Below are 72089 nucleotides of genomic sequence, written 5' to 3'. Positions count from 1 at the left end.
AAACTTGAGAGTCTGGCTTCAGAGCTGGGAACATTTAATCACTTTAATATGGTATGTAAAGTGCTCAGCGTGGAGCCAAGCACACAGTGAGGACAAGTCAAACGCAGCAGCAGCTGCTGCTGCCGTTCCCACTATTGGTCTGATGATTATTGTCATCATTATTTCCTCCTTTCTGTGACGTCCTAGAGTGTTCACTCTCTGCTCTTCTCCAGGCATGTGGGCTTATGATTGTCTTGTGCCATTTTTCAGTAGCTTCCCCTGTGAAAGACTTTTCACTCTAACACGATTGCATTCTCTTCAAAGGCAGCATCCATTCTCCCCACCCACCAGAAGCCTAGTAAAGAGCTAGTTCCCCAGGAGGTACACAGTTATCCAGACTTTGTTTCACTCTGGATCTTCTCCCTTGACCGAGTGACAGGCTCTAATTCCATCCTATGGGCATCCCTGCTTCTCTTAGACTTTCTAGGGGTCAGTGACCATTGTGAATGCGGACACAATCTTTACTAAGAGGTCCTGGCCCAGAGGACCTGGCCCAAGGGACCTTGAACCAGGAGGTGATGCTGCAGATCTGGGAACACAGTCTTGCTGGGTAGGTCCTTACCTGCCCTTACTCAGGGAACTTGCAGACTCTTTTTTCATTCTGCCCTCTTGCTCCAGGCTTGCTTAGGCCGGAATGCATATGGGGCCCACCTTCATACCCCATGGTAGCTCCTGCCTTGCTTGGGTCTCATATTCTGCCTGGTCGCCCCATGATCCTATCAGGGATTGGTGTGGCTAGAATTAGTGTCCCATTCAAAATGATTCATAACAGAGAATGTACTGGAAGGGAATGAGGATATATTGTGGAAGCTAAGTGCGGAATGTCCACTGGGCCCTATGGGAGACTGAAATCGAGAACTGAAAGGAACCACGATATGTCCTGGCCTTGGATGGGGAGGGGAGTCTCTTGTCATTGCTTATTTCTTTGTGCCTGCTTATGCCACTGTCTGCTGATTGCCTTTTTCTGCTGCAGTGAGTTTAAGGGAAGAATTATCTGCCCCAGTTCTCACTCTCTGAGGCCCCCAGATTCCTTGCCTCTACTTTTCCCTTCAAGTTTTACATCTTTACTCTCAATATTTCTCTGCGGTTGAACGTGCCTGAATTATTAATAAAAGTAGCAAACCCACCAGGTGCATACACGGGCCCGGCATTCCAGTGTTTGCCGTGTGAACATTTTCTCTGTGATTCTCACAACAACCTGGTAAAGTGGGAATTGTTACTGTTGTCCTTGCAGCGGGACATAAACATGTGACCCCGTATTTCCCTCAACTTCTTACTGCAATGCCCATCACAGTCTGGCCTCAGTCTGAGAACCTCTGCCTAAATTTCCACAAGAGGGAAGTGGAGTGGCCCAGTTTGGTTGGATAAGGGAGTCCCCACAGCCCAGTTAGCAAGGGCCATTGTTGATGAGCTGTTCTCCAAGAATGAGGGTAAGTCAGGCAGACACCCAGGAGGCATTTGCCATCACTGTCACCTGGTATCTTTTGGGAAAAAAAAATATAGTCTCAGTTACAGATTAAAATCTCAGTTGTTCCCTATGCCTATAGGATGGTTCCTTGTTTCCTAAGTTATGGGCCAGGATCCTCCACTGGTAAGGAGATGACTGTAGAGGGTACACAAACACATCATCAAATGACATTGAAAGACAGCCTGAGAAAGCTGTTTCTTTCCTTCCTTCTCTTGTGGGCCAACATAAGGACAAGCAACTCCTATGTCATGAGCACTGATATGATGTCATCAAGCCTGTCCTAGGCACTGTTTTTGTTCCACTCATTTAATGCAGCATCTCAGTCTTTGGCAATTAAAAAAAAGTTCAGCCAGTGCAGTGTGTTTCAATTTAGAATATGGCCTTTCATTTTATGATGATGTCCTCTGCCTTCTTTGCTTTTAAACGTCATTTCTTTTTTGAAATACTGGGGACAGTAAATGATACTTGATGTCTGTATAAATGTACTTAACTAGCCAAATAACTGTGAGTTTCCCAGGTTTTGATTTTTTGCTGGTTCACAGAATGCTAAAGTCTGGGAGTCACCAAGTTGGTCCCTGTTGTCCATGTCAAAATCTTCCCAGTTACATCCCTTTTTCTCTACAGTTCATGTTCTCCACAGCTGCTAGCCCCACATTGGGCTTATAGCCATATGCTTTAGTGTAGCACTTGGGAGCCTGGGCTCTGGGGCCAGACTGCCTATTGGTGTTAAATTGTCACTCATGGGCTCTATAACCCTGGAGAAGTTAATTAACCTCTTTTTCAGTGAGCAGTCTGTCTAGAGCTTCCTGGGGTCTTGCAGCTACCAGTTCTCTTGTTGCCAGAGAAGAAAAATATCCCTGTCTCTGGGTCCTCTGCTCACTGTTTTGCACTATTCTGGAAGAAGACACATGGTGTGGGACTCTGGAGTACCTACTCAATTGAAATGACCATGAGGACGGCCTAGAGTGAAGAGATGAATCTGATCTACATTGGGGTTCTGTGCTATGAGCTTATGAGCTTTTGGTGAGAAATCTGCCTTCAAGATTACCTCACCTAGTGAGACCTACAGAGGCATACTCTGCAAGAATGGGGACAACCTGGAGCATTTATGTGGGAGCTATTCTGTGATGGTTTCTGGGTTGGAATTATCTGGATACAACCAGAGGGAGCCTTGTATGTTCAAAAACAGGAGTCTGGAATGGGTTCAGGGAACAGAGAAGCAATGATAGAGGAAAACTCTTAAACTTGTTTTCTTCTTTCTGAATCCTCATCAGTAGGAATTTAATTTCTACTAGCAATGCTTTACTGAGCCCTGGGCCTGATCTCCAAGGTGCTGAGATACAAGCCCTCAGCGAATCCACCCTGGCTTGGATCCAGAACACTATTGGGTCCAGGCCCTGTTCAGGAGGATGCTTGGCCCCTAGACTTTGCCCTGTCACTTGTGTTTGTGCAAGGAGTTGTCCTGGCTCTGCAACCTCATCTGCCTGTTGGATCCTTCTTCACAGAAACTATTTAATAAAAGTGTCCGTATTTTGTATTTGTGCATGGAGCTGTGTGTTTGTGTCCCCAGGTAAAGTCACTGCTTCTATAGGAAGCTCTTTCCTGTGAGGGTTAGAGATGGTTGTTTATCCTCGTTCCCCAGCTGGCTCCCTTTACTGCCTTCCTTAATATCATGACTGATATTCAGCAGCAAAATTGAATTATTTGTTAGTTATTGGCTTTTCTATTCCAATTGAAAAAATATCTTAATATCAGCCATAACAAAAACCATTATGGCCCCTATTTCCAGGTTCCCAAGTCAATATTCATCCTTGGAATAACTAAACTCTATTTTATTTAATGTTTTGTCTCTTGCTTATATCATGTGTATTCCCAAGGCCTCAAGGGATGCAGGCCATGGTCATATCTGGCATGTCACTATGCATTCAATTTTGACAAAAGCCTTAGGTTGACACTCGTCCTTTCTAATGTCATCATTAGTAGTTTTCTCTCATTTTTCTATTTGGTCTCATATGGACATAGGAAACACCTCATCCTCTGACATTGTTGGATTCCATGTAATTCCCTCCCCATTGAAAATCACCTAGCTCTCTTGTAGCCCATACTGTCTAACTACAAATCTTGCTATCGCTTCTACCAGCACCCTGTTTAAATTTCTTCCTTCATTTGGGGCCTAGGCTCATGTCATCTCCTGCCTCTCCTGTTCCTGTCACCATCTGCGTTGACTTAAACATGTATATGGTTATCCCAACCAAAGCTCCATGCCTTCAGATCTTTGCCATCTTTACTTCCAAAAATGTTTATTTCATTCCACTGCAGCCAAGACTCCCATGGTTACACTCTGAATATTGTCCTCATGAGTGATGGCTCCACCTGCAAAACATGACTTCTCTCATTATCGCCTCTTACTTATACATACCCTTAGCCCCGTGTGCCCTTACATTCTCAGTTATTTTGTCATCAGGACTTCGAATCCAATGGCATTAGCATGCTCTTATTCTCAGTGCCCTTCTTCCCACTATAGAAATCTCATATTTCAGGTCCATTATCAAGAACTGCATTATCCAAAATAGTAGACATATGTAGCCACAGAACACTTCAGAAGAAAAAGAAAAGTCTGTTATATTTATCCATATTTCTGCTTATTGTATTCTTTATTTTTTCCTCATGTGCCAAGATTCAATTTTTTACTTCTTTCTGTTTAGATAACTTCCTTGTAGTAGTATATCCTACCATTCTTATAGGATATACTAGCTAGTGACAAATTATCTTGTAATTTTTCTTTATGTGAGAATGTCTTGATTTTCCCTTCATTCCTGGATGACACTTTTTCTTTCCCAGATATGAAATTCTAGGCTGACAGTTCTCTTGTTTCTGCACTTGACAGTATTGTACTGCTTCATTCTGGCTTTCATGGTTTCTGATAAGAAATCCACTGTCATTATAATTGCTTTTCTTTTAAAGGTGAAGTGTCATTTTCTTTGGTTCCTTTCATAATTTTCTTTTTGTCTTTATCAGAAGTCTAATTATGCTGTGCCTTAGTGTGGATTTCTTTGGTTGTTACCCAGTTTGGAGGTTTCCTTACCTTCTGGGATCTGTATATTTATGTTTTGATAAATCTGGGAAGTTTCTAGCTTTTATGTCTGTGAGTCCTTTTTCAGTTCCTCCCTTACTTTTTGAAACTCAGTCAGTTTATCAATTCTCCCCACTGAAAAATTATTCACCTCTCCCCTTTTCATACTGTACTCTTTGGAGGGAAGTCTCTACACATAGCACATACTTAAGAACTGGAAAGTTATGCTTCCCTCATTGAAGGTAGCGTATCTATATAAATGTTCAACACGGGAGATTTGGCCCTTCTCCATGATGTAGTAATTTGTTTCATGATTTATTTATATCTGTATGGACTCATGGATATTTATTTTAAACTTTGGATTTTATTATTTATTTATTTTTATTTTTTTGAGACGGAGTCTCGCGCTGTGTCACCCAGGCTGGAGTGCAGTGGCGCGATCTCGGCTCACTGCAAGCTCCGCCTCCCAGGTTCACGCCATTCTCCTGCCTCAGCCTCCGAGTAGCTGGGACTACAGGCGCCCGCCACCACGCCCGGCTAGTTTTTTGTATTTTTAGTAGAGACGGGGTTTCACCATGTTAGCCAGGATGGTCTCGATCTCCTGACCTCGTGATCCACCCGCCTCGGCCTCCCAAAGTGCTGGGATTACAGGCTTGAGCCACCGCGCCCGGCAAACTTTGGATTTTAATCCTGTACTATTTCATTTATTGTCTTCCGTGAATTGCTCCATCTTTATGATGATTGGGAACTATTTCAGTTGACTCCTGTGCTCTTTTGACATACCCTCATCGATGTATGTAGCCATTTATTTTTGCATTTCCTTACTTTCTGGCACTACAAGAACCGACAGGCTCATCTTTTGTGTTTCCTGTGTCAGCCCTAAAATCAGCCATTACTCCAGGGAGCCTTGGATCCTTTTATGGGAGAATTGCATTAGAAACTGAAATCTGGGTGCTTGGTGTGCTCATTTCTGCTGTGGTGTCATTTATTTGAGACCCCCTCAGCTGAGAAAGCAAATAAATATATGTGTGTACTAATCCATGTATACATTTCTATAAATATTTGTGTTACCATTATATCTATATTAAGCTAAACCTGAGTCATACCTATGTCTCCAACTCTAGTACCACATAGATCATTCTAGCTTCCTCCCCTCGCTTATCTGTAAACTCCCATTTCAACAATGAGAATCCTAGTTCCCACCATCTGCCATCATTTATTTAATTAGCTCACTCCCATATGCATATAAAGTATCAGATTTATTAACCCATATCCTCATAGGAAACAACTTTATTTACTAAAGTTCAGTGTTTATGTACAATGTATTTTGCCTTTAATCTTTCTTTTATTTTTTATTTTAATTTTTGTGAGTATGTAATATATATGGTATAAGATGTGTAAGATATATTTTGATACAGGCATACAGTGTGTAATAATCACGTCAGGGTAAGTGGGGTATCCACCTCATGTATTTGTCCTTTGTGTTGTAAACAATCCAACTATACTCATTTACTTATTTAAAAATGTTCAGTTGATATGGTTTGGATTTGTGTCACTGCCCAAATCTCATGTAAAATTGGAGGAAGGGCCTGGTAGGAGGTGACTGGATCATGGAGGCGGATTTCTCCCTTGCTGTTTTCATGACAGTCAGTGAGTTCTCAGGAGATCTGACGGTTTAAAAGTTTGTAATACTTCCTCCTTTGCTCTCTCTAACTCCTGCCGCCATGTGAATAAGGGGATTGCTTCCCCTTTGCCTTCCACCATGACTGTAAGTTTCCTGAGGCCTTCCAGGCATGCCTCCTGTTAATCCTGCAGAACTGTGAGTCAACTGAACGTCTTTTATTCATAAGTTAGCCAGTCTCAGGTAGTTCTTTACAGCAGTATGAGAACAAAGTAATACAACAGTTCAATTATTATTGACTATAGTCACCCTGTTGTGCTACAAAATACTAGATCTTATTCATTCTTTCTATTTTTTGTACCCATTGACCATTCACATTTCCCCTGTAGCCCACCCCCCACTATGTTTCCTAACCTCTGGTAACCATCCTTCCACTCTTTATGCCCATGAGTTCAGTTGTTTTCATTTTTAGCTCCCACAAGTAAGTGAGAACATGTGAAGTTTGTATTTCTGTGACTGGCTTGTTTCACTTAACATAATGGCCTCCAGTTCTATCCATGTTGTTGCAAATGACCAGATCTCATTCTTTTTATGGCTAAATAGTATTCCACTGTGTATATGTACCTCATTTTCTTTATCCATTTGTCTATTGATGGACACTTAGGTTGCTTCTACATATTGGCTATTGTGAACAATGCTGCAAGAAACATGGGAGTGCAGGTATCTCTTTGATGTATTGATTTCCTTTCTTTTGGGGATATACCCAGCAGTGGGGTTGTTGGATTATGTATTTTTTAGTTTTTCATGAAGCTCCAAACTATTCTCCAGAGTGGTTGTACTAATTTACATTACCACTCCTCACCAGTGTTTGTTATTGCTTCTTTTGGATAAAAGCCATGTTAACAGGGGTGAGAGGATGTTTCATTGTGGTTTTGATTTGCATTTCTCTGATGATCAATGATTTTAAGTACCTTTACATATACCTGTTTGCCGCTTGTATGTCTTCTTTTGATAAATGTGTATTCAGACCTTTTGCCCACCTAAAAAAAATTAGATTATTAGCTTTTTTTTCTGTAGAGTTGTTTGAGCTCCTTATATATTCTAATTATTAATCCCTTGTCAGATAGGTAACTTGCAAATATTCTCTCCCATTCTGTGGGTTTTCTCCTCACTTTTCTGATTGTTTCCTTTGCTGTGCAGAAGCTTTTAAACTTGATGTGATCTCATTTGTCCTTCCCTTATTTAATCTTAAAGACCACTCATTTCCAGTGTGATTTAATACTTAAGCCAATACCTTTCCCTTCATCCCTTTCGGTGAGGTTGTTTCATACATTTTTAATACAGTTAGATCCTTTCATCACATTCTGCATTACTTTCCAGGATCCCCTGACCTTCTAAATGATTTTTTAAAAATAGTTTTCATTAAGGTTCACTCTTTGCAGTGTAAGTTATATGGGTTTTGACAAATGCATAATGTCTTGTATCCAGCATTATATATTACACAGAATAATTTTACTGCACCAGAATTCCCTTGTTCTTCACCTATTCATCCTTCTCTTCTCCCTCTGAATCCTTGGTAACCAATTATCCATTTATTGTCTCCATAGTTCTTTTTTCTGTCCCAGAATGTCATATGATTGGAATCGTAAAGTACATACCTTTTACATATTGGCTTCTTTCACATAACAATATGAATTTAAGATTCTTCCATGTCTTTAATGACATGATACCTCATTTTATTGTATCACTGAATAACCATTAATTATATTGTTGTATCACAGTTTATTCCTTCAGCTATTGAAGATAATCTTGATTACTTCCAACCTAAACATTTATATGTAGTTTTTTGTGTGAACGTATGTTATTAAATCAATTGGGTAAATACCTAAGATTGCAATTGCTGGATTGTATGTATTAAGACTATGTTTAATTTTGTAAGAGATTGCCAAGGTGTCATCCAAAGTGGCTACACTATTTTGCATTCCCACCAGCAATAAATGTGAGTTCCTGTGGCTCTGCTTTTTGCCAGAATTTGGTTTTGTCACTTTTTTGGATTTTAGCCATTCTAGTAGGTCTTTACCTTTGCATATAAACTTTAGATCAGCTTGTCTACTTCCACAAAAAGCTTCCTGGGATTTGGACTGCGATATGCTTTGAGCGTATATAGATCAAATTGGGAAGAATTAACATCTTAATAATTGCATTTTCTAGTACAGGAAAATGTAATATCTCTCCATTTAGGTGTATTCTCTTAGGTATTGTTTATCAGAATTTTTTGGCTTTCTCCATATATATCCTGTACAAATTTTATTAAATGTGTAACTATTTCATTTTTTATCCTACTAGAAAGGATACTGTGTTCTTAATATCAAATTCTACTCATTCATTACTAGAATACAGGAAGGCATTGATTTTTTTAATATTAATATCATATCCTGCAAACTTGCTATAATCACGTATTAGGTTCATCAGTTTTGTTTTGTTTTTCATAATTTTCTCCCCGAATTTTCTATATAGGCAGTCATGTCATCTGTGAACTATGACATTTTAATTTTTTTCTTCCCCACCTTTATATCTTTTATTTCCTTTTCTTATCTTCTTGCACTAGCTAGGACTTCCAGTGTAACATCTTTGCTTTGTTCTCACTCTTAGAGGAAAACATCGAGTTTGTCACTATTAAAGATAATTGCAACTGAATGGTTTTGTACTTGTTCATTACCAAGTTGAGGAAGTTTCCCTCTGTGTTAGATTTCTAAAGCTGTGATGATAAAAGTACTACAGACTGGACGTCTTAACAAAAGATTTATATTTTGTCACAATTCTGGAGGCTGAAAATACAAGATCAAGGCATTGACAGAGATAATATCTTCTGGGGTTTATCTCCTCGCCTGGCAGATGGCTGTCTTCTCTCTATATCTTCGCATGGTCTTTACTCTCTATGTGTCTGGGTCCTAATATCCTTTTTTTTTTTTTTTTTCTTTTTGAGACAGAGCCTCACTTTGTCACCCAGGCTGCAGTGCAGTGGCACAGTCACAGCTCACTGCAGCCTTGACCTTCTGGGCTCAAGCAGTCATCACACTACAAACTCCTGAGTAGCTGGAACCACAGGCATGTGCCACCATGCCTGGCCTGATCTCCTTTTGTTATAAAGACACAAGTCATATTGGCTTAGGGCCCACCCCTGTAACCCCATTTTAACTAAATTACCTTTTTAAAGACCCATATCCAAAAAGTTACATTCTGAGGTACTGAGGGTTAGGACTTCCACATATGCATTTGCTGGGGACACATCTCAGCGCATACCTTCTGTTACTAGTTTATGGACAGTGTTTTCTTTATTATTATTAGGCCTTAAATTTCATGAAATGCTTTTTAGGTAACAATTGAATGATCATATTGTTTTCCTTTTTTAGCCTATTTATACAGTATATCACATTAATTGGTTTTCAAGTGTTGAACCATCCTTAAATACCTGGAATAAATTTCAGTTATTCCTGGTGTATAATGCATTTTATGTATTGCTAGATTCATTTTATTCAGGATTTTTTACATCTGCATTAATTTGGTATATTGTTTTTCACTTTCCTTTTCTTGTGATGCCATTATTTTGTTTGGTATAAGAGTATTACTGGCTTCATAGAATCAGTTGGGAAGTGTGCTTTATTTTCTATTTTTTGGAAAGTTTCGAGAGAGATTGGTGATTATTATTTTTTAAATATTGGGTAGAATTCAGCAGGGAAACCATCTGGGCATGGCTTTTTTTGCAGGAAGGTTTAAAAGTACTAATTCACTTTATTTTTATAGTTCTATCTAGATTTTATACTTGTTCTTAAAACAGTTTTAGTAATTGATGTGTTTCTAGAAATTCTTGTATTTCATCGAAGTTATCTAATTGGTTGTCATAGAGTTGTCTTTTTTTTTATAATCTGCATTTCTCGGCAGTGGGTCCCCTCTTTTATTTCTAATTTTACTTTCTTTTCTTCTTAGTCTGTTTTCTTGATAAAGGTTTTCCAGCTTTGTTGATCTTTTCAAACAAAGAAAGCTTGATTTTATTGATATGCTCTATTTTCTTAGTCTTTATTTGAGTTTTCCTATTCTATTTTTCATTATTTTCTCCTTGTCTAAGGTTTAATTTTGCTTATCTTTTTTTAATACCTTCCCAAGTAGGTGGGATACACATTTGAGAGCTTCCTTTTTAAAATATATGAGTTTAGAGCTATAAATTCCTCTCAGTACTGCTTTCAGTGGTTCCTCAAAATTTAAGTGATATGTCTTCATTTTCTTTGATCTCTTTTTTTTTGTGGCAATTTTTCACATGATTTCTTCTTTGATCCATTGGTTATATAAAAGTGTCTTGTTTAACTTCCATATGTTGGTGAATTTCTCATATTTTTGGTACTGATTTGTAATTTCATTCCATTGTGCAACACTGAGCTAAGGGACATGAGACATTCTGATGGCCTGTCTCTTCCAGGGACAGACCATACATCTTGACTAGGAGCTGAGGGTAAGAGGGCCCCATCTTCTTGGCCCTACCTGCCTGATGTGGATCTTCTGTTACGCTGAACTGAGTGGGGAGAGGGAGAGAGAAGGGTGTGCCTCAAGTGACACAGGTTTTCACTGTTTATTCTTTTATTTTCTTTTTTAAGCAAGATTTGGTAGATTTTTTTGAGTAAATATTTCTTCATTTTCTGTGTGCCCTTAGGACTCTTTATAGATAAGATAAATGGTTGTTTTTATAAAATAGTTTTTACCTATTGTGGTTGCTACTCTTGAGAGTTGGTTCACCTTGTTCCTCATATCATCAGCCCAGAAGCTAAATCTGTTATTTATTTCTTCATAAACTTTGTTTATGAAAAAATTTTCTTTTAGGAAGAACCTGAAGCAAATCTCCATCGCTAAGGTAGCATTTTAAATTTTAGAATAGAAACATCTGGTAGGACTAGAAATACCATGAGTAAGGTAGTTTCTCCTTATTTCCCTACAATTTATAGGTAAATAAATCATCAATCTAAATTTTTAAAGGGCTGAACTAATCTGAATTATAAACATCTGTATTCGTCTGTCCTCACACTGCTAATAAAGACATACTCGACACTGGCTAATTTATAAAGGAAAGAGGTTTAATTGATTCACAGTTCCACATGGCTGGGAAGGCCTCACAATCATAGAAAGTGAATGAGGAACAAAGTCACATTATGGCAGCAGGCAAGAGAGCTTTTGCAGGGGAACTCTCATTTATAAAGTGATCAGGCCTTTTGAGACTTAGTCACTACACGAACAGTATGGGGGAAACGACCCCCGTGATTCAATTATCTCCACCTGGCCCCACCCTTGACATGTGGGGGTTATTATAATCCAAGATGAGATTTTCGAGTGGGGGGAACACAGCCAAACGATAGCAACATGTTAGATTAAATAGTTATTTCAAATGCTTTCATTGCACTTCTTTGGAGTTACATTTTCAAAATAAAGGCAGTAATTTATAGTAGTAAAGACTTTCCAGACACTGTGCTTACAGATTCATTTTTAAATGTAACTGCAATAGAAACACATCTTTCTGAGCGTTATGTGTCACTTTTCAACTGATTGGCAGCTCCTCATTTGGTGAGCACATTCAGGCACCTGCACAGATAGCCGAATTGGAAACGCTACTGAGTAAAAGTGCTAAGCCCAACAGAATAGTGATGAAAGCCAGGAAGTTGTCCGAGATATTTCTCACGGAGAACAGGGGGGTAGAGGGAAAATACAGACCCACTAATTTTACTCTTGACACACTTGCGTGTAGGTGGTGTGTATAAATGTGTGTGTTTGGTATGTGTGTAGCAAACATACCAAAAAGTATGCTCATGGGTCACTCATCATTTTTCGGTTTTCCCCAAAACCTAAATGTAAACTTTGTAAACTTAAATTTACAAAATGGTGTGATAGGCTTTCTCCGCGGCCTATCACACCATTTTGTAAATTTAAATTTCCATGAAAGAGAACTGAGAGTTTCTTTTTCTTCCCAAGCCATTTTATTTGTTGTTAGAATGTATTTAGCTTATGCCTCATAATGGATGAGAGTGTCTTGGCAATTACTTCACACTCTAAACAACTACTCTCTTCATGGGTAAAATAAATTGAACGAGAGAATAAAAAATGCAGCGTAGTGTAGGTGCTGGGATAGAAATCTGTGACCTGGGCTCTGCAATTACTTATCAATATCTTACTAAAGAAAGCATTTTATTATTTTTGCACCTCAGTTTTCCCAGCTACTCTATAAAGGAATAAAATGTATTATGTATGTGTAGTATACTTTTGAACTCAATTACAATTTATATTTTACAGAAAATACCAAAAGCTCCTTTATTAAAATTGCTCGTTAATAAATATTACTGACCCACTTAATAGGTTATAATCTAAAGGAAGATTCAAAGAAACCACATACCTAATGCCAATTTTATATTTTATTTTCTAATCCTTCTTATTAATCACTACTTAATCTAACCACTTCTTAATCTAACTGCTGTTTTCCCTTAGGGGAGGGGCAAAATATTCCAGAACCTGGAATTTTTCTTTCTTGTAGGTAGTATTATTGAAACCTGCGTATTCTTTAGTCCCATCAGAGATGTTTCTTGACCTCTTTTTTATTTTTTTAATTTTTAATTTTTGTGGGTACATGGTAGGTGTACATATTTATGAGGTACGTGAGCTGTTTTGATACAGTCATGCAATGCACAATAATACAATCATGAAGGAGGGGTATTCATCCCCTCAAGCATTTATCCCTTGTGTTACAAAAACATCAAATTATCCTCTTTTAGTTGTTTTGAAAATGTACAATTAAATTATTTTGACTACAGTCACCAAAAATATTTAGAAAGTATGAATCAGACTTCATACTTTACAAATATTTTTGACACATTTAACATCCCCTCGTCCCCAAGTCCTACTACCATTCCTAATCTTTGGTAACCATCCTCCTACTTTCTATTTCCAGGAGTCCAATTGTTTTCATTTTTAGATCCCACAGATAAGTGAGAACATGTGATGTTGGTCTTTCTGTGCCTGTCTTAATTTATTTCACTTAACATATTGATCTCCAGTTGCATCCATGTTGTTGCAAATGACTTGATCTTATTCTTTTCTATGGATGTATAGTACTCCATTGTGTATAAGTACTGCATTTTCTTTATCTATTCATGTGTTGACAGACACTTAAATTGCTACCAAATCTTGGCTATTATGAATAGTGCTTCAACAAACTTGGGAGTGGAGATACATCTTCCATATACGGATTTCCTTCCTTCTGAGTATAAACACAGGAGTAGGATTGCTGAATCATCTGGTAGCTCTATTTTTAGTTTTTTGAGGAACCTCCAAACTGTTCTGCATCGTGGTTGTACTAATTGTCATTAACAGCAACAGTGTAATAAGATTCTCTTTTCTCCACATCCTTTCCAGCATTTGTGATTGCCAGTCGTTGGGATGTAAGTTCTTTTAACTGGCGTGAGATGATATCTCATTGTAGTTTTGATTTGCATTTCTCTAATGATCAATGATATTGAGAACCTTTTCATACACCTGTCTGTCATCTGTATGTCTTCTTATGAGAAATGTCTATTCAAATCTTTTGCCCATTTTTTGATGAGATTATTAGATTTTTTCCTATAAAATTGTTTGAGATCCTCTTATATATTCTGACAATTAATCCTTTTTCAGATGGGTAGTTTGCAAATATTTTCTCCTATTCTGTGGGTTGTCTCCTCACACTGTTGATTGCTTTCTTTGCTGTGCAGAAACTTTTTAACTTGATGTGATCCCATTTGTCTATTTTTGCTTCGCTTGCCTGTGCTTATAGAATATTGCTCAAGAAATTTTTGCCCAGTTTAATGTCTTGGAGATTTTCCCAGATATTTTATGGTAGAAGTTTCATGGTTTGAGGCATTAGATTTAAATCTTTAATGCATTTTGATTCTATTTTTTTGTATGGGGCAAGAGATAGGGGTCTAGTTTCATTCTTCTGCATATGGATACCCAGTTTTCTCAGCACCATTTACTTAAGAGTCTGTGTTTTCCTCATTGTATGTTCTGGGCACCTTTGTTGAAAATGAGTTCACTGTAGATGTATGGATTTGATTCTAGGTTTTGTATTCTGTTTCATTGGTCTATATGTCTATTTTTATGCCAGTACTATGATGTTATGGTTACTATAGCTCTGTAATATAATTGGATGTCAGGCCAGTTTTGTTCTTTTGCTTACGATAGCTTTGGCTATTCTGCATCTTTTGTGGTTCCATATAAATTTCACAATTTTTTTGTTTTCTGTGAAGAATATCCTTGATATTTTGATAGGGATTGAATTAAATCTGTAAATTGCTGTGGGTATTATTATTTTAACAATGTTGATTTTTTTGAATCCATGAACATGAAATATCTTTCCATTTTCTGTGTCCCCTTCAATTTCTGTCATTAGTCTTTTGTAGTTTTCATTATGGAGAACTTTCACTTCTTTGGTTAAGTTAACTTTTGTGTATTTAACTTTCTTTGTGGCAATTGTAAAAGGGATTGTCTTTTTTACTTCTATTTCAGGTTGTTCACTGTTGGCATATAAAAACGCTACTGATTTGTGCATGTTGATTTTTGTATCCTGCAACTTCTTGAATATGTTTATTAATGCTAAGAGTTTTTTAGTAAAGTCTTAGGTTCATACAAATATAAGACCATATCATCTGCAAATAACAATAATTTGGCATCTTTCTTTTCAATTTGAATGCCATTTATATATTTCTTTTGTCTGATTGCTCTACCTAGGACTTCCAGTATTATCTTGGGTAACGGTGGAAAAACTGGGCATCATTGTCTCTTTCCAGATCTTAGAGGAAAGGTTGTCAGTTCATCCCCATTCAGTATAATACTAGCTGTGGGTGTGTCATATATGGCTTTACTATGTTGAAGCATGTTCCTTCTATACCCAACTTTTTGAGGGTTGTTATCACGAAAGGGTGTTGAATTTTATCAAATGATTTTTCAACATCAATTGAAATGATCTATGGTTTTTGTCTTTCATTCTATTGATACCTTGTATCACATTGATTGGTTTGTGTATGTTGGTATGTTGAGCCATCCTTGTATCACAAGGATAAATCTCACTTGGTTATGATGAATGATTATTAATGTATTATTGTATTTGATCTGATAGTATTTTGTTGAAGATTTTTGCATCAATATACATCAAAGATATTGGCCTATAATTTTCTTTCTTTCTTTCTTTTTTTTTTTTTTTTTTTTTGATGTGTCTTTGTCCGGTTTTGGTATCAGGGTAATAGCAGCCTTGTAGAATGAATTTGGAAATATCACCGCTTCCTCTATTTTTCATAATAATTTGAGTAGGATTGGTGTTAATTCTTTAAATGTTTAGTAGAATTAAGCAGTTAAGCCATCTGGTGATGGGCATTTTTTAATAGGAGCCTTTTTAATCTAACTTCAATCTCATTACTTGTTATTGGTCTGCTCAGGTTTTGGATTTCTTCATGGTTCAATCGTGGTAGGTTGTATGTGTCTAGGAATATGTAATTTTGTCCAGATTTTTTGTTTACTGGCATATAGTTACCCCTGATAGCCATTAATGAGCCTTCGATTTTCTGCGGTATCAATTGTAATGTCTCCTTTTTCAACTCCGATTTTATTTATTTGGGCCTCCTCTCCTTTTTTCTTAGCAAGTCTGGTTAAGGTTGGTCAATTTTGTTTAAGTTTTCATAAAACCAACGTTTTGTTTCATTGATTTTTGTGTTTTTTTTATTTCCATTTCATTTATTTCTACTAATCTTTATTATTTCTTTTCTTCTACTGCTTTTGGGGTTGGTTTACTTTTGCTTTTATAGTCCTGTAAGATGCATCATTTGGTTATTTCATGTTTTTCTTCTTCTCCTCTTCTTTTTTTTTTTGACAGAGTGTCGCTCTGTTGCACAGACTGGAGAGCAGTGACACGATCTCAGCTCACTGCAACCTCCGCCTCCCAGGTTCAAGCGATTCTCCTGCCCCTGCCTCCTGAGTAGATGGGATTACAGGATTTTTGTATTTTTAGTAGAGATGAGGTTTCACTGTGTTAGCCAGGATAATCTGAATCTCTTAACCTCGTGATTTGCCCACCTTGGCTTCCCAAAGTGCTGGGATTACAGTCATGAGCCACTGTGCCTGACCCATGTTTCTCTTCTTTATTAAGGTAGGCACTTACAGCTATTAACTTCCCCCTTACTACTGTTTTTTCTGTATCCCTTTTGGTATGTTGTGTTTCTATTATCATTTGTTTCAAGATATGTTTCAATTTCCTTATTAATTTCTTTATTGACTCGCTGGCAATTCAGGAACATATGGTTTAATTTGTATGTGATTGTATAGTTTCCATAATTCCTCTTGTTATTGATTTCCAGTTTTGTTTCATTGTGGACAGAGAACATGCTTGACATTATTTCTATTTTTTTTTTCAATGTTCTATGACTTGTTTTGTGACCTAACATATGGTCTATCCTTGAGAATGATGCATGTGCTGAGGAGAAGACTGTAGCCACTGGGTGCAATGTTCTGTAAATAACTATTAGATCCATTTGGTCCATAGTATATATTAAATCTTATGTTTCTTTGTTGATTTTCTCCCTGGAATATCTGTCCAATGTTGAGAGTAGGGTATTGAAATCTGTAGCAATTATTGTATTGAGGTCCATCTCTCACTTCAGCTTTAATAATATTTACTTTATTTATCTGGATGCTCCAATGTTTGATGCATATATATTTAAAATTGTTATGTCCTCTTGCTAAATTGATCCCTTTATCATTACAAAGTGACCTTCTTTGCCTCTTCTAATAGGTTTTCTTATGAAATCTATTTTGTTTGATGTAAGTATAACTACTCCTGCTCTATCTTGGCTTCAATTTGCATGGATAATTTTTTTCCATCCTTTTATATTCAGTCTTTATAGAAGTGTCTTTCTTGTAGACAGCAGATGAATGGGACTTGCTATTTTATCTATTCAATGACTCCATATCCTTTGATTAGAGAGTTTAATCCATTTACATTCAATGTCATTATTGTTCAGTAAGGACTTACTTCTGCCATTTTGTTATTTGTTCTGTGGTTGTTTTGTAGTTCCCTTTTTTCTTTCTTTACTTCCTGTCCCTGTTTTAATGAAGGTAATTTTCTCTGATGATATAATTAAGTTTCTTACTTTTTATTTCTTTTGAATCCATTGTATGTTTTTTGATTTTAGGTTATCATTTAGCTTGCAAATACTATGTTATAACCAATTTTTAAAACCTGATAAGTAATTAACACTGTTTGCATAAACAGACAAGTAACATGAACACAAATGATGACCCTATGCCTTAACTTTGTCCCCCAGCTTTTTAACTTTTTATTGTTTTTATGTATATTTTATTGTACTATGTGTATCTTGAAAAATTGTTTTGGTTATTATTTTTGATTGGTTTATCATTTAGTCTTTCTACTTAGGATAAAAGTAGTTTACACATCACATTTACAATGTGATATGGTTTGGCTCTATGTCCCCACCCAAATCTCATCTTGAATTATACTCGCATAATTCTCACATGTTGTGGGAGGGACCCAGTGGGAGATAATTTGAATCATGGGGGCAGTTTCCTCCATACTGTTCTCATGGTAGTGAATAAGTCTCATGAAATCTGATGGTTTTATCAGGAGTTTCCACTTTAGCATCTTCCTCATTCTCTCTTTGCTGGTTGCCTTCCATGTAAGATGGGACCTGCTCCTCCTTGCTTTCTGCCATGGTTGTGAGGCTTCCCCAGCCACATGGAATAGAAAGAGGTTCCAATTAAACCTCTTTCTATTGTGAATTGCCCAGTCTCAAGTATGTCTTTATCAGCACTGTGAAAATGGACTAATACAGTAAATTGGTACCAGTAGAGTAGGGTGTTGCTGAAAAGATACCTGAAAATGTGGAAGAGACTTTTGAACTGGGTAACAGGCAGAGGTTGGAACAGTTTGGAGGGCTCAGAAGAAGACAGGAAAATGTGGGAAAGTTTGGAACTTCCTAGAGACTTGTTGAATATCTTTGACCAAAAGCCTGATAGTGATATGGACAATAAGGTCCAGGCTGAGGTTGTCTCAGATGGAGATGAGAAACTCATTGGAATTGGAGCAAAGGTGACTCTTGTTATGTTTTAACAAAAAGATTGGTGGCATTTTGTCCCTGCCTTAAACATTTGTGGAACTTTGAACTTGAGACAGATGATTTAGGATATCTGGTGAAAGAAATTTCTAAGCAGCAAAGCATTCAGGAGTTGACTTGCGTGCTCTTAAAGGTATTCAGTTCTATTAGGGAAGCAGAACATAAAAGTTTGGAAAATTTGCAGCCTGACAATGTGATAGAAAAGAAAAAAAATAAACAAACATTTTCTGAGGAGAAGTTCAAGCTGGCTGCAGAAATTGCATAAGTAATGAGGAGCCAAATGTTAATCCCCAAGACAGTAGGGAAAATGTTTCCAGAGCATGTCAGAGGTCTTCATGGCAGCCTCTCCCATCACAGGCCCAAAAAGTGGTTTTGTGGGCTGGGCCCAGAGTCTCCATGCTGTGTGCAGCCTAGAGACTTGGTGCCCTGCATCCCAGCTACTCCAGCTGTGGCTGAAAGGGGCCAACATAGAACTTGGGCGAAGGCTTCAGAGGGCGCAAGCCCCAAGCCTTGGCAGGTTCCACATGGTGTTGAGCCTGCAAGTGCACAGAAGTCAAGAATTGGGGTTTGGGAACCTCCACCTAGATTTAAGAAGATGTATGGAAATGCCTGGATGCCCAGGCAGAAGTTTGCTGCAGGGGCAGGGCCCTCATGGAGAACCTCTGCTATGGCAGTGCAGAAGGCAAATGTGGGGTCAGAGCTCATACTGTTTTCACGTAGTGAATATTTCTCAGGAAATCTGATGGTTTTATCTGGGGTTTCTGCTTTTGCATCTTCTTCATTCTCTCTTTGCCTGCTGCCATCCATGTAAGACGGGACTTGCTCCTCCCTGCCTTCCACCGTGATTGTGAGGCTTCCCTAGCCACATGGAACTGTAAATCCAATTAAACCTCTTTCTTTTGTAAATTGCCAAATCTCAGGTATGTCTTTATCAGCACCGTGAAAACAGATGAATACACAATGTTATAATATTCTGTGTTGGCCGGGTGTGGTGGCTCACACCTGTAATCCCAGCACTTTGGGAGGCTGAGGTGGGCGGATCATGAGGTCAGGAGATCAAGACCATCCTGGCTAACACAGGGAAACCCCGTCTCTACTAAAAATACAAAAAAATTAGCCGGGCATGGTAGCGGGTGCCTGTAGTCCCAGCTACTTCGGAGGCTGAGGCAGGAGAATGGCTTGAATCCGGGAGGCGGGGCTTGCAGTGAGCAGAGGTTGCGCCACTGCACTCCAGCCTGCCCTAACGAGGAGCCAAATGTTAATCCCCAAGACAGTGGGGAGACACAGAATACATATATTCTGTGTTTTTCTGTGTACTCACTATTACCAGTGAGTTTTGTGCCTTCAGGTGATTTCTCACTCTTTTTTTTTATTATTATTATACTTTAAGTTCTGGGATACATGTGCAAAATGTACAGGTTTGTTACATAGGTCACATGTGCCATGGTGGTTTACTGCACCCATCAACCCGTCACCTACATTAGGTATTTCTCCTAATGCTATCCCTCCCCTAGCCCCCCACCCCACGACAGGCCCCGGTGTGTGATGTTCCCCTTTCCTGTGTTCCTGTGTTCTCATTGTTCAAATTTCCCTTATGAGTGAGAACATGTGGTATTTGGTTTTCTGTTCTTATGTTAGTTTTTAACATTGTTTTCTTTCTGATTGAACTACTTCCTTTAGCATTTCTTGTAGGACAGGTCTGGTGTTGGTAAAATTCCTCGTCTTTTGTTTGTCTGAGAAAGTCTTTATTTCTCCGTCATGTTTGGAGGATATTTTCACAAGATAGACTATTCTAGGCCAATAGAATACAGCTATCCACTGAAAAGTCTGCTTCCAGACTTATTGGAGCTCCATTTTAAGTTATTTATTTCTTTTATCTTGCTTCTTTTAGGATCCTTTCTTTATCTTAGGATCCTTTATCCTTTCTTTGGGAGTTTTATTATAAAATGTGTTGAGGTAGTCCCTTTTTGGTTAATTCTGCTTGGTGTTCTACAACCATCTTATACTTGGATACAGATATCTTTCTCTAGGATTGGGAAGTTCTCCATTATTATCCCTTTGAATAACCTTTCGACCCCTGTATTTTTCTCTATCTGCTCTTTAAGGTCAATAACTCTTAGATTTTCCCTTTTGATGCTATTTTCTAGATCCTGTAGGCATGCTTTATTGTTTTTTATTCTTTTTTCTTTTGTCTCCTCTGACTGTGTGTTTTCAAATAGCTGGTCTTCAAGGTCACCAATTCTTCTGCTTGATCAGTTTTGCTATTCAAGGACATTGATGCATTCTTCAGTATGCTAGTTGCATGTTTCACCTGCAGAATTTCTGCTTGATTCTTTTGAATTGTTTTAATTTCTTTGTCAAATTTATCTGATAGAATTGAAATTCCGTTTCTGTGCTGTCTTCAATTTTTTTTAGTTTCCCGAAAACAACTATTTCAATTCTCTGTTTGAAAGGTTACATATCTCTGTTCTCCAGGAATGGTCCCTGGTGGCTTATTTAGTTCAGCTGGTGAGGTCATGTTTTCCTGGTAGGCACTGATATAAGTAGATGTGCTTCAATGTCTGGGCATTGAGCAGTAAGGCATTTATTGTAGTCTTCGCAGTCTGGCAGTCTGGGCATGTTTGTACGTATCCTTCTTGGGATGGCGTTCCACATATTTGAAAATACTTGGGTGTTGTTGTCTAAGGTATATGTTATTTAGCGCACTGCCCCAAGCCCAGTAATAGTGTGATTATTGCAGACTCATAGAGATACCATCCATCTTGATGGTGTTAGACAAGCTCTGGGATGATTCTTTAGATTAGTAGGCAGAGACTCATGTACAAACAAATGGACACTCTCTCTCTCTCTCTCTCTCCGAGCTACCTGAAGCTGAGGGTAGAGTGACACAAGCATCACTATGGCCACCACTAGGACTGTGCTGGCTCAGACCTGATGCCAGCACAGCACTGGGTCTCATACAAAGCTGGCTGTTACTACTCCTTGGCTACTGGCTATGTCTGATCAAGGCCCTGAGGCCCTATAATTAACAGGTGGCAAAGCCAGCCACACCTGTGTCCTTTTCCTTAAGAGTGGCAAGTTTCTCCAGGCCCCACGTTGGTCCAGAGGTATTGTCTTGGAAGCAGGGACTAGAGTCAAAAACTTAAGAAGTTTACCTAGTATTCTATTTGTGATAGTTAATACTGAATGTCAATTTGATACGATTGAAGGATGCAAAGTATTGATCCTGGGTGTGTCTGTGAGGATGTTGCCAAAAGAGGTTAACATTTGAGTCAGTGGACTGGGGAAAGCAGATCCATTCTTAATCTGGTGGGCACAATCTAATCAGCTTCCAGTGAATATAAAGCAGGAAGAAAAATGTGAGAGACTGGCCTAGCCTCCCAGCCTACATCTTTCTCCCATGCTGGATGCTTCCTGCCCTCGAACATGGGACTCCAAGTTCTTCAGTTTTGGGACTAGGACTGGCTCTCCTTGCTCCTCAGCTTGCAGACAGCCTATTGTGGGACCTTGTGATCATGTAAGTTAATTCTTAATAAACTCCCGTTTATCTGTTCTATTCTATTCTATTCTATTCTATTCTATTCTATTCTATTCTATTCTATTCTATTCCATTCTATTCCATTCCATTCTATTTGTACTGTCCCTCTAAGAGAACCCTGGCTAGTTCACTATTGTACTGTGACTGAGCTTGCACTCAAATCACAGGGTGCAGTTCTTTCCATTCTTCTTTTCCCTTTCCAAAGCCAGAGGAGCATCACATCATGGCTTCTTCCACCACAAGCTCATAAGGAGTGCTGCCAGACTACCACCAATGTTCCCTTAAGGCCCAAGGACTCTCCAGTCAGCTTGTGGTGAATGCTGCTTGGTTAGGGAATCAGCTTTTAGGGCATTGGATTCCCCTGTGGCCCAGAGCAGGTCCAGAAATGCTGTCCACGAGACACTTCCTGGAAGTTGGGACACCCAAGAGCCCACCTGGTGCTCCACATTCCTTTGGCTGAGCTGGTACCTAATGTTCAAGACAAAGATCTCTTTAATTTTCTTTCTGATTTTCTCAAGAGGAAAAAGTCTTGCCCCATATCTACCACAGCTGGGAATATGCTGATTCTCACCTAAATCCAGCAAGTCTCAGAGGCTCACCCAAGGCCCTCGACATAGTACCTGAGTATCACTGCTGGTTAATCAGGGCCTGCGGGCTATTCAGCTAGCAGGTTATAAATGTTGCCAGGACTGGATCCTTCTCTCCAAGGCCGCAGGTTCCCTTCTGGCCCAAAGTGTGTCTAGAAATGTCATCTGGGAGTTAAAGCTTGGAAAGGGAACCTCATGACTCTGACCAGTGTCTATAAATCCTGTTCTGTCTGAGCTGATATCCAAGATACAAGACAAAATCCTCCCCACTCTTCCCTCTCATCTCCTCAAGTGGAAGGATCTCTTTTGTAGCCATGAGCTGTGCAGCCTGGGTTTAAGGAAGGGCTGATGCCAGCACTCCCTTAGCTTCCCTAGCTGTTGTCCCAATAGTAGCTGTTCCCCCCGCAGTCCACTGGCGAGCAGCCCAGTTCAGCACTAGGACTCACCTAGGATTTGTAGTCTTTTGTGCCTACGCCGCCTTTTGAGTTTATTTAGAACCCCAGAGTACCTTAGACCATTCTGGAGAGGCTTGCAGGAACTCAAGTTTCCCTCTGTCTAGGGCTGGTTTCAGTGCTCCTTCTGTGGTCACGTGTCAACTGAGTTTGGTTGAGTTTTCCTTTACACTATAAGAAGACAGTACTGAGTTCAATGCCTCATAATTGCTGGGCTTTTCCTCACCCAGTGCACCAAAACCCTCTACACCACTCCCCATTTGCCTGGGGATGGAGAAGTGGTAGCATTGGGTATTCAGAACTGTTTTTCTACCTTTTCAGTGCCGATTTAAAATCAGGTACTGTGAGTGCTCACCTGATGTTTGGTTCTTATGAAGGTGCTTTATTTGTGTGTAGATAGTTGTTAAATTGGTATCCTTGTGGGGTGGGGATGATCAGTGGAACCTTCTATTAAACCATCTTGCTCCACCCCAGGGGTCTTGGCCTTCTTTTCTTAATCACATCACTCTTCTCAGATTTTACCTGCACAGTAAGAATCTCTCCTAAAGGACCTCAGCTGCTCAGTCAGAAACAGAATGCTGACTCTCTTTCCCAGAGTTCAAAATTAACTAGCTGAATGCTTCAGCATACCAGATTCTTTTCTTCCATTTGGCAGGAGGAAAAAAAAAAATCATTAGTACCATGCCTCTACAGCCAACCTTGTGATCATCTTCTTATATTCCAAGGGACATTTCCCAGATACTTGATTGCATCTCTTAGCCTCACCTTTTTGTCCACTGAATGTAAAGCTTTGATAGTTTAAATATGCACTAAATGGTCCTTTAACAACCATTGAACTCACCGCATTAGATACTAAACCATGATGTGCAGAGAATGTCTCCTGAAAAAAAAAAGTAACCTTGAATTATACAATCTAAACTTATTGGAAACTAAATTGAAATATGCTATATTTAATTGTTGTAAGAAGGTTTTCCATACAGATGAAATGTAGCATCACTACAGCCTCCAGTAGGCTTGAAGTGGAAAATTCCTAAGGTTTTCTCTCCACATGAACCAAGCCAGTTTTGTTTCTGTTTTTGTTTTTGTTTTTTAGAGATGGAGTCTCACTCTGTTGTCCAAGGTGGAGTGCAGTGGCATGATATTGGCTCACCATAAACTCCACCTCATGGGCTCAAGTGATTCTCCTGCCTCAGCTTCCCGAGTAGCTGGGATTATATGCACCTGCCATCACGCCCAGCTAATTTTTGTATTTTTAGTAGAGTCAGAGTTTCACCATGTTGACCAGGCTGGTCTCGAACTCCTGACCTCAAGTGATCCGCCCACCTCAGCCTCCCAAAGTGCTGGGATTACAGGTGTGTGTACTGCGCCCAGCCCCCATACCAGGCTTTTAATGACCCTCTGCTATGCTTGAGGTCCTCTTGATTATTTCAGATCTGCTAGGGAATGCCTACTAAAAGCACCCAAACACTTAGGAATTCATTATTAAAACAAGCAGAATCAAAAAGCCAACAATGCTCTGAGATTCAGGGAAAAGCAAAATAATTCTAGCATTTTGAAGATTTTCTCCTTGCCTTTCTGGAACAGATATTATTTATGTGAAAAATCAAGTAAAAGAATGTATATAATGGCATTCTTCCCTTTAATAGGGATTTGGTTGTCTTTTCTGTCCTGAGGCACTAAGTTGAAAATCCCAAAAAGGTGGCTATTATACTTGAATGTGCACAGGTACCATGTGTTTAAAATGGAGATTCCAGGAGTCATGCTACAAAATTATATTTCAGCATGACTGGTCTAGAGTGTCTGGGAATTTGCCATTTTAAGATGGATCTCAGGTGACTTGGAACCGGTCATAATTAGATTAAATTTTAGAAACACTGCTTACTTACTGAAATCTGGAGGAGTGGGCTCGTGCTGCTAAACTTCATCTTGCTTCAAATACACAGAAATGCTGAATGTAATTTAATACTTATTTAATATATAGCTTATTTCAAGACAAACAAGGAAAAGTATCCCTTGTGCCAGAAAGAGAGTCATAAAAACCACAAAAATTATAAGTACTTTCCATGTAATTGATTTAATTATCATATTGAATTTAATTTTCACCACAATTTTTCAAGGTGCAGCCAGTATTAACCTATATGCTAGCATGATAAAATTGAAATACAAATGGTTGAGACAACTTAAACCTAATATTATGCCATAAGTTTCCATAGCTGAAAGGAAACCCAAGAAGTTGGCTACAAATTCAACACTTCGAACAGTTTCTGAAATCTCAGATAAGAAGCCATAAGGTGTCTGTTGTTTCGATAGCTAGTAAAGACATTAACTATATATGATATGATTACGTAGAAAATTTTAAAATTTTAAAAATCTGAAAATCAAATGTTAGAAGTAAGATTTCTTTCTTTTCTTTTTTTTCTTTTGATACAGAGTCTCACTTTGTCACCCAGGCTAGAGTGCAGTGGTGTCATCACAGCTCACTCACAGCAACCACGACCTCCTGGGCTCAAGCAATCTTTTGCTTCAGCCTCCAAACTAGCTATGACTACAGGTGTGCACCACCATGCCTGGCTATATATATAATATATATACATATATAATAGATATAATTACATAATGTATACATATACATCATATACATTATATATAATATATATCTAATTATATATTACATAATTTATATATTATATAATTATATTATGTATTATATATTTTATATTATCATTATATTATAAATTATATAATTTGTATATACATTATATGTAATTATATATTAAATATAAATATGTATATATAATTATATATTAATAAATGTATACATTATATAATTATATATGTATAATTACATATATATCACTGAAGGTCAGGAGTTTGAGGCCAGCCTGGGAAATATAGTGAGATTCCATTTCTACAAAAAATTATACATATATAAAATATATATGTATATATATAATATATAATACATAATATGTAAATATATAATTATAATATATAAATATAAATATATTGTAAATTTATATAATATATAATATAAATATATACTTTTATATATAGTATAGGTGTATATATAATATATAATGTATATATAATTATAATATAACATATAAATATAAATATATTATAAATTTATATAATATATAATATAAATATAAATATATACTTACATAGTATATATTATACACTATATATACACACACATATATATGCATGCGTGTGTGTGTGTGTGTGTGTGTGTGTGTATATATATATATAAAATTTTTTGTAGAGATTGAATCTCACTATATTTCCCAGGCTGGCCTCAAACTCCCAGCCTTCAGTGACCCTCCTGCCGGAGCCTCCCAAAGTGTTGGTACTACAAGCATGAGTCACCACATCCAGCGAAAAGTAAGATTTCTTTAGTAACTTGTGCACACAACATCAAGATATCAAAAAGTTTCTATAACACTGCCACTGCCAGTTACGTAAGGCTATAATAATTTAAAAATTCACAAAAGCAACCAAAAGTATGAGGTATCCTGGAATTACTAAAATAAAAATGTATAATGCCTGCTCATGGATAGGAAGAAATACTTTTTTAATCCAAATTTTACTTTAGACAAGGGGCATACGTGTGCAGATTTGTTACCTGGGAATATTGCATGATGCTGAGGTTTGGGGTATGGATCCCATCACCCAGGTAGTGAGCATAGTACCCAGCCATGTGTTTTTAATGCCACACCCTTATTCTCCCTCTGGCTTCTGGTAGTCCTCAATGCCCATTGTTACTATGTTCATGTCTTTGTGTGTTCAATGTTTAGCTCACACATAAGTGAGAATATGTTGTATTTTAACTGAATGTGGTGAACACTCAGTAAATGCCTCTCTCTCACACACACCCCCACACACACAGAGTCATCATATGAGACCGAAAGAATAAAAGGGGGGCATAGATGTTTTCTAGACTGTTCTGTTACAGGAAAGATTCCCATAGTGGAGATTTGTAATAATGTTAACATAATGGGAAAATTGAGTTGGTTTATACTCTATTTTTCCCTATTATAGATTAAACTTTTGTACCACCAAGTAACAGCAGCCAAATGTAAATAAATTGACATAAGTAAGTCCGGCAAGCCACAGAAGAGTCTATTACTGCATATAGTGGTGTGAACTGTGTCCCTTCAAAAGAAGATGTGTTTGAGTCTTAACCCCCTAGTGGCTCAGAATGTGACCTTATTTGGAGATACGGTCTTTACATAAATAATCAAGTTAAACTGAGGTCATCAGGGTGGGACCTAGCAATATGACTGTTGTCTTGATAAAAAGGGAAAATTTGGACACAGACACATGCATAGAGTGATGATGTGAAGAAAGAAAGAGAAGATGCCATTTCTTATCCAGAGATAGAGCCATGGAAGATATTCTTGCCTCATAGCCTCAGAAGAAGTCAACTTTTCTAACATATTGATATTAGATCCATAGCTTCTAGGACCATGAAACAATAAACTTCTGTTATTTAAGTCTTAGAGTCTATCATGCTTTGTTATACCTTCTTTAGCCAACTAACATACAGTATGTGATGTCCATTCTCCAGCTTGTTTTTTATAATGGTTTAGATGACCTGCCTTGCTTGGGAAGTACTTATTGCTCACTTCTCCTAGATCATTGTGCATTTTACCTTTGCTTACGTATCTTAACCATCTTGACCCTTCTTCACACTTCCCTCCATCAAACTACCTTTAATCCTTTTGGGTAAAGCTAAGATATATATTTACTTTTATATTTTTTGTTTGTTTGTAATTTATTATATATTTTAAGACTTTTCCAGGATTTTATCATTGCTGTTTTTGTTTGTGCTCTCTTAATGAAGTTGCATGATTTTTAAGTTGTCTGTTCCAATCCTCTTTTCTCCATAAACCCTTTTATACTCCATATGTGAATCCACAAACTGTGAGGTATTTCATGAACATATATAATGCATTGTATTAGTTTTCTGTTGCTGCATAACAAGTTAGCACAAACTCTGTATCTTAAATAACACACACGTTTCTTGTCTTAAAATTTCCATGCATCAGGAGTCTGGACATGGCTTAGCTGGGTTCTCTGTTTCAGCATCTCACAAAGCTGCAATCAACATGTTGGCTGGGACTGAGATCTCTTCTGGAAGGTTGACTGGGAAAGAACTTACTTCCAATCTCAGTCAGGTGTCTGCAGAATTCATTTCTTTACAGCTGTATTATTTAGGGCTACAGCTTTTTATTATCAGCTACAGGCTGCCCGCAGATCCTAGAGGGCAACTGCAGTTCCTTCTTACGTGGGTATCTTCAACGTGGCCACTTGCTTCATCAAGCTCCCAGAGTCTGTAATTCTAGTCTGCTAAGATGGAGATTTATATAAAGAGTCTTAGATAATGTAACATATCATCTTTGCCACATAATGTGAGCTAATCATGGGAGTGACATTCCATTGCTTTTGCCAAAATCTTTTTGTTAGAAACAAATCACAGATTATGCCCACTCTCACAGACAGGGAGTTACAGAAAGTCACAAATACCAGGAGGTGGGAATTACTAGGGGCCACCTTAGGTCTTGTCTGCCACATGCATCATGGTAGATTATCTTTAACGTAAGAGACTCCTGTACCCCCCTGCAGAGGTATATTGTGTCACTTATAGCTCAATAACCAGTCATTGTAATCAGGCAACACAACTGTGATGCATATGTGTCTAGACAGATCTCAACCCCATTCTCTTCCAGATCTACAAATAATATTTCAATATTCAGGCATGAATGCTAATATTCAAAAGCTCATATCCGACATGTGACAGAAAATACTATCCCATGAACCCTGCCAAAACATCTGCCCATTTCCGTTTCCCTGGGCTTAGTTTCTTTTTCACTCCTCTGATGGAGGCAAGGGTTCCTAGTTTCATAAACAGGGGTTGAAAAAGGGAGGTGTGACATATGCCTCTTCTTTCCTTCAAGTGGTTTATTTTTTTCACTGCCTCAACTTTTTTCTCGCCTCAATAGCTGGACACTCCAGATATGGATTAGCCAGTTTGTTCACTGCCTTAAACAGTATGTTCACTGATTCCTTCATCTGCTGAGATGTTTACACTGAAGGACACCCACTTGATACTTGCAAGAGCAGTATCTTGACAAAAGTGTCTAGGAAAATGGAAATCGATTTCTACAAAATATTTCAAACAATGTGACATCCCGTAAGTAGTCGTTCTTATAAGAACTTTGCTGTTTTCACAAAAAGATAAACTGTAGATTGTACAAATAAAATATGCAGCATCTTATTGTTTTCCTTTTTAGTCATGTAGCCTCAAATAGCTTTTCCAGATGTCAAATTATTTTTAATATTCAATGCATTAATAAAATGGCTCAGTACTAACCACTCGGGTATTTTCAAATAGGAAAAATGTGATTGAATCTCCCAAATTGCATTCACAATAAAAGATGTTTCATGCTAATGACTCAGATCTTGACAAATGAGGCATGGCATTTATTAGTTTAATGTTTTCCCCCTATTGTGATAGAAATGCATAATGGCACAGACTAAGTAATGTGAAATTATTCAGCAATGTAAGAAAAAATTCAACAAGTACTATCTACCAGTTACAGTTCTTAAGCTCATCTTCAGACTTCTTCACTTGAAAATTGCTTAGGAGATTGTGAAAAACTTGCTGCTTTTTCTATTATCATCCCTTATTTATTTTTGCTCTCAGTTTTTCTTGAAATAGTTGAATTAATACATTGAATGCTTAACCTCCGTAAGTCTTTAGGATAAAGGACACAGAGCCATGGAGAGGCTAAAAGAATAAAGTTATTAGGTATCAGTGTTTATAACCCTGTGGCTGTATTACAGGATCAGAGACTATATCTTAAAACAACAGAATGAAGGCAATATGTCCAATCTTCTTGGTATTAGGCAGGACTATACCAAAGCCCTCTAATATTGCATGGTGCAATAGAAAGAATGATAGCCAGGAGACCTCTGTTCTAGTTCTGGCCCTGCCTTAGATTTTCTAGACCTCAGTTTCTTCATTAACAGAATTAGTACTTGGACTCTAGTCACCTGCTGATAACAAAGAACTTTTTAAGGCCATGAACCTTGCCTGTATAGATCCATTAGGGAGCTCTTTTTAATTTATTCGGTATCATTAACATATTTTTCTATTTAAATATCATTTTATCTTAATTGTGAAGTCACATAGTTGGCTACTATTTATGTAAAGTTATACATCTACTTCCCTGATACATAGGATTTATTCGATCCATCAAACTGTGTTGTTCAGTTCTGTCTTAAAGCAATAATCCTATGTGTTACAATGTCATAAGGTCAGAAGTTGTCATCAGGTTGATCTAGGTTCAACTCATGGCTCCACATTTTTTCAAGTTTATGATATTTGGTGAATTCTTGACTGACCTTCTATGAACCTGTTTGTCTATGAAGTGGTCAACCATTATAATCACTCCCTTGTGTAAATTTATGATTCATTTACTTCTCTTTCAATTTTTTATACTTCTTTGGCAAATACACCCTGATTGAATACAATGCCCAGGATATTTCCTGTGTGGAAATGTATCCCTCACCTGCTGCCATGTAAGATGTGCCTCTTTTCCTTCTGCCGTGATTGTAAGTTTTTTGAGGCCTCCCCAGTCATGTGGAACTGTGAGTCAATGAAACCTCTTTTCTTTTTAAATTACCTACTCTTGTGTAGTATCTTTATAGCAGTGTAAAAATGGACTAATACAATTGGTTAAGTGATTGTGACCAAAATGCTAATAGAAATACAGACAGTAAAGTCCATGGTGATGAGATCTGAGATGGAAATGAGGAACTTACTGGGAACTGGAGCAAAAGTCACCCTTGTTACACTGTAGGAAAAAACTCAGGGGCAATTATGTTCATGTCCTAGGGTTTTCCTGTGTGGAAATATCCTGGTGAAGCTGAACATGATTGGAGACAGAACAACTCACTTGAAATTCCCAATCACAAATCTCAAGTGAGCCTTCAATGCTATTATAGTTTGGATGTTTGTACCCCTAAACCTCATGTTACAATTTGATCCTCAATGTTTGGGTGGGGCCTACTGAGAGTTGTTTAAGTCATGGAGTAGATTCCCACGAATGGATTAATGTCTTCCCTGAGGAGGAGCAATTTAGTCCTCACTAAATTTGTTCTCATGAGAGCTGGTTGTTAAAAAGAACCTGTGTACCTCCTCTCTCTCTCTCTCTCTGTCTTGCTTCTTCTCTTGCCGTGTTACCTCTGCACATGCCAGCTTACCTTCACCTTCTGCCATGAGTGAAACCGCCTGAGGCCCTCACCAGAGGTTGAGAAGATGCTGGTGCTATGCTTGCGTAAAGCCTACAAAACCATCATCCAAATAAACCTCTTTCTTTATAAATAACTAAGCCTCTGATATTCGTTTATAGCAACACAACAGTCTAAGACCAAAAAATTGGTACCAAGGAGTTCAGTGCTTCTATAAAGACATCTGAAAATGGGAAAGTGACTTTGGAACTGGGTAACAGACAGAACTTGGAAGAGTTTGGAAGAGTTTTGAAGTTTCAGAAGTAAACAACAACAAAAAAAGATGAGGGAAAGATTGGAACTTCAGAGATTGGTGATACTGTTTTGCTGTGTCCCCATCCAAATCTCATCTTGAATTGTAACCCTTTATTCGCCATGTGACAAGGAAGGAACCAGGCGGGAGGTATATGGGGACATATTCCTCCATGCTAGTCTCATGATAGTGAGTTCTCACAAGATCTGGTGGTTTTATAAGGCAGTTTTCCCCATTCTTACTCGCTCTCCCTCACCTGCTGCCATGTAAGATGTGCTTCTTCCCCTTCTGCCATTATTTTAAGTTTTTTGAGGCCTCCCCAGTCATGTGGAACTGTGAGTCAATGAAACCTCTTTTCTTTTTAAATTACCTACTCTTGTGTAGTATCTTTATAGCAGTGTAAAAATGGACTAATACAATTGGTTAAGTGATTGTGACCAAAATGCTGACAGAAATATAGACAGTAAAGTCCATGGTGATGAGATCTGAGATGGAAATGAGGAACTTACTGGGAACTGGAACAAAAGTCACCCTTGTTACACTGTAGCAAAAAACTCAGGGGCAATTACGTTCATGTCCTAGGGTTTTGTGGAAGGCCAAACTTAAGAGTGATAATCTAGGGTATTAGATCAAAGAAGCTTCTAAGAAGCAAAGAAATGGTGTGGCTACTTTTAACAACTTATGACTGGATATGGCAGCAAATGAATGATGTAAATATGTAACTTATAATTAAAAGGAAAACACAACATAAAAATTAAACAAAAATTAGAAGCCTGACTATATGGTTGAGAAGGAAAGCGTTTTCAGAGAAAAACCCAACAACAACTGGTTGCTAAAAGCAATTAACCTGACTATAGCCTGGTGCTAGTAGTCAAGACAATGGGAAAAAGGCCCTGAAGGCATTTCAAAGATCTTTGAGGCTTCCCCTCCCAAAATAAGCCCCTAGGCCTAGGAAGACAGAATGGTTTTAGGGTATAGGCCACGGGTGCTACTGCCCTGCACCACCTGAAGATGCTGCTTCCTGCATCCCACCTGCTCTGACACCAACTGTGGCTCAAATAGCCCCAGGTAGGGCTTGGGCTACTATGCCTGAGAGTGCAAGCCATACCCTTGGCAACATTCACATGGTGCTAAGTCTGCAGGTGCCCAAAATGCAAGAGCGGTGGTGGCTTGGTGGCTTCCACCTAAATTTCAGAGGATGAATGCGAAATCCTGGGTGCCCAGGAGGAGGCATGCTCCTTTCTCTTCTCTGTGGCAGACAAAGAGCGGCCACAGAGAGTCATCACTGGGGCAATACCTGGTAGAGTCACAGGAGTGAGGTTGCATTAAGAACCTAAGAACTGTAGAACCACAAGCAGCGTGCAACCTTAGCCTGGAAAAGCCACAGGAATTAAACTTCAACCTGTGAGAACAGCGCTGTGGTTTGCAACCAGCAAAGCTATGGTCATAGGACTGCTCAAGGTTTTAAGAGCCCACTCCTGACACCGGTGTGCCCAGGATGCAAGACATGGAGTCAAAGATTATTTTGGAGCTTTAAGATTTAATGTCTACCTTGTTGGATTTTGGACTTTTATGGGGCCTTTTACTCCTTTCTTTTGGAAAATTTCTCCCTTCTCGAATGGGAATATTCACCAAATGCCTATCAAATGACTCTATCTTGGAAGTTAAAGAAAACTTGGTTTTGATTTCATAGGCTCATAGCTGGAAGGATCTAACCTTGAATCTTGGAAGAGCCTTTGGATTTCAGATTTGTAACAATTTTGGCAACTGTTGGAATGGGATTATTGTATTTTGCATGTGAGAAGAACATGAGATTTGGGAGGCCAGGGGTGGAACACTGTGGTTTGAATGTTTGTTCCCCCAAACTTCATGTTGAAATTTGATCCCAGTGTTGGAGATGAGGGTGTAATGGGTGGTGTTTGGGTCATGAGGGGGGATCCCTCATGAATAGATTAATTTTTTTTTTCTGGGAGGGGTGAGTCCTTACTCAGTTCCTGTGAGAGCTGGTTCTTAAAACCATCCTGGACCTCCCCACTCTCTCTCCGTTGCTTCCTCTCTTACCGTGTAATCTCTGCACATGCTGGCTCCCTTTCGCCTTGTATCACAAATGGAGGTAGCCCGAGGCCTTCACCGGAAGCCAAGAAGATGCTCGCATCATGCTTCTTGTACAGCCTGCAAAACTATGAGTCAAATAAACATCTTTTATTTTAAAATTACCCATTCTCAGTTATTTGTTTATAGCAACACTAACAGACTAAGACAAATGCTATCTGCAATTATATTGTTTCCCATCAATTTACTTTTCTGTTTTTTGATGATATTTTATCACGTCTTTTCTTAAGCTCTTATAGCTGTCTCACCTTAACTCTCGGACAGTAAGTTTCAGCTAGGAGCGGCCATGTGTCTAATTTGGGGTTTTTGAAATGGGAATAGAAGTCAGGTACTTGAATTCCAGACTATCTTAAATTATAGTAAATGACCTTCCCTAGAGTATTTTTCCCATCTATTCATGAAGTAGAACATGGACATAATGGCAGTTCTACCTTGCCCATGCAGTTAAAGACAATATTAGGGAATGGCAGAACTAAAAGAGTCAGTTATACCAAAAATAGTGTGTTGTGTGCATGTCTCTCTCTCTCTCTCTCTCTCTCTCTCTCTCTCTCTCTCTGTGTGTGTGTGTGTGTGTGTGTGTGTGTGTGTTTATTCCTGGATGGACATCAATGGCAATGGTTATATTTGAGGATGACACTGGGCATAGAGATCATGGGAAGGAGGAGGTATTATTTTGTGAGCTTTAGTTTTATATCTAAATAAATGGTATTGTGCTAAATATATCATTCTGTGTCCTATTACCTTTAAAAACATATTTATATTGTTGTATTTACGTCTATTTTGTTGGTTCTAACTGGTCAATGATACCATTACATGTAACACTTTTTTTCCCCCTAGGGAGGCATTCACCTTGTTTTTAGCAAAATTCTCAAACTAATTTCCTGTAGTGAGTGCCTTCACTTACATTCTTCCTATTTTCTTGAATCCACTTCTATTAGGCTTTCATCCCTTGTAATCCACTGATCCTGCTGTTGTCAAGGCCACCTATAAATTCCATGTTGCAAAATTCAATGGTACTTTGTCAGTCCTGATCTTAATAAACCACTGAGTAGCTTTTGGCAAAATTGGTCACTCCCTCTTCCTGGACCATCCAGGCATTTTTTAATGTATTTATATACATATATATCTATGTGTGTGTGCGTGTGTATATGCACATTAAGTTATAAATAGATATTTGTACATTTATATAAATATGTATATGTGTGAGTGTGTGTATACTTATAGAGCATATATAGCATTGTCTTTCTTCACTTCATTTCTGGGATATCACACTTTCTTAGTTGTCATTTTATTCTGCTGGCTGTTATGTCTCAATCTTACTTGCTGGATTCTCTTCTTCTTCTGAACTTGCAACCAGTGCAACGTTCATGGCATGTGTCTGTATTTATATACCAATGACTCAAATTTATATCACCAGCCAATACTTTTCTTATAAACTTTAGACTCCAATGTTCACGTACATACTTGCCATCTATTGTATGTCTAACAATAATATTGAATTTAATATTTTATAAATTAAACTATTGATTCCTCATTCCAAAACCTGATCCTTCCACAAGTCCTTTTCACTCAGTAATGGTCAATTTCATCCTTCTGGACAAAATAATTGGAGGCAAGATTGTCTATTATTTTATTTCTCACAAAATGCATTCAAGCTATCAGCAAATCCTATTAGCTCCACAGTGATCCCCTTTTATCCATGAGGGATGGATTCCATGACCCCCAGGGGATGCTTGAAACCAATCATAGTACCAAACTCTATATATACTATGATTTTTTCTGTATATATATGTGCATATACATACCTATGATGAAGTTTCATTTGTAAAGTCAGTACAGTAAGAAATTAACAACAATAAATAAGAATCAATTACAACAATGTACTGTAATAAAAGTAAAATAAGCATTCCTTGAACATAAGAACTGCAATACCATGACAGTTAATTTCAAGTCTTGATCACCCAGATAGCTACTAAGTGACTAACGGGAGGGTAGTGCCTACTGCATGAATATGCTAGACAAAGAGATTATTCAAGTCCAGGCAGGATGGGAGTGGATGGCATGAGATTTCATCACACTATTCAGAATGACTTGCAATTTAAAACTTACAAATGGCTTATTTCTGGAGTTTTTCATTTAATATTTTTGGAACATGCAACCATGGGAAACTAAAACTATGACTAGAGAGGGGTACTATAGTTCAAAAATGTATCCAAATTCCAGCTACTTATTGACACTTGCACTGCTACTACCTTCAGTTGAGTCACCATCATCTCTTCCCTGGATTGTTTCAATAGCCTTCGATCTGATCCCTGTGCTTTCCCTCTTGTCCTCTTGTATACTGTTGTCAATATGGCAGCCAGAGAAATTTTTTTATAGTAGTGAGACGAGATACTTCTGTGCTCAAAACCCTCCAGTGTCTTTCCATCACATACACAATAAAGTTCAAATCTGACCATGGCTATACACCTTGGTCTCTTAATCCCCTGGAATTACTCTTCCACTTGTTCACAGCACTTCAAATACTTTGGCTTCATTGCTATTCTTCAAATACTCCAGAACAGTCCCATTGTGATGTTTCCTCCCCAGCGTTACAGTAACCTTACTTCAGATGGTCTTTATTTCTCATTTAGAATATTTTTAATAAAATTTTCACTGTTTCTTTACCTATAGTTTTATATCTGCTAAATATTTTCTCTACACTGCTACCAGGGTAGCATTTCTACAATATATATTTGACCATGTAACCTCCCTATCTGAGACCTATTTTAGGATTAATTCTAAAGTTATAAACAATGGCCAAACAGGACCTTTATGATCTCAGTCCTGCCTATTTCTTCAGTCTGATCTAGTCAAATGTGTCAGACCTATCTATAGTTTTGCACCTTTGTATATGCTAATCCATCTTCCTGGAAATCTTTCTCATTCCACATATGCTTACCCCTATTCCTAGCCCAAGGGAACATTTGCATGTCTCAGAACATAATTCAAATATTTTCTCTTCCCCAAAACCCTTATCTTACAACCCCACCCACACTAGATATTTCTTTCTCTCTGCACTCGCAAAATTTCTTAAATATTTTAATAGCAAAGTAATAGAATTTATTGTGATTGCCCTGTATTTATCTATATCCTCAAGTAGATTATGGAATCCTTGAGGGCAAAGATAACCCTATTAATATCTGCATCATAAGCATTTAGCACAAATTTTAGCAAATCCTTGAAGAAGCTGGTTAAGTATTGAACAACTGAGTGAAAGATGTTAAACTAAAAGATCCCTAATGTCTCTTCCAAGTATGATGATAATTTTATAATTATCTTTTTATGAGCTATTCATCCCCAAAATAATAAAACACATCCATAACCCTTTTTAGTATGCTGTGGTTTTTGCAATTACAATAATTAAAGTAATCTATGGTAAATGCTTAGGTTGAGTCAATGTTTCAGAGGAAGAGGGAACAAGTGAGTAATGTGATCAAGCTTTGCACATTGAGTGACCCTAAGAACTGACACTTCATCTGGTTGTTTGCTATTTCTTTAATGAACTGGAGCAGTTTTCTTAATTAGCAAGGGCCCATCTGTTTCAAGAACGAATGGTCTTTAGTATAACAAGAGCTGAAAAAACAAGACAGCTTAATTTTAGAGTGAAAATGGCAATGATAAGTGACATAATTACTAGTTTGTGCTTTCTAGATATGGTTTAGTAGGCTTTCTAGAATAGAGGCCAATCTGGTAATCTTGTCCTCTAAAATTTCATAACATACTGATTATGTTGATATTTCCTTAGAGCGGAAGAAATACTGTCTATTAGAGGATACAATTAAACATTTAAGAAACAGCTAACTTTATTTGGTTTATAGTTTGAAATATACAATAAGGTTATTATTTTTGAGGCAAGTACATTGTTTGTAAGTTGAGGTTTTTATATTTGGGGTTTTCATAGGTGAAAGAGCAATTTTTTATTTCTATAAAATTTTCATTACATTTATTATGTAATACATGTTTTATAGTCCTTTACAAGTTTATAGCTCTTTTAGACACTTACCAAATTCAAGGATGATTCTTTGCTTTGGACTAGACCTAATTCTGGTCCCTTCAAAATAAGCAATGAGGTAGCAGTTTCAAGAATCAAAATATATAAACCAGTTAAATAATTTTTCTTCTGCCCTTTTATCTTCAGCTTAAATAATGTTAAATAACATTCATATGTTATACACACTGGTTTTGGCCCTCTTCTTATGAGACTTTTCTGTTTATATTGTGTATAGAGTTCTATGCTTCCTACATGGACTACAGGCCAGTGGTAGACAAAGAGGGTTTTGACCATGCCAGAGCAACTGGTGGTATGAATAGGAGAGCAGTCTGATCCATGATATGACACACCCTCAAGCAGAAATGATTGGCCATGATAACACTCACAATTCTATTACCTGGTTTGCCTCACTTCTACCCACACTATTAAAATAGCAAATGAAAGACTGAGTAAAGATGTATTTCTTACATAAACTACAAGAGCATTTCATGTGTCATTATTCAGTTATTGACTCAAATAAATTTACTCAGTACTTACTATTCACCAAGCATTGTGTGAGGCAATAGCAATATAGTGGTGAAAGAAATTGCAAAAATATCTCTGCACTCAAGGAACTTACATTTTAATGAGGAGAGACAGAAAATAAACAAAATAAATAAATAACGATATAATGAAATTTCGTATGATAATAAGAGTGTTATGAGTTAACATAAAGTAGGGTAAGGAAATGGAGAATGATAGTGACAGGCTACCCTGAGGAGGTGTTAATTAATGGAAGAAATGAGCTATGTGTATACCTATCTGGAGATAAGAGGGTCTCAGGCAGAGTAACCAGTAAAAGCAAAGAAAATAGTATGAAGTCAGGCATAGTGTGTTTGCAGAAAAACAATATAACACATGTAGTTGGATTCTAGGGAATAAAGTAGAAAATGGTAGTGTATAAAGTTGAAGTGGTAGGCCAAATTATGCAGCTGAAAGGTCAACTAAAATGACCACTAAAAAGTGACAATTGGATTTGGCAACTCAGAATTCACTGGAGACCTTGACAAACATGTTTTCAACGCAGTGGCAAAATACAGTTTTAGGGAAAAGAGTCCAATTATTGTGTGTTCAAGAGAGGATAAGAGGTGAGGAAGTGAAGACAACAAGTGTAAATATCTGTTTCAATAAGTTTTGTTATAAAAAGGAGCAGAAACACAGTGCTAATTCATCATTTTTGTACAATGAAAAGTAAAATGTGATGGATACATGCTGTGTAATGTTATGTAGCAGTGAGAAACAATGAACTAGGTACACACACAAAAACGTGGATATATTTTCAAATTATATGGTTGAATGAAATTATCAAAGAAGATAACAGGATCTGTACAAAACAGCACTTACAATAAAGTTTTTCCTGATGAGAAAAAATGCTCCATATTACACAAGCATACATATGTGTGCTATAGCAAACACAGGATCAAGCTAATAATTGAGAGCTGATGCCCTTGCTCAGGTGTGTGCCAGGGATCACTGCTATATTGATGGAAATTATAGTAGTAGCAGTAGTAAATTTATAAAAATGAAGCAAATATATCTGTAATTTAATACAATTCTCTGAAAGAATAGACAAAAGATGTAAGGACAAAGATGTTCCAGAATTACCATACAGAAATAAATATGAAAAGTATAGATTGGCATTGGCAGTTCAGTAATGGAAGATTGAGGACAAAAAGAAAGATAACATTACTTGGAAAAATTCTAAAAGTAAAGTAAGTTAAATACAATAATTATGAAACAAGGTTTGAAATACGCTATAGACTGAATGTTTGTGCTCTCCCCAAAATTCGTAAGTTGAAACCTAATCCCCAAAGTGATGGTATTAGGAGCTGAGACCTTTTGGGAGATTATTAGGTGGTGAGGATACGAATGGTATTACTGCCCTTAATAAAAGACACCAGAAGGCTCCCCTGCTCCTTCTGCTATGTGGGGATATAGGTAGAAGACAGATTTCTATAAAACAGAAATCAGGGCCGGTCATAGTGGCTCACGCTTGTAATCCCAGCACTTTGGGAGGCCAAGGCCGGTGGATTACCTGAGGTCAGGAGTTCGAGACCAGCCTGGCCAACATGGTGAAACCTTGTCTCTACTAAAAAATACAAAAATTAGCCGGGTGTGGTGGCACACACCTGCAGTCCCAGCTACTCAGGAGGCTGAGGCAGGAAAATTGCTTGAACCCGGGAGGCAGAGGTTGTAGTGAGCTGAGATCATGTCACTGCACTCCAGCTTGGGCAACAGAGTGAGACTCCATCTCACACACACACACACACACACACACACACACACACACACACACACACACATACACACACACACACCCCACAGAAATCAGGTCCTCACCAGACATCACATCTGCTGGTACCTTGATCTTGGACTTCCCAGCCTCCAGAACCATAAGAATAAATGTCTGTTGTTCATAAACCTCCTAGTCTATGACATCTTGTTATAGTAGTAAAAATAAACTAACCAACATTGGGTTTACAAGGGCTTAATGATCTATGTCCAAAGACTGTAAGTTCTGCTGGCTTTAGTCCTTATTGAACTCATTAATACTTTTTTTCAAGCATCCAGAAACATGTTGACTGAAAGGGTCGAATTCATCAAGCAAGCCCAGACTGAACACAACAGCAGGTTAGAGAAATGTGTCAGTCTGAGACATTTATCTCAGCTTGACAACTATTAGATCTAAGTTACTGAAGCAGAGGTGTTTGAATGTAATTGATTCAAAACTGCATTATCCTATCTTCTTTTATGTTGTAACAACATATTCTCAATGTTTGCTTCCAAAGGTGTTTCTCTGTCAAATGCTTCCATTCACTGAAAGAAAACAGCTTATGTGCGCCTTTAAGAAAGCATGCTTATATTTGGCTTTATTACATTCATTTATTTATATAAATATATGGGACACAAGTGTAATTTCGTTACATGCATAGATTGCATAATGGGCATATATACATGATGGAATACTATTCAGCCATTAAAAATGAAATAATATTTTTTGCAGCAACATAGATGATACTGGAGGCCATTATCTTAAGATAAACCAAATGCAGAAAGACACATATATGTTCTCAATCATAAGTGGGTGTCCTAACTTCTGAGGATGTAAATTTGGCCAAAATAGCCAAGAGAGAAAATGATATAAGGTATATTAGCAATTACATTTTACTGTGAGATGAGTAGACTGTTAGACACTGGAAGATAGGGCTATTGTGAAGCAACCATTGCAGGAATTCTACAGCAGAGGCTTTCAAAAATAGCAGATGGGGTGATACACACTTTGCATCTTAAGAGCTAGTAAAAAGCCAAATGCTAATTTGAAGATAAATGGCCTTATTAGATAAAGCAGGGAAGTAAGAAAGCTATTTGGAAAAATCAGTTTTGATCCGACGGATTCTTTCTTACTGTAGTCACTGATGTTGTAGTCAACCAGCCTTAATCTTGCTGGGTCTTTTTACAAAACAAGTTGTACATATTAACCCTGACTTTCCTCATCTTGTACCTATGTACGACTGACTTTTTGAATGGATGTGCAAATCTTTACATTAGTTCCTGTTAAAATTCTCTAGTATTTTAGATCCAGTTATTTGGACTCCTTGAAATATCTGAGTATATTTGTCAGCTAGCCCATGCAGATATGTATCTATCTCAATATACTTGTAGGCTCTGCTTCCTCTACATACCCTTTAATTATAACCATAACCAATGCTTCTTGCATCTATTTTTATAAGTCTATGCATGATTCCTGAATGATGTTATCAGCACCCATATCAGAAACCACCATGTATATATGCTGATGCTTCTGTAAGGTCTATCTCAATTCCAGAAATCTCTCCTGAGTTCCAGACACATATTTCCAATTGCTCACTAACCATCTCTTCTTGATTTTCCCACAAGAATGACAAACTGCAAATTTAAAACTGAACTCACATAATCCATAGTTTGAGAATGGAGAGGCAGAGGGTAACAGCAGTTTTCCAGCATAGGCTAGAGTACCTGGAGCAAGGGGAGTTGCCAACAGAAGCCCTAGAATGGGCCAGAGTTGTAGAGCAGCCATGGCTGAGTGCAGGGGTTAGGTCAATGTATTTGAGCTTGCTTCATATACTTAGCTGAAATCACTCAAGTTCCCAGGATCCCAATGACCCAGTGACAGGAGAGCATGGCAGGACTACAACCATCAGCAATAGAGAGCAAAACACAATGAAATCAACAAAAGCATATGAGGTCCCTCTCAGAGGAAGCCAGGTAGACTACTGATTATTGTGGACAAGATGCTCGAATCCTCTCTGATTTTAAGAACATAAACATCTCCATCTTCTTAGGGATAATGGAACAACAAGAGGGAGGGGCAAACTACCAAATTGACTATGCAAAAGAAACTGAGTTGTGAGCTGGAAGTGACTTAGTTTATCTTAAGTCAGCTTGGATAATTTTACCACTATTGAGTGCCAATAGAGTCTTCACTCATGCAAAAATTTACCTTTTATGTATCTGAGGACATGTCTGTGAAATTCAGATACATTAATTCATACACATTTAGTAAACAAAATGGGATTCAGTGTTTTGTATATTTTGCAATCACCATTTTAAAACAGTCATTTAATAAAGATTTAAAGGCTATACCACTAGAAAAATGAGGATATGCTAGCTTTATAATGAGACACTTGGATGCATTTAAAAATAAACATTAGCAATATCCATCATTGGTTGAACCAGCATGTTCTGGACTAGTAATAGTTGAGAGCATTTGCTCTGGAATTGGGCAGATGTAATTTTGTGCTTGACTGTATGACTCATTTGATTTCTTATATGGGCAAGTTATTTAACTTATTAAAGCCTCAGTTTCTATATCTGAAAAGAATAATCATGTTACTAACTTCCTAAGGCAGTTGTATGCATTAAATAAAATATTCCCCATAAAGCACTTAACTTAGGTTCTGATATTTAGATGTTGAAAAAATTGAACTCATCATTCTCCCCTCTCTCAGTGTTCTCTATATTAGCTAATTATGTGACCATCCACCCAGTGGCCCTTGATAAGAAATTTGGCAGACATCACAGATTCTTCTACCCCTAGTCCCCGACCACAGCATGACATTTGTACATTCTGTCTCAGATCTTTCCCTTCCTCTTCATCCCCACAGCCATTACTTTAGTTCAGGCTCTTATGACCTCTGGCCTGGATTGATAAAAGAGCCACCTAATTAGTCTCCTAAAAATATTTTTCAGGTTCCATATGCCCTTTGGAAAGATTTGGTAGTAGACCCTTTTCTATAAATGTTTAAATATCCTTTCTGTAAAACTCTGGGGACATGCTTCACACTCAAATATGTGCCATTATTTTAATTTTGTAGATGATAAAAGAGGTGCACAAAAGATTAGGTAACTAACCCAAGGTCATCCAGTTATTAAGTGGCAATGGAAGTATCATCAGGATACTGTAGAAAATAAGAAAATTAAAGCAATGTAGAGGTATTATTTAGAGGAAATGTGATTTTAGAAAACTGTTAAATCAAGTTTAGCTTAAAGCTACCTGCATACATAATTTTAGCCTAAAGGTTTCTCTGTACATTGTGAACTAAAACGAAACTGTAAACAGCCTAAAGTCTCTTTTGCCAATCACTGAGTTTTGGCCAATCAAATGTGGCCAACTGTTCAAAACATGTTCAAATAAAAAAATCACCAAGCTAGAATTAATCTGGCTTAATGAGGTTTCTGTACCTTACCTCCATTTTCTGTAAGTCACTTTTTTTTTTTTTTTTTTGGTCCATAAATCCTCTTCCACCATGCAGCTTCACTGAGTCTCTGAGCCTACTTTGGCTCAGGAGGTTGCCTGATTCATGAATCATTCATTGCTCAATTAAACTCTGCTAAATTTAATTCGGCTGAACTTTTTCTTTTAACAGATGGTATCAGAAGTGGGATCTGAAGTACAGCTTCTAACAACCCCAGGAGTGCTGAGTGACCAAACAAGGTACCCATCCGGTTCATTGTGGTCATTGCTCTCTCGGAGCAGCTGGGGACGATGGTAAGTTTTCTCTCGGATTCCGAAGCTGTATGAATTTGTGTATTGGCCTCTCCAAGTTTCTTTGAGCAAATTTTTGATCCAAACTGGGTTTGGAATTCATGACAAAAACTGGACTGGGTCCGGGATACTGACTTGGATCCAGTTAGAGGCGTCTTACTTCTGACTGGGTCAGAAAGAAACTAGTAGTGAATGGCAATATCGCGAGGGGTGTAAAATTTAGCTTTTGGAAATTTGCAAGTAGTTTTGTGTTCTACCCTTTTGTTTTATTTTTTCTTGTGCACTTAGGTAGGGAGAAAAAAAAAATCATTGGCTAAGTTGACCAAGGGAACCTGAGAGGAAAGCCAATATTTGAGGTAAAAATGAGATATTTGAGTTTTGAAGAATTAAGTTCCTTCTATCTTACACATGCATAAGTATTGGACTCTGGAAGCAGCAACATTTTACAGAAATGGCAAAATATTACTAAAGATAAGTTACAGTGGAATGTTTTAGGTGAACACTGCACTGAAGTGCATTTGATCGAGGGCTCCCAAATTAGTCTCATCTATGGATGCCTATTGATATGCAGAAGTTTCTAAAAAGATTTCAATATTTTTATTTAAAGACTTTATGAAAGGCAAATAAAAAGGATAAGCGACTAATTGATAAAAAGAAAATTAAATCTGCTAACCTTTTGGCTTAGTGGAAAAGCCAAAGGTGGAATCCCGCCCTAAAGGTGGAAAGAAAGCCATCCTAGAGATGGTGTTTACAAAAGGTAGGCCCTCAGGTAAAATAGGCTTGCTTCCTTTTCAGATCTATCCATGCATAGTTCAGGCATACAATGCTTTGTTGGTCCTGTTCTTTAATGGACTCCACCCATTACCCTGAACTCAGTAATTTTAGCTAAAAACAGTAGCTCAGTTAAAAGAACACCCCATGGAACTACGCTACACCTTTCTGGAATTTAATTGGCTATGTTGAAACACTTTTGAAAAAGAAATGTACTTCTACAAAGGAAATCTCAATTTTTATGGACATCTGCTTATTACATTAGAAATTCTTACCATTCTTTTAAATTTACATAATAAGTCATACCTTTGTTTAAGGTACTTTTCTGGCCATTTTGTCTTGACGGAACTTTCATGAGAGTGTCATTTTTTTCCCTTGGTTTGAGCAAATGATGATACAATATTTAGGCCTAAAATCTTACCTCTGTGCTCATGAAAAATTTTTTTTTTGGTTCTACCTAAGAGTTGTCCTTTTAGAAATCAAAACTGCCTCGTTAACGACTGCTTAGAGTAATGAAACTGGTAATTGGAAGACTGGTAGACCGAATGGGGAAAAGACAAACTATTTAAAAGCAGATAAATGAAAATCCCGTATGAGAGCTGTAAGGTCTGCTTCTGTGTGTTCGTATGTCTGTGTGTTATGTAGATGTGATATTTGGTAAATAAAGCTAGTTTTTGAATTGTTGGTCAAATAGAAATGGCTTTAAAATTATCAATTAAATATAATTAGATACCTGCTTGATTTAACTGTGAGCTTATGTCTTTTGTTTAGAGTCTCTGGATTTAGGGGTCTAGATAGGTGGCCATGACAAAGTCAGGAGACAAGTTCCTAGTGCCTAGACCAGCAACTGCAAGCCAGAACCAAGCCCAATATGATCCGTTATTCCTCTTTGTTCCCTGTTTTGCCTCCTGGCTATTTTGGGAGGGGCTGGATCCTTCAGGTATAGTCTTCACAGCTCTGTCTTCTGTCCTGATGGTCTCAGACAGGCCTTGGCCTTCAGATCCTCCTGGTTGCCAGGTGGCTACTTGGGACCTGAAATGACTGGGGGAAGATATTAGAGAGGTGACATGTGTCATAGTTTCAAAATTCATTTCAGTCATTTAAAATCTTTGAGTAATGTTAAGTAATAATCATGTAAAAAGTAAAGTAGAGGTTCCTCTTCAAAGACTTTCCTCCCCATCTAATTAGGAATAAACAGTAACTTCTCTCAGAAACAAAATGTATTAAAAGACCTATGAGAACATTCTTAAATATCTGCTAGCGGTAATAAAGAAATCAATGTATTTTATGTTCTTAGCTCCCACAATTTAGCCTAAATATTTGCCCTGGCATGCTTATACTGGTCCAAGCAAGCATTAGGTCATAGCCTGTGCCTCTTCCTTATGTGAAGGTGTTTTTACCTTTCTCAGCACTCCACAAGTTGCTTCCTCCTTCCTTTGTTCTCTGCCTTTGCCTCTTGTAAAAAGTTCTAAGTTGCTAGCCAATCTGGGCAAATACAGAATGTGAGGTCCCGTTCCAGCTAATGGAAACCGGACACAGCAGTAGGGTGGGTGTGTCAGGTTATAAATGACCCTGTCTCCTTTGTTTGGTGTACTCTCGTGGCAAAACTGCTGGTGAGTGTACCCTTTCTGCAGAAAGTAACAATGGCCTTTTTGAGGAAATTAAATTTATGTTCAAGTGCTATTTCTTTACAGCATCGGGGAACAAGCATTTCTAAAAATCATAAAATGTCTGAGTCATCTGTAAGTTAAGATGCTGAAATATTAATTACTGAACAGGAGTTTAAGTCTATATACCTTGACATCTTATTTTTACATGGTATAGAAAAGGTAAATACATTTAGATCTGTCAATAAACAATAATTTGAAAAACTATTTTTCTCAAAAATTATAAAATGGGTTTAAATGTGCAAATCCTAATATAAAACAGTTCAAAATTTCTAGGGTTTTTACTAGAAATTTCCAGTTGTTAGGCATTAAAAACGACTACATATGAGAGAAACAATTCTGTATATAGTGTATAACCAAAGCAAAATATGCATTTGATAAGGAAAGTTATAAAAGCATAAACATGTGTGTTAACAATTTTGTCTGGTTTAAAGTTACTTAAAGTCTTCGAATTTAAGGAGTAAAAATAGATAAAACAAGATAAATATAGAAAGTTGAGGAAAAATATAAAATGTTTATGGAAATCTTGCAGTTAAAAGATGACAAATTTGATAAATTTTTATGAGATTTTTTAAAAATTAGTTTTAGTATTAATAGTACACTAATATGAAAGTAAATTATGTTTTCTCTTTTGGAAAAAAAATTTGTGTAGTATTAATAAGACAGTAAAATATTTTCATTCATTTTTTGAGTAAACTGAAAAAAAGGAAAGAGAAAACAAGAGGAGACAGTTATTGTTTCATGCTGTCTTAAGTATTTTGATTGCTTAGAAAACTAAGTCTCCTTTATCAAAGAGTACAAGTATGATGAATATTTGTTTTTAAATATCTTTTATCACTTTGGTTAAATTAATGACTATTGTTTAATTGTGATCTGTGATTCCACTTTGGTCACTTTTTAAACCTTTAAATTATTAGGCATAAAATCAAATTTTAGCTTCAAAATTAAGTATTTTTTGACCTCTAAGTTTGAGATGCTACAGAGGGCTCCTGAAGCCTCCAAAGGAGAGGTAACAGGATTATTTCACATGTTATATTACATGGAAAACATTGTCAAAATAAGAAATAATGTTTAACCTTCTTCAGGTTAAATTTTAATGAATGTTATTAATATATGTTCCAAATTTATGTGAGATTTCAAAAGTTTGAACATGTCTGATTATATGCTACTAATCATAATTATGGTTATTATATTAAGTTATTATAGACCACAGAAATAACCAAATTTCCTTGTCAATTGTGTCGTTATGACTATTTAAAGTCATTTTCACAGTTAATTGCTTAATTCTGATGCGGTTTCTTAAAACTTCACAAGCATGCGAAATCCTAGAATATGGTATCTTTAAGAAGGTTCATGAAAGGATGTAAAGGATTCTGAAAACCACTCTGGAATTCAGGTTTCTTATAACTTTAGAATCATTTCTTTTGGATGGATAAGAATTTCTGGAACTTCAATGAAAAGACTGACTGGTTTATAAAACTGCTAACCCAAGTAGAACAAAAATCATTTAAATATCAAGAAGATTATGTTGCCAGATATGCTAAATCAGCCAATACTGATATTGTTTAAATGTATGATTTGAGTGAACTCTACGGTCTAAGTCAAATTACCTGTGATAATCTATCAGTCATCAGTGCTATGTACCTAAATTGGAGAAACAACTAGTATTCAAAAGGACATAAGTTTGTCCAGTGTTAAACAAGGACTCTGGGAGAACCAGGATGGCCACCTGTCCTTCCTGAGTTCTTAAACCTTTTGTTATTGAAAGTTCTGCATTCCATGACTCATCATGGAAAAGATAAAGTGGTCAAAATTAAATATATATTGGTATGGTGACTTCTCAATTACTAAAATAGTTTATGACCAAAGTTTTGTTTGTCAGACCAATATTCCTGAGAAGCCAATGAAAGATTCAGGTATATTCTGCGACCTGATGGACCACTTAAACATTTATAGAGTGATTTCATTCAATTGTCATCTTCAAAGTGTTGCAGGACTTTTCCTTGGTTCAGCTAAAGACAGGGTTCTTTGTCCCAAGTCCATGAAAATTGATGCTTGCTGACAATTTGAATGGTGAGTAAGATAAGGTTTTATTGGGTGAAAAGGAAGACAAGGAAGAAACAGGGACTCTCGGTATGCCACAGTTTCTGCTTAGTGCTTGCCCCCGGCAGCTTGAATCCCAGGTTCCGCACAGGAAGAGGAGGGACCAGGCCCCTCCTCACTGCAAATGGTGCAAACTCCCCAAAGTTCCATCCCAGTGTGAGTTTTTCTGGGGACTCTCTCCCACCTGGCTGTTTCATTCCCCTGCTAAAGAAGTACATCTGCCTGCCATTAGATTAAGGATAAGCAGGAAGACACATCTTAACTGCCTCCAGCTGACAGGGGGTGCTGTTTTGGGAAAATGGCAGTCAGAGCTCCCTCAGAGGCCAATCTAAAGATTTCCAGCAGAAGGGGCCATTGTCAGATGCTCCGGTTGTATGACTGTTTGGAATTTGATGGTCTGAAGGCAAGAATAGACAAACCAAGTTATTAGAAAACATGTATCATGAAATTTATGAAACATGAAAACATGTATCATGAAACCAAGTTATTAGAAAACATGATAAGGTCAGCTCAGAAATTCTGAGGCCTTTTACCGGTTTGCACAGGGAGAAGCAGGCCAAAAGCCCGATTGGTAAAAACACTTTACCCTTTCCTGGCATGTTGGGCTTCTGGGTTCGCTTCTCCTGAGCCCGATCCTAAGCCAACCAGTGTAAGGTTTGGGAAATTAACACTTTCCAGTTTGGAGGATGCATCTGAGGGAAGTGTCCTTTAGTGCAGAGACACAGTTATCTATCAGTGAAGAGAAGACAGAGGAGAAGAAAGGAAAAAAGAAGGCATTGTTTTCAAAGGAGTCCCAGGGGTTCATGATGCATTCTAAAGGGGTACAGACTGAAAATGAATGGCTACCCATCTAGAAAGAGGGGAGCAGGCATCCCTGGTTCCCTTCTCTTCCTAGCAGATACCCACGGTACATGAGGGAGAGAGGGAAGAGCGTCCCCTTTACCTCTTCCATCTTTGCATCTCTGAGTCCCGGTAACCTTGGCAGGTTCCGCCATCAGTGCTAAAGCGGCTTGCACCCATGAAGCATGAAGGGCCTAGAGAATAGGAATTATCTGCTCTCACCTGTGCCTCTGTACCCCCTACTGTCAGTAGCTTGGAGTGTCCTAGACCTCATTTATACCATGGATATTAACCTGGCCTTTATCCATAATACAGGAAGCTTGGGGTTGGCTTAATCAGCAAGAATCAGCCACGCTCACCTTTGCTGTGCCTTTTAACCACTGTTGTCATTTGCCTCTGGATCCCTCCAATCCAGTTTTCTTTTCTAGGACTTTGACTAGAAGCTTGGAATTGAGTCTGGGACAAAAATGTGTCTGGCGGGAGGGGTTGCATGGACTCCTTATCGTTAAGTCGAATGCTAAGGTGAAACTGTGGAACTGAGTCCTCTTCCAATAAGGGAGAGAAAAAAGGATGTCTTGTGACACACCCAGATAATTGGTGGCTATAGTTATGCTTACTAAGATTTGGGCACAGGTGCTTGTATTTGGTTAGCTCCCTTCGTCTTACTTTCCCAAAAAGGAAACCTCCAAGTGATGGGCATCCTATTTATTCGTATCACCTGGCAGGATTTGCAGGCTAATTACCCAGAAGTAGAGTACTGACCTGACCTGGATTTCTACATTACCCATCCTTTTTGTTCTTTCTGAGCTGCAGCCAGAGATCGTTGGTTGGTTCACAGGACCAAGCAGGGTTAGTCTAAAAATGTAGGTGGAAACTTAAAAACAACTAATGGGATTATAATTTAATGACACATGTATGATAAGTTTTGAAACATGATTTCTCTCTCTCCAGTCCTCATGTTTGTTTAAAAAACAAATTATCATAGAACCAAGTGGCTTGTAGAATACTTTAGTCTTATACTTGGCCTGATTATTTGCATAAAGTGCAGCGAGAATAATTATTTCTATGTAAGCCTTTTGGATTGGCTTTCATGAAACTCTGTTTCCCAAGGAATCTCAGATAAAACCTTTTAAAGCCAAGCCCAGCCATAAGTTTGTATCTTCAAATACCTGCCAAATTGGGTGATTCTTTCCTCTTAAGGTCCCAAGATAAACTTGGAGCTCCTAGGCCTGTTAGAAAGTGACATTCCTTATTGACCACCGGTCAGGAACCCTATACAGGGACTGTGTAGATGAGGGTTATGAGGCCAGTTTCCCCACTGGGCTTTTATTGGCTCTGCAAGTCAAGATTCACTCTTTAAAGCGAAGCATAGCATTCCAGTCAAAGCCTTGGTAAAACTACCAGTTTTTAAAATTGTGTCTTGTTGAAAAAAAAAAAAAAAAAAAGGATTCTTACTGCAGTGATGCAAACAACTACATTGCCATAAGTTAAGAATACTCCCATAGTTTCCAAATTCTAGAGGAACCAAGCAGAGAGAAACAAACATGCTCCAAATCTTAGTCATAGGAGTATAACTCACTCAATTATTAAAGGCCATAAATAGTTAACTTGACTGTGAAAAGCAAAACAAGGATCACTGGTATTCTATGCAAAATCTAAAAGGATTGCTTTAGTTTCTGAGTTTAGTCCATTTGGTTAACTCTTGTTTTGCTTGATACTTGTGAGCATTTCAGCTCTTCACGCGTCCTGTACATTTTCCTTTATTCTAATGTTATAATTCAGAAACCTGACTGTCTCAATAAAATCAGAAATTGTATTTGAGAGCACCTGTCAGAGTCCTATGGCTTATTATAAACCATCTTGGAAAAGGACTAAAGCAAGACAACAGTTGTCTATGAATAACAAAATGTCCAGGGTAGTTACAGTTAGAGACACAATTGACAAATTGGTTATCGTCGTGATTTACAATAACTTAACCTAACAGTCTTTATCAAACAGTATATGATTGATAGCATATACTCAGAGATTAGAATTTTAGAAATCCCATACCATGTTGGAACATATATTAACATTATTCACCAAACATATAACCTAAAGAAGACAACATCATTTTGGCAATTCCATGTACCTAAACATGTTAAATAATCCTATTTACCTCTTTTCTGGACAATTCATAGGCCTTCTGAAGTATATGAAAAGCCAGGTGTCAGGAAAGACAATTTTGAAACTTAAGTTTGATTTTGGGAAGGCTGTTAAATATGTTAAGTTTAAAACACTTCATATTGTGAAATAGAATTCTAGATTAACATAAGTTATTTCTTTTGCCAAAATGATGACTCTGAAATTTTAAAGAAGCAGAAACCCTTTAAAACCCTTTAAAAATGTTGCCAAAGGGCAGATTAGTGCCTTAGGAAAACCTTGTTATACTTTTATGTCAATGCTCAATTTACAGAAAAACCATATAATACCCTTTTTTGAATTTAGTCACTAAGTTCACACAGAGAACCTCTTCTGCAAGATTAATTTCCACAGTTCTTCCACCACTTCTTTGAACCTTCAGGGTTTTCTTATCGAATTTAATACAATCTTTTAACTCTAGGCAAAAATTTATATCTCCATGACTCTATATCCTTTTACTAAAAAAAAACCAAAAAACAAAAAACAAACCATTTTATTGTTCTTACACACCTTGCATGTAAATCTATTTTCAGTAGTTTTGATTGCATGTCAAAATGATAACTCCTGGCGATTTTAACTTTAAGGTAAAACTTGGTAAGTTGCTTTAATTGTGTGCTAAGTGCAGCCAAGGTTTGACTGTAGCATAATTAAGGGCGTGGTTAGTTCCATATGTCCCAGGCCTTACCAATTAGGAAGCCAGCAAGTCAAGTAGTTCTCAAAACCCAAAAAGCACCTTGTAACCTCAAAAGTCTTAGCAAACCTTGCATTTGACCTGCGTTTTCCTAATAATCTTTAAGGCTGTTTTTATTTCTCAAAGATTAAAGTCATCTGAACTAAAAGGTACCACAGCTTTTAGCTTCCCTTAAAAAAAAAAAAAAAAAACTTGATCCAAGCGCTTGTCTTTCTCCCCTCCCTCCCTTCCTTAATTCTTTCCTTCCTTCCCTCCCTCCCTTCCTTTCTTTCTTTCTCTTTCATGCAAGGGCATGATGTCAGCTCACTGCACCCTCTGCCTCCCGAGTTCAAGCGATTCTCCTGCCTCAGCCTCCTGAGTAGCTGGGACTACAGGTGTGCGCCACCATGCCCAGCTAATTTTTGTACTTTTAGTAAAGACAGGGTTTCACTATGTTGACCAGGATGGTCTTGATCTCCTGACCTCGTGATCCACCCACCTTGGCCTCCCAAAGTACTGGGATTACAGGCATGAGCCACCCCACCTGGCCCGCGCTTGTCTTTCTTTAGGCCAAATTAATTAGAGCTCTTTTAACAGACATCACACACAGTACACACACACACACACACACACACACACACACACACACACAGGCGGAAGAAAACCCAGTCGCTGGGAAGGGCCCTTTAAGAAACAGGGCTAGGAAAACATGCAGATATGGAACCAAACCACAGAGGGCTCATCCCCTCAGGCAGGATTGCTACACAAAGCCTTGCCAAGTGGTTACTGGCCAGGGCACCAGGATGTAAAGCAAGATGGAGGCTTGATTTCACAACCAACATTTTGCAGAGAATACAGTGATAGCTGGGGGTGGGGGATGGGGGGTGGGGGTGGGGACTAGCCTAGTAAAACATCTTCTAAAAGGGGAAAAGACCCTCAAAAGTTAACTGCTGATGGGGTAGAGAAGAAGGAAAAAACAGTTTAAAAATGCCTGGGGAGGAACTTCTTATTCAACTGTTTCCTCCACGGGAAAGAAAAGTTGAAGCTTAATTACTGTCTGATTGAGTTATACCCCTTGGTCAGGAAAGGGGAAGGCTGTGGCAGTGGTGCGTGGCTGGGAACCAGCCAGCCAGCTGTGCAGGACCTTGGATCATGCGTCCCAGGCCCATCAGGGAGTGGGGGGTGGAGGGTAGCTGCTGCTCGCTGGTCTCTCCTGAAAAAGAAAATAAAAAGCCATGACAAGGCACAGGAATGATGGGGAGGTGGGGGCATGGTTTTCCCCACACTCAGGAATGGGAGGATGAAAAGGCTTAGAAGCAACAGTGAGGTTTTGAGTCCCCATTTCACTCACCACTTCTTGAGTTCCCACATTGTGTGCCAAAAGTGTTGCAGGACTTTTCCTTAGTTCAGTTAAAAATGGGGTTCTTTGTCCCACAGCCATGAAAATTGAGGCTCGCAGACAATTTGAATGGTAAGACAGGGATATATTGGGTGAAAAGGAAGAAAAAGGGGAAACAGGGACTCCTTTAGGCCACAGTCTGTGCTTTAGTGCTTCCCGCTGGCAGCTTGAATCCCAGGTTTCACACAGGAAGAGGAGGTGCCAGGCTCCTCCCCTTTGCAAATGGCACAAATTTCCCAAGGTCCTACCCCAGTGTGTGGGCTAGTTGGAGTTTTCCCAAGGACCCCCATCCACCTTGCTGTCTTAAATGCATGTTTTCTGTTGTATTAAAGGTTTCCCATGCAAAGGGGTTCTTTTTTTTTTTTTTTTTTTTTTAAATAGCAGCTTCTTATACCACAGTGTATTTTCACCAGGCAAAGAAAGCTTTTCATGATTTACTGAGGACAATAAACCCTTTCACATCTAGAACCTGAAGAGAACATTGCCTGGAAGTGTTTGCTGTTCTAGAAGGGCATCATTGTTAGGTCCCTTTTTCCATGGTTTGGAGTAAAAGAGGCAATAATTAGCATTTATTCGTCATGATAGGCTCTATAGCTGACTCTACTGTAAAGGCTATGGTAACACAACAGACTTTAAATTCTCTTGTGAAAGTTATGCTAGATAATAGAATTGTTCTAGATTATTTACTACCTAAACAGAGAAGTATCAGTGCAGCTTCTGGCACTTGTTCCCATGGAGAAATACATCACATCGGGTATTATAGAGATTCCGTTTTCAGGGATTAATGAAGAGACTGCTCAGTTAAAGTGAGTAGACTCTTTAGCTCATTCTTCCATCTCTTTTATTTTAGTTGGTTTGTTTTATGAGGATGCTAGGTAAGGAGCATACTCCTAGGTAAGGACTATCCTCCTGATAGTCATAATAGTAGTCTCCCTGATGAGCTGTATTCTCTCAAAAGTTTTCAATGTTGAATGCATACAGAATGTCAAATGGTCTCTCTTCAACAAAAATGACAAGAGCTGAAAGAAATAAGTGACCATGAGGACACCATAACCTATGAATAATATGCTCAGATCAAAAGATTAAAAAAAAAAAAAAACCACAAACAAAATGATGGTAACTGAGAGTGGCACTAAGGACCTAAGTTTTTGTCACACTCTTACCTAAGTGAGAATCTGACCAAAAGGGGGAAATTTTAAACAAAATTATGGGAGGTCATTGTTTTGGATTAAGCTTATGCACTAGTGCCCAACAGACCAGACCAAACCAAAATAGCATCACTTGTGCTAAATGTGACATAGTTAAACTAAGACTTTAAGAAAGCATAGATCTTGGAAGAGACCAGGTTTTGTTTATTCTCCTGTAAACAGGATATTCCAACATAAGGAATTAACCTATACTCTAACTCTTAAAAAAATAACCTGAAATCCCAGTTCCTACTTTACAAAACTCACCGTTCTACTGTTCCCCAGTGGTTTTCAAAACCAAATAAATACATTTATGATGGTGAGAGTAACACTGATGACTAGAGTTTGGTTAATCTCTCAAAAGTGTGAGGATGACGAAAAAGGGGGAATTGTTAAATCAAGTTAGCCTAAAGCCATCTCCTTACATATTTTAAGTTCAGCCTAAAAGTTTCTCTGTACATAGTGAACTACAATCTAAATGGAATTGTAAACAGACTAAATTCTACTCTTTTTCCAATCACCAAGTTTTGGCCAATCAGATGTGGCCAACTGTTCAACCTGTGTTCAAATAAGATGAAAGTGGAGCTATAACCACTCTGACTGTTTCTGTACCTCACTTTCATTTTCTGTACATCACTTTTCTTCGGTGAATAAATCCTCTTCCACCACATGACTGTGCTAGAGGGTCTGAGCCTTCTTTGACTCAGGAGGCTGACAGATTTGTGAATCATTCTTTGCTCAATTAAACTCTGTTAAATTTAATTTAGCTGAAGTTTTTCTTTTAATAAAAAAATTGTTGAAGAGGAGTTCAAAAAATGATAGCACCTGTTTGTTTGTACAAATTATAGAGTTTCTGTTTAAAAATACTATTTATATTCCTATAATCATGCTTCTGTACTGTACAGAACAGCTAAGACATAGACAAGTGTCATAAGAGTGGCATTAATATCAACACAGTGATACATGATACAGGTTCCTTAGTAAAATTTACTACAAACTAACTGATGTAAAATTGTTGCACAGAGAAAGAGATACAGTTGCATTTTCCCTGTTGGAGATGCAACTCTTCTGGCCTCACACAAGGCCATATAATTGTCAATAATATTGAATAATCAGCATAAGGATTCCATCAATTCTTTCATAAATATAAACCTGACTACCGCCATTTTTGTTTTCTAATGGAAGGACTTTGAAAATGAGAAACCTGACCACCCCCTCTTTGTTTTCTACTGAGGAAGAGGGTTCATTCCCCTATGGCACCCTCCAACTTTTATGAGAAGCATGAAGAAATTCTGATTTCATGCCAGCCTCCTGGATTCATGCAGTCATGTATAAATCAACTGCATTAGAATATTAATGCATAGCAACCTTGGATATTCATATCTATTCACTCACTTTATAAGTAAATGGGCTACTACAAGGCACTGTGGCCTGGATTAAATCAGAGGCCAGCTCCAGGCATCCACCCCATTAGGCATAGGCTTTAGACCTGTGTGATGGTTGAGTGTCAACTTGCTTGGATTGAAGGATGCAAAGTATTGTTTCTGGGTGTGTCTGTGAGGGTGTTGGCAAAGGAGATTAACATTTAAGTCAGTGGACTGGGAGACACAGACTCACCCTCAATGTGTGTGAGCACTGTTCAATCAGCTGCCAGTACAGATAGGATAAAGCAGGCAGAAGAAGGTGGAATGAGCTGACTTGCTGAGTCTTCTGACCTTCAACATTCTCCCATGCTAGATGCTTCCTGCCCTCAAACATCAGAATCCAGGCTCTTCGGTTTTTGGACTCTTGAACTTACACCAGTGGTTTACCAGGGGCTCTCGGGCCTTTGGCCAAAGACTGAAGGCTGCATTGTTGGCTTCCCTACTTTTGAGGTTTTGGGACTCGGACTATGCCACTACTGGCTTCCTTTCTTCTCAACTTATAGATGGCCTATGGTGGGACTTTATGTTGTGCTCATGTGAGTCAATTCTCCTTAATAAATTCCCTTTCATATACACATATATTCTGGTAGTTCTATTGCTCTGGAGGACTCTGACGAAATACAACCTGACTGAAGTTTCATCCTCATATTGGAAAAAAAAGAGAGAAGAATAAAAAATAAGAATATAAAATATGAAATTTGAGTTAATTAGATATCTGTGGAACTTGTGCGTGGCAATTTTGCCCCACAAAGAAAATAAGTGATGTCTAAATTAGGATTTTAGGTTTAATTCAGTTCAGCATTTGTTGAACACCTACTCTTATCGAGAAATCCTAGAAGCCATGGAAGATTAAAGATAAAAAAGGACAAATTCCCCACCTTCAAGGGTTGACAGGTATGAATCACAAAGTATCTGAGTTAGATCTCAATCAATTTAGAGGTTCATTTTGCCAAGGTTAAGAACCATGGGCTGTGACACACTCTCAGGACGTCCTGAGAACATGTGCCCCATGTGGTTGGGTTACTGCTTGGTTTTATACATTTCAGGGAGACAGAAGTTACAGGCAAATCAGTACACATAAGGTATACATTGGTTTGGCCTGGAAAGGCAGGATGTTTCAAAGTGGGGCTTCCAGGTCATAGGTGGATTCAAAGATTTCCTGATTGGCAATCAGTTGAAAGAATTAAGCTCTACCTAAAGCATTGAAATCAGCTTAAGTTAAGATAAGAGGGGTTGTGAAAGCCAAGGTTCTTGTCACATAGATGAAACTTCTAGATAGCAAGCTTCAAAAAGAATAGATGGTGAATGTCTCTTATCAGACCTTAAAAGGTGTCAGACTCCACTGGAAAAGACCTAGTAAGGGAAACATTCTCTAAGGAGTGTAAATTTCTCCCACAAGAGACAGCTTTGCAGGGCTATTTAAAAATATATCGAAGAAATATATTTGGAGATGAAATACTTAGATTTCCTTCAGGGCCTGCTATCTGGCTTACACAGGCTAATGTAGGGAAAAGGAATAAGGTAAGTGTTTTGGTAATTAATAAAAGAAATCCATAGTCCAGTGTGGCTGCATCATGAACAAGGCATTACTGGGAAATGAGGCTATGGAGTGCTTTGTGCTAGAGAATATTGGTAAAATTAGATCAAGCTTTTGTACTGTCTACAAATATGAAAGCGCTAAAGATGAGATATACAAAAGGTGCTATTTTCAATTTAAAAGTTCAATAAATTGGAAATAATGGATAATTCTATAACTTCTTGGAAGTCAGCATTGTAAAGAGCACATTTTATAAAGGAAAAATTCCGGATATTTATATAAGGTCTCTAAACCACGTATCACACTCCATATCCAAAGGTAAAAGCTACATAATTGTTCTGTTTTGCTGTAGTTTAAAAATCACTCTTAGTTTCAATAATATGAATCTACGTAAGACTGTGTCAGGTCAAAAACGAGGGGTAATTTATTGTCATATACTCATAAACTGTAGCTCAGCCAGCTATTGGTCTATCAACATCCTGAAGTGAGAAGAGACGTTGCTGCAAAGACACAGAGCACAAACAAGATGCCATAGACTACCAGGATGAGGGAAATATGGAAAGAAATCACTGATCTGCACAGACTTCAAGAGCAGTTAAGCCATCTAGGCAACTTATACTCAAATAATGAAAGAAAAAAAATGAGTAAAACATTAGCTTCAAATTGTTTTACATTATTATTAGCACAGGCACCTTATCTTTGTTCCATATATTCTGAGAGGTGCCTCTTGAAGTAAACAAGGAAACATTACACCAAAAGCATCAAAAAAAACTGTCCTTAACAGTTACTGTATTGCGAGGTTCAAGATTAAGCATGTTTACCGTCCACATCCTGGGCAGGAAATTTTGACATTTAAGACCTCTAACACAAACTGCTGCAATCTCCATGTGCTGAGGGAGAGGGTGGACTGTGGTGTGGTTACCTGTCAAGTGTTTGGTTTTAACTGTTACTGAGCTTGTTCACTTTGTGGTCCAGATGACAAAGTAATTTAATTCACAGTCATAGCATTGAAAATCCCAATGGGCTTCTGTTTCTAGCTGTGCCAGAGGTAGGAACTGCAAAAAAATATATATGACAAAATCTAGAAGATATCAGGAAGGCAAGAAATAGATCAGACGTGAATAACCAAGTATCATATGGTTATGAATAAAAAATGCTGGTATTTTCAATTGGTTTCAACATCTATCTTTAAATTTTATTTTTAGGATATTTATGATATATATTGTAGAGTGTTAGATGTTTTTATAATTATAGATAATATATCCGCTGTGAAATCTTTAGTGAAAATTTTATATTCACCAATTTAGATTTGAAGAAAATGAGGTAGATGAATTTATATGAATGAATAAAAAAGAGAACAGACTTAAATTTCCAGTAATAGACAAGATATTCTGAAAACACTCCGGGTAAACAAAAATACAAAACTAAAATCATGAAGAAATGCCCAATATAATAAAACAACGTTATTTTAACTGAATACCTGAAATCACAATACAATTAGAGAAATCCTAGGGAATAAAATGAAGAGAGAGAAGAGAAATACACAGCAATAGATTGAGTGAATTTGCTTGTCTTAATAAGTAAGGAGTTTGTATTTGAAAGGTCGTGATTACAGGTGGCTTTGAGCTCATAGAAAATGGGCATTTAAGAATGGAAACACTTGAATAAAGCTGAGGTCCTAATGATGTCCTAATGAGTCACACCGTTAATTAAATGGTGGGAAATACCTGTCCATCTACATAGTAAAAAGAAAATAAAGCTTGACTAATTTAGACTTGTTATAATTGCAGAATTAGTAAACATGGGTCTGCACTCTGTTTTAAGGTTCAAATGTATACTACTTGCATGCTCCCAAAATTTTTACACTGGGTAATTGACATAAAATATAGCAGTGACCTGGCAATACTATTGGGAAGCCAGCAGAAGAAAATAGAAATTTCTCAGAGGTACAAATCCTCAACCTAGCTCATGCATGATACTCAAACACAAACTCTGCTCAAAATGATTACATTAAAAAAGAAGAAAGATCACAATAACCTAACTTTACTAAAAAGGAACTTGGAAAAAAACCCAAACAAACAACTAAGCCCAAAGTTAGCCATAGGAAGGAAATAATAGAGATTAGAACAGAAATAAACAAAGCAGAGACTAGGAAAACAAAAGAAAAAAAAATCAATGAAACCAAGAGTAGTTTTTTACAAAGCTAAACAAAATTGCCAAACCTTTAGCTAGATGGAGAAAAAATGTAGGAGATTCAAATAAATAAAATCAGAAATTAAAGAGGACACATTACAACTGATGCCAAAGAAATAAAAATGATCCTAAGAGATTACCATGAAAATAGGTCAACAAAACTATACAACCAAAAATAAATTTAAAACTTTCTAGTTATATACAACCTATCCATACTCATCATGAATAAATAGAAATTGTGAATAGACCAAAAATGAGTAAGAAGATTGAATTATTAATAAAAAAAAAAAAAAACTCCCAAAAAAGAAAAGCCAGAAAACTGAAGAGAAGAGAACATTTTCAAATTCATTTTATGGGACCAGCATTACCCTGAGCCAAGGATACCACAAGAAAATAAAATTACATGCTAGTATCCCTGATCAATATAGGTGCAAAGGTTCCCAACAAAACACTGGCAAACTGAATTCAGTGGTACATTAAAAAGGGCATACAATGTGATCAAATAAAATTAATCCCTGGGATGCAAGGATGGCTCAACATACATCAATAAATGTGATATATCACATTAATAGAATGAAAAAGATAAATCACACAATCATCTCAATAGACACCAAATAAGCATTTGACAAAATTTAACACCCTTTCATGAAAAAATTACTCAAAGAACTAGGTGTAGAAGGAAGTTAACCAAACATAATAAAGCCCGTATAATGACAATCCCACAGCTTACTTCACTCTCAACATTGAAAAATCAATAGTTTGTCCTCTGAGATTAGGAATAAGACAAAGATACCCATGCTCACCACTTCTACTCAAAGTAGTACTAGAAATTATAGCCAGAGTAATTAGGTAAGAAAAAAAGAAATAAAAGAAGGAAGTACAATTATCTCTGTTTGCAGATTACATGATCCTGTATGTAGAAAATCCTAAAGACTTCACAAAAAAACTGAAATAATAAATAAATTCAATAAAGTTGTAGTAGACAAGATCAACATACAAAAATCAGTTACATTTCTACATGCTATCAAAGAACAAATGAAAATAAAAGAAAATAACACCATTTACAATGCATCAAAAACAATAAATTTCTTAAAAATAAACTTAACCAAGGAGGCAAAAGACTTCTTCACTGAAACCCACAAAAATTAATAAAAGAAAATTTAAAAGATACAAATAAATTAGAAAATATTTCATATTCATGAGTTGAAAGACTTAATATTGATAAAATGTACACAGGTCCCAAAGTGATATTCAGACTCAGGGCTATCCCCATCAAAATCCCAATGGCAATTTTTATAGGAATAGAAAACACAATGTTAAAATTCATATGGAACCACAGAGCTATGTAAGAGGCAAAGATACTGAGAAAAAGAGGAAAGCTAGTGTCACCACATTTTCTGATTTCAAAATACAATACAAAGCTACAATAAAATAGTATAGTATTGACCTAAGAATAGAGCTATAGACCCATGGAACAGAAAAGAAAGCTCAGAAATAAACCTACATATATATGGTAAATGCTTTTCAATGAGGTTGCCAAAAGCACACAATAGTGGATAGTCTCTTCAAACAAATGATTCTGGGAAAACTGAATATATCCACAGGCAAAACAATAAAATTGAACCTCTACCTTCACTATATACAAAAGTAACTCAAAATGGATTATAAACTAGTGTAACACCTGAAGCTGTAAAACTCCTAAGAGAAAACAGGGGAAAAGCTTCTTGGCATTAGTCTTCTGAATTATTTCTTGAATATGAAATCAAAAGCACAAGCGACAAAAGCAAAAATAGATAAATGGGACTATATCCAAATAAAAAGCCTCTGTACAGCAAAACAAACAGTTAACGGAGTAAAAAGGCCACCTACAGTATTGAAGAAAATATTTGCAAATCTTATATCTAATAAGGGGTTAATTTCCAAAATATATAAGGAACTCCTAACAATAGCCAAAAAGCAAATAACCTGATATATATATACTATTTTAAATGCCTCATGTAGGTGAAATCATACACACACACACACACATATATATATACCATTTACAATGCATCAAAAACAATAAGCTTCTTAAGAATAAACTTAACCAAGGAAGCAAAAGACTTCTACACTGAAACCCACAAAAATTAATAAAAGAAAATTTAAAAGATACAAATAAATTGGAAAATATCTCATATTCAAGAGTTGAAAGACTCATGAATGAAATCATATATACATACATATGAATATATATATGTATATATGATTTCACCTACATGAGGCATTTAAAATAGTCAAACTCATAGAAGCAGGTAATACAATAGTGGTTGCCAGGGGCTAGGGGCTGAGGAAATTGAGGAGTTGTTCAATGAGTGTAAAGCTTCAGTTATTCTGATTTAGAGATGTCATGTACACTACTACCTAAGGTGAACATAAATATTGTGCATTTCAAAGATTTATATTGGGGTATATTTCGCATTTTGTGTTATTATCACACACACATACAAATGAACACAAAAACAAAGGGACACATGGAAACTTTGGGAGGTGGTATCATGGATGTCTTCATATATCTAATAAAATTGTACACATTAAATAGGTGCAGTTCCTGGTATATCAATTATATATCAAAGAAAGCTGTTTAAGAAACAAGAAATTCAGGGGCTGGGCTATGGTGGCTCATGCCTGTAATCCCAGCACTTTGGGAGGCCGAGGTGGGTGGATCATGAGGTCAGGAGATCGAGACCATTCTGGCTAACACAGTGAAACACCATCTCTACTAAAAATACAAAAAATTAGCCGGGCGTGGTGGTGGGCTACTGTAGTCCCAGCTACTTAGGAGGCTGAGGCAGGAGAATGGCCTGAACCTGGGAGGCAGAGCTTGCAGTGAGCTGAGATTGCACCACTGCACTCCAGCCTGGGGGACAGAGCAAGACTCCATCTCAAAAAAAAAAAAAAAAAAAAAAAGAAAAAAAAGAAACAAGAAATTCAAATTAAAAAACACATAAAGAGTGCATACACCACAAGTAAGAGTGAGCAGACACAGCAAATAGCATGATCTGAACTTCAAGAGGTACAGATGATATCCACTGGATAGAGAATGCAAACTATGTATGATTAACATTAATACAGACATAATAGAAATAATCAAAAACACAAGAGAAGAGTATTAGAAAGATTCCTCATTAGAGTATAATGTATTCAGTGATTTCATATCACTCCCTTTGTTAGTTTGACCAAATGAAATCAGGTAACTTAATATACCTGTTCAGTGCCAAATAAATTATTATTTTAGTATCCCTGCTTTTAGTATATGTAATATGTTGAACTAAAATAATTATCAATTTATTCAACAAATATTTATTGAACGTCTATTGTCAGTAAGTAAAATGCAATTACTATTTTACTGTCAATGCTTTTTGTATATGTAATATATTGAACTAAATTAATCATTAAATAATTTATTCAACAAATATTTATTGAATGTCTATTGTCAGTAAGATACATAGTAGCCAATGGTGATAGAAAAGTGAATAAATTATTGTCCTCCTGCCCATGTAGCTCACACAAAGCAGAAAGATGTGGGGTGGTAGTTGGATACAAAAAGATAGAACTACAATATAACATTGTAGGTGGGTGATAGAGATGATTACAGTATCTGTGTGTGTGTGTATATATATATGTATATATATATGCACACACATATGTACATACAGGTATATAAATGATGTTAAAGTTATAGTCTAGAAAAACAAGAAATTATAGGAAAGCGTGGAGCAAATAAAGTACTAACCAAAAAGACACAAATCAAACATTTTTAACAATAAAAATAAAGTGGATTACATTTGCTAATAATTTCCCTGAACATTTTTGCACCGATCATATAATTATCATATTATCGTATGCATGAAGCTGTAATTGTCCTTCCTTTTAATGTCTGTGTCTGGTTTTAGTGTTAGATTCATGATTATCTTATAAAATAAATTGAGCTTCAATCCCTCCTCTTCCATTTTCTGGAATACTTTGTTTTGGGATGATCTGTTTCCTGAAAATTTGGTAGAACTCATATGTTAAACCATATGAATCTGATGTTTACTTTGTGGAAAGATTTTAAAACAGAACTTCAACTTCTTTAGAGTTATAGGATCATTCAAACATTATAAAATTATTATTGATTCAGTTTTAGTATTGTTCTATTTCTCTAGAAATTTGTCCATGTTGTTTAATCTTTCAAAGCTGTTGGTGTATAGTCGTGAATAGTCTCTTTTCCTGTAAAAACTCCATTGTATCTATAACTACATTCCCTTTTCATTTCTAATATGCTTTCTTCTTCCATTGTCTCTTGCTTAACTTTGCCAGAGGTTTGTTAATCTTTTCTACTGCATCTTTTATTCTATTTCTTTAATTTCTGTTCTTATTCCTATCACCTTTTTTCTTCCATTCTTTCTAGGTTTATACTGTTCCTCTTTTTCTGACTATGCATAAAAGGAACACAATGCATTAGTGTTAAGGAATTTTTCGGTTTAAGTATATTTTTCAATTTCCATGTGGGTGGGTGTATTTTTTATTATTAATGTAATTGAAGTGAGATATGAGATCATTATATGATATGGTTTATCTCTGAAATTCATTGAGGCTTTCTTTATTGTATGGCCTAGTACATATACAATGTTTCATGATTTATGTGTGTTTGAGAAAAATGTGACTTTTCTAATTCTTGGAAGACTATCATCTATGTATCATCTGTATATCTATTGATCTATCTACCAAGTCACATAGATTAATATATCTTAATAGTTATTATAGAATATTCTAATATCCATTAGGTAAAGCTTGTTTATTGTATAATTTGTATCTTTTTTATCCTTTTTAATTTCTTTTTCGGATTTTCCTATCAATTGAGAGTTGTGTTGAAATTTTCAAAAGGAATATAGTGTCACCAATTTGTGCAGATTTAGCAAAAATATTACTTCTTAAATTTTCAAGCTATTTTAGTAGGCGCATACATATTTAACCTTGTTAGATCTTCTTCAATGTAAACATTTATCTTTACATGTGGTGACCTTGACTGTCCCTAATAATGCCTTTTTTCATGCCAATGTCTATTTTATATCACATTTGTATACCTACAATAGCCCTCTTTGGGTTTATAGTTGCCCTGTTTGTCTTTTTTCATCATTTTACTTTTTAACCTTTGCATGGTAAACTGCATATGTTTGCATTTATTCCAATTAGTCAATATTTGTTCTTTAGTTGGTCAGCTGGTCAGCTTAGTCCATTTGCATTTATTATAATCATTGATATATTGGACCTATTTCAATCATACTCATTTATTATTTCCATTTTTCCATAATGTTTCTTTCTTCTTTATCACTTTAATTTTAAAATGCTATCTTGTCATTTTAATAAGACAATAACTGTAGTATGATTTCACATTTGTTGTTCTCTCTGACTCCCAAATTCTGTCATGTAAATATTATCTTAAAATTTTTATTCTGAGTTACTATTAATGTATTTTTTCTTTTATCCCCTTGGTATTAGATTTTTACATAATACCAGTAATTCCATGAAAATATTTGATCACCTTAATTTCATTTATCTCTTGTACTATCCCCTATATTGTCTGTTTTATTTGAGCACTTCATCCAAAACTGTTTGCAGCGTGAGGCTGGCTTTGTGTGGAAAAACTCTGGAGGCCTTATGTACTTAAGAATAATTTTAATAAGGACTTGACATTTGAAAGACAATTTGGCTGGATATAAATTGCCCATTCTAAGTTATTTTCCTTATGTACTTCAAAGTATTTGACTCCATTATTTTCATAAGTCCAGTTTCACTGTTGAAAAATCTAATGTCAATTTGATTTTTGTTACTTTGCATATGATCTTTGCTTTTTAAAATATGTTATTTATTTTTCTATTTTCTATGAATGTAATTTCAATGTGTGTAGGTGTGGCTTTTGCTAATCTCTCTTCTTTGGCCCCCTATAGGCTCTTTCACTCTGAGGTTTTTCATGTCTTTTAATTTGGAAAAAATCTTTATTATTGCTTCATATCATTCTATTATGTTTTCCTTCTGATATGATACCTACATCCATCCTCTAAATATCTTAGCTTTTATTTTATACATCCTATTTTTTTCCTTTTTCTTTCTATGACATTTCTTCAATCTTGTCTATAATTTTGCTGATTTCTTACTCACCTTTATTAATTCTGTTCTTTATTTTAGCTATTGCAAAGTTTATTTCATTAATTATATATATATTTTCAACCCGGTATGATTTCCTTCCTTATCTTCTGTGTTCTTGTTTCGTATTGCTTATATCTTCCTTTTTTATTTTTTAGTAGGCTTATTAGATGAACTATGTATTATTATCCTAAATATTCTAATAAGTTTGCTTTTGTGAAATCCATATATAGTATGCTAGATTTTTTAAAATGTTGATACTTTTTAAATGCATTGTTATCTTTGCCTGTGAGCAAGTTTCTTCCTTGGAGTATTTTGCTTTTCTGTGAAGCAATATTGTGGCCTTTTGAAAGACTCCTTCTTGGAACCCAGCTGCCAAGTTGGGAGAAAATCCAAGCAATTGTTTGGGAATGACCCCATGGAAGAGAAGCAAGGTCTCTGGCCAACTTCTCCAGCTGTGTTCCTAGGCATCTGCTAGAAACTACTGTTGGTCATATGAATGAAGTCAGTTGGACTTTCCACCTGCCCTAGTACTCCAGCCACCATCAGATCCACATTAAGCAGAAGAAATACCTAGTCAACCCATAAAATAATGAGTAATAATTAATTGTTTTAAGTCCTTAGATTTTAGGGTGTTTTGTTACACAGCGATGAGTAACCAAAACATGTGGCCTCTCTGTGTGGCTTTTCACAGTATGGTAGCTAAGTTACCAGAAGGAATGTTACAAGCGGACAAGCCCCAATTACTAGCGCTTATCAAACCCCATCTTGTATCATTATTGCTTACGTCCCATTGTCCATAGCTTATCACATGGCCAGAATCAATATGGTAGGGATATTACAGAAGAGAATGAATAAAGGGAAGTGTGGTTCATTGGAGGCCACCAAAGCAACAATTGAAAGAATATAAACTTCATTCTCTGATCACAATGGGATCGATTTAGAAAACAATAAGAAAAATATAAATTTTAAAGTCTATACATTTGGAATTTTAAAAGACAATGCCTAAAAAACTAATGGAACAAGAATATATAATAATATAAATTAGGTAACATTTAGATTTGTATGATAATGAAAATAACACACAACTCATGGGATTCAGCTGTTGTATTAATATTTAAAGTGAAATGGATAGCATTTAATTTTATATTTAAAAGGGGCAAAGACTGAAAATTAATGACTTATGCATCTAACTTGAGAAATTAGTAAAAGAGAAGAATAAATAGATGTGGGGTTGTTTAAATGATGCACACAACTTAAAATTTCTGAAAGAACTTTTAAATACATTATCTCATTATATTCATTTATAATAATTTATTTATAGTTCTTTGGTAATGAAAACCCAATGAATATTTAGAACAGGTATTATTAAAGCCAATTTAAAAAATAATATTGAGGCTCAGAGAGTTTAGCGATTTATTGAACACATAGCAGAGCTTGGAAGTCTCAGAGTAGTGAATCAAAAGAAGGTTTACGAATTTGACTTTAGAGATCATCTCATTCTATCGTAATGATAGCTTATATTAAGTAAGAATAGATCTCATGGATAAACATGGTAACAGTCATCAAAAAGCTATTGGGTTTTGCTTTCATTCCATGGAACTTCCTACTTCATTCTTGGGTCCACATAATTACAAGAGTGATTCCAAGCAAATGCCTTTTTTGCTTGTGACTTTGTATGTGCCTCAATTTGAAACAGTTCATTTACCAACGTTAATTTGGTCTTGACCCCATCTAGGCCCAAAAGAATGCCCATCCCCAGGCATTTGCAATTAGGACAATAAAAAACAATTCAAACTTTCTTAGATTTTCTGGAGTTACCATATACAATCTCAGGAAATACAGAGTGAGTACCTTCCACTGACTTGCAAATCATAGTATCTGATTCAGCATATGTACTCACCGTGGCTGAAGTTTAAGGGGTAGATTTAGCAAACTGTCATTGCATCAGAATGTGTAAGCTAGCCTTGTGATCCTCAGTAAGAAACAAGAGTGAGGTATGCTAGATATCTTACATTTGGCCTTTAGAAACACCTTGTCTGTTCTCTGCCCAGTGCCGTAACATGGTAAAGTGACCTAGATGGACTGCATCAGTACTTTTTCTTGAGCTTCAGGATGTGACAATGTGAGGAAATAGATGGGCAGAACAAAAGAAGTGAGGTCAGGACTTATATTTCCCTTCTTCCCACTGTTTTGGGTTACTGTCATTCAGTCCCTCTATGGAAACCTACAGCACCTTCCAGGCAACCCTCTTCATACAACAAACCACTATGCTCAAGTAACTGGTACCTCCTTCTATACTTTTATGTCTAAGTGTCATAAGAGCTGCTTGTTGTTAGTCCTGGGATATTGTACTATCTGTGGTTGGTTTTTCTGAATCCTGAACACAACTATATAAATTGTCTTTTTACTAATTTATTTTCAAATTATTCAGTTTGAAAATGCCATCAATTTCTCGCTAGGACCTTGAGAGAGAAAATAATGTTAAATAAAAAGTGTTGAAATCCATGATTGTTTACTTGAAAACATAGAATTAACTACTGGTAACACAGTCTGTTACTGACAACCTTTCTGACTATAGCCAATGACTTTGAAAGTGTCAACATTTCTATAATCATGAAATTTATTGAATTGCATAGCCAAATTCTCTGCTGCAGCAAATTTCTAAAATTAAAATAGGTGTGCTAATTAGGTAAAAATGCAATCTGGTGATTTGAATAACGTTATCTGAGAGGAAACAGAGAAATTAGAGAGCCAAGGAACTAAGGACCTCTCCAATGGACTTCTGGTATGACCTGTACTGAGTAAAAATAAGTGATACTGAGTATTCCCGAATGCAACATGGAGGTCACTATTACTCTAAGGAATATTAGAGATGTCTCCCAACACAACACTCCAGCCTATGGTTTTTAACCAAAATGCGAGGCCAAAGCCATTAAACAGGGAGCAAAAGAAAAAGGCGTAGCATCCAGGAGAGAAACGAAGCCCTAGAGGATTAACCTATTATTGATTTTTCCATTTGTTCACTCAGGGATTCGAACAGCATGACCCAATGGTGATTTTGGCATTGGTTACTATCAAATAGAATTCCTCAAAATACATTTTCAGGCAGTCAACTAAGGTTTTATTCCATCTATAATTCTAAAAACCAATCTGTTAAGTGACAGATGGTTGCTCAGCCTCTCAATCAATCCTCAATTCTGAAGACTAGCACCAAGAAGGGATGGCCCTCTAAGTTAGTAGAAAATTCCACCCTGCTTCAACCATGGGGAAATCCTTACTAATTTGTCAGTAGAATTGAGGGACACTTTAAAAAGGAAATCATCTGAATAGACAAAATCAGGGATGGCCAGATTGGCCATATAAGGAACTCATCTCATGGCTAAAAGATGCTCATAAAAATAATAGATCAAATCATCAAACTTTCCACAGTGTCTAGCAATCTTTGGGCCAGTGAATAATACATGTTGTATCTCTTCCCTCTGCCCTTTAAAAAAACTTTTCATAAATATTTACTGATGATAATGACAAAAGCACTTGTATATGAATTTATGATTGAATATCTGCATAGAATTATGGTTTTACTTTGAAGTGCATTCAGAATTTTCTTCTCATTATGAATGGTACAGATTTACAAAAGCATACAAATGTAATACAATGAACACCTGTGTGGCCATGACCTAGGTAAAAAATACAGCATTACAAATTCAATCAAAGCCTCCAAACCTCCTTCAAATGACCATTCCCTTTCTTTTTTCACCGTTTTACCTTCACAGTGCTAACAACCATCCTGAATTTGGTACTCATCACTTACATACGTGCCTTAACTAGTTAACTACTAAGTAAGAATCTTACTAAGATTCCTAAATTATACATACACACATATGTGTGTGTGTGTGTGTGTGTATCAGGTACAATGTAGACTTATGCAACTTATTTCTCATGTGCAATGTTTTGAAGATTTATATATGTTGATACTGCTATAATTCATTTTCACTGATGAAATGACCTTACTTATGAGTATATTACAATTAATATGTTATAATTATTTCCTTTCTCATTACACTCTAAGATTCACGAGTATGTCTTGTCTATGCGTGTATGTATGTATTTATTTATTTATTTAGACAGAGTCTCACTCTATTACCCAGACTGTAGTGCAGTGGCACGATCTCAGCTCAATGTAACCTCCACCTCCCAGGTGCAAGCATTCTCGTGCCTCAGTCTCCTGAGTAGCTGTGATTTCAGGCACACGCCAACACACCCGGCTAATTTCTGTATTTTTTAGTAGTGACGGGGTTTCGCCACGTTGGCCAGGTTACTCTCGAACTCTTGACCTCAGGTGATCCACCCGCCTCGGCCTCTCAAAGTGCTGGGATTACAAGTGTGAGCCACCATGTCCGGCCTCATTTATATGCATTACTGAATCAGACATGTGAGTGAAGAAGCCTTCAGTTGACTCCATCCATGGCATCTAAGACAACTTAGTGAGACCTACCCAAGTTAGCTCAGTCAACAGTAGGAGCTATGAGAAATAATAAAAAATTGGTTTTATACCTTTAAGTAATGAAGCATTTTGTTATGCAGAAATAGATAAGAGAAATGCTTTTTCTGTTGTTTTTATGTGGCATTTCAAGAGCAAAAAAGGTAAAACTTATCCCTATAATCTATTTCTATTTATTGCGTCCCCTATTGTAAGTGATCACTTCATAGAGGTGGGATGAATCCCCTCACTCATAATTTGGTTCAAATGTTGACACTGATGATGCCACACAAGAGGGTTTGAAATGATTTATCACTCACAAAATGAGGCTTTCCACAGAGAGCTAGGCAGCTCCCAAGCAAGGTACAAAAATGACTTGATATGGTATGGAAGGGAGACTGACTTGAGGTTTTCATCATGGTCACAGGGTGGGGTTGGAGTGAGGGTTCTCCCTTGTATGGCCAGGGCTTTCATAGTTTGAACTTACCACTAACACTGAGGTAGGTGACACGTAGATTCTTTTACTACTTTGCCCACATGGAGGGCAGAAGAGGAACAGAGAGTAGTGAGGCTAGAAAGCTGTAAGAAGTTAAACACAGCAACAGAGTCAGATATTATTACACCTGTGGTATGACACAGCATGCGTTTTGATGCTATTTTATTTGATACATTAATATCATAACCTAAAATCTGCATCGTGAATTGTTTGCTTTCATATTATGACAGTATCTTTCTTTGTATCATTTAATACTTTTGTCTCTGAACTCAACATCTCGTATTAAGATGCTGCTGAATGTTATTTTTAAATTATTTTTTGTATTCAGATAAAATTTACATAGAGTTAAATACATACATTTTTAGTGTAGATGTGAAAGATTTTGATAAATGTATACATTCATGCAGCCATCCTCCACATAGAGCATTTCTGTCACACCAGAATACTTCCTTTTACCCCTTCCAGTCAATCCCCATTCCTACTGTTAATCACTGTTCTCACTTTTCTCCCCATAGATTACTTGTAACTGCTCTTGAATATCAAATAAATGTAAAAAGACAATATGCACTCTTCTTTTTCTGCCTTTTTCATACAGTGTGATTTTTAAAAAAAGATTAAAATTAATTTCAAACATATTAAAAAGTTATAAGATTTTTATCTTAGTTTGGGCTGCTGTAACAACTTATATATTTGGTGGCTTAGATGACAGAAATTTATTTCTCACAGTTTAGGAGTCTGAAAAGTCTGAGCACAGGGTGCCAGCATGGTCAGGTTCTGGTGAGGGCCCTCTTCTCTGTTGTAGACTAATGACTTCTTGCTATGTCCTCAAATAGCAGAGAGCAGGGAGAGAAAATCAATTCCTCTTTGTGCTTTTTATAAGGGCACTAATCCTACTCATGAGGGATCCACTCTTGTGACCTACTTACCTTCCAAAGGCCACTCCTCCTAATGTCATCACTCTGGGGGTTAGGATTTCTTTTCTTTTTTTTTTTTTTGAGATGGAGTCTCACTCTGTTGCCCAGGCTGGAGTGCAGTGGTGTGATCTTGGCTTACTGTAAGCTCCGCCTCCCAGGTTCAAGTGATACTCCTACCTCAGCCTCCTGAGTAATTGCGATTACAGGCGCCCACTACCATGCCCAGCTATTTTTTTTTTTTTTTTTTTTCAGTAGAGACGGAGTTTCACCATGTTGGCCAGGCTGCTCTCGAACTCCTGACCTCAGGTGATCTGCCCACCTTGGTCTCCCAAAGTG

This window comes from Macaca fascicularis, chromosome X (genome assembly GCF_037993035.2).
Source record: "Macaca fascicularis isolate 582-1 chromosome X, T2T-MFA8v1.1".
NCBI classification, from domain to species: Eukaryota; Metazoa; Chordata; class Mammalia; order Primates; family Cercopithecidae; genus Macaca; species Macaca fascicularis.
The sequence above is the reverse complement of the archived record's forward strand: the minus strand, read 5'-3'. Positions refer to the sequence as shown.